The 72089-nt window shown below is 38.5% G+C and overlaps 5 protein-coding genes across 5 annotated transcripts; 2 read left to right on the top strand and 3 right to left on the bottom strand.

Moving 5' to 3' along the window:
• Positions 1 to 15249: 15249 nt before the first annotated feature.
• On the bottom strand, positions 15250 to 15973 carry LOC109012246 (kunitz trypsin inhibitor 5-like). The gene has a single exon (XM_018993783.2). The coding sequence runs from the start codon at positions 15957 to 15959 to the stop codon at positions 15324 to 15326; it is 636 nt and encodes a 211-aa protein (XP_018849328.2). The 5' UTR covers positions 15960 to 15973; the 3' UTR covers positions 15250 to 15323.
• Positions 15974 to 17700: 1727 nt separating this feature from the next.
• Positions 17701 to 20179, top strand: LOC118344685. Its single transcript, XM_035685791.1, has 3 exons — positions 17701 to 17745; positions 17868 to 18002; positions 19052 to 20179. The coding sequence occupies exons 1-3, from the start codon at positions 17701 to 17703 to the stop codon at positions 20177 to 20179; spliced, it is 1308 nt and encodes a 435-aa protein (XP_035541684.1).
• Positions 20180 to 38000: 17821 nt separating this feature from the next.
• On the top strand, positions 38001 to 38492 carry LOC109012233. Its single transcript, XM_018993770.2, has one exon. It carries the CDS (start codon positions 38001 to 38003, stop codon positions 38490 to 38492), a length of 492 nt encoding a protein of 163 aa, XP_018849315.2.
• A 7739-nt stretch (positions 38493 to 46231) lies between these two features.
• LOC118344686 lies at positions 46232 to 50105 on the bottom strand. The gene is made up of 4 exons (XM_035685792.1): positions 49250 to 50105; positions 48564 to 48895; positions 47074 to 47174; positions 46232 to 46313 (listed from the first exon to the last, which is right to left on the bottom strand). The coding sequence occupies exons 1-4, from the start codon at positions 50103 to 50105 to the stop codon at positions 46232 to 46234; spliced, it is 1371 nt and encodes a 456-aa protein (XP_035541685.1).
• A 1091-nt stretch (positions 50106 to 51196) lies between these two features.
• Positions 51197 to 51969, bottom strand: LOC109012232 (putative disease resistance RPP13-like protein 1). Its single transcript, XM_035685793.1, has 2 exons — positions 51492 to 51969; positions 51197 to 51435 (listed from the first exon to the last, which is right to left on the bottom strand). The coding sequence occupies exons 1-2, from the start codon at positions 51967 to 51969 to the stop codon at positions 51197 to 51199; spliced, it is 717 nt and encodes a 238-aa protein (XP_035541686.1).
• Positions 51970 to 72089: the final 20120 nt, after the last annotated feature.

A 72089-nucleotide genomic window follows, 5' to 3' on the forward strand; every position in this document is an offset into this window, starting at 1 on the left:
TAAATCACATGAAGAAAAAATTTCTCCATACCATTCTCTATCATAACTGAAATAAATTGCATTCCCATCCTGACAACTTGCACTTTATACAAACTACTCCACAAAATCCATATTTTCCCCCCTTCCATCTCATTAGAAATAATCTTATCAAAATTTAGACTTGTAGCCAACTTACGGGCACCCTCTAAATTTTGAAAAGGTTATAAAAGAGCAACAATTTTCGGTTTATATCTTCCCACTAAGTTCTTTAATCTGATTTTAGAGGTACCAACCCCTCTAATATTCCATACCAAGATGGAATCAATCATTAATCAATGTTAGAATTTCGGGCTAGCACCCGAGAAGAGCTACGCATTTTTATAAATTTCTTTTTGTTGTACCTCTTTTTACCTTCATTCACCTCAGATTCAGTAAAATAATCTTTCACTTGTGAGAATACCTCTGGTTGCATTTCTAATTCCGGTTCCGAAACACAATTTTCATCCAACAGAATTTTTTCTGCATCTTCCTCATCAGATTTCTCTTCCACCGCTGACTTATTCTGCTCCAGACCAACATTATCAATCCTTTCCGCATGCAACTCATGATTTGCATCCATAGAATTCACCACATAACCCATCCCCATAATCTTCCCAGCACCATTCAGATCAACATCATCTAATACTTCTTCAGTATTCGCCTCTGTTTCCTCAGGATACAATACTTGCACCACACTGTTATTCACAGGAGTAATAGAATCAATCCTGTGTATCGATTGTTCCTCCTTCTCAGGAATCAATTGCACCATTTGATCTCCCAACTGCAAGGACACTTCCGTCTCAGGCACCAACTGCACCTGATCTATATCAACTCTCTCCGACTCCTTACTCACCCCAGCATCCTCTGTTTCCAGCTCCAGCCTCCTACTATTTTCTGCATGAACAATATTATCCACAACAACCAGCGAAGGAACATCCACATTATCAACAGATTGCTCCACCCCCTGATCATCTGCCAGAATCTTTGTCTCTGGATGAACTTTTTTAAACACTTTTCTTCCCCCAATCTTACCAACTTTCCCCGGATTACAAGTCCTTACATTATGCCCCTGCATATTACAAGAAGAGCAATATGCCGGGAGTGTTTCATAGATAACTTCCTGCCTACGACTTGAAGGAAGCCCAGGCGCTCCAATCCAGAAATGAGACAGCGGTGGTTTCGCAGCATCCACTTCAACACAGAGGCGAGCACCATCCGTTCTTGTTGCACACCGAGTCGGGTTGTCACGGCGGATGAAATTGCCAATAGGTGCCATCAATATGTTCAAGAACGCTTCTTGATAGAAATTTGGAGGAAGACCCGGCAAGGTAACCCATACCGGGACCCTAGAAGGCTCTGCATCCTCATTAAATTCTGGTGACCATCTGAAAGCACGGTAAAACACTCCATTTATCTCACAAACTTCCCGGGATAAAGCCTTGGTGAAATCAACTTCATTAGCCATTCGGACAAATACATTACGAGGCCTTCTCATGGATGATACAACAGGAATGGCCGTAAGACCCCAGCGACTGTGAATAAAGGCCCTCACTGCATCCAACGAAGGTCTGTTCTTCAGAAACTTCAGCACTACCGAATAGCGGAAAGGCTCTGCCGATCGTGCGATCTCCTCTTTAGTGAATTGAAAATAAACCTCTCCTTCCACCATCTTCGGAGGTCTGGGAGCAAGAACCATCTCAGGTATAGGTTGAGGGACTGCAGCCACCAAATCGGCAAGAGAAGGCCGACCAGAGCTACCATCAACGGCTGCCATGCAGCCTTACGTAAGGCCAGACACAGCGGCAGCAAGAAACCCTATTCTTTAGAGAGAAAAGGGTAAAAACGTCATTTTAGGCATCATCTATCTATCATGCTCGCCTGGATGACATGCTAGATCAATTGTCAAGCTCTAAGATCTTTTGAAAAATTGATCTTAAAAGTGGGTATCATCAGATCCAAATATGCCCTTGCGACTAATGGAAGGTAGCGTTTAAGATGCAACACGGTCTCCATGAGTGATTGGTCATGCACTTTGGGCTATCCAATGCACTCAGTACATTTATGAGATTTATGCATAAGGTATTGCAGCCATTTTTGGGAAAGTTTATCGTCGTCTACTTTGATGATATCCTCATCTTACAGTATAACGTGGGAGACACATGTAGAGCACCTCTAAGCTATTTTTGAGACGTTATGAAAGGAGTGTTTGTTCATCAACTAGAAGAAGTGCTCAATTTTTGCAAATTTTGTTACATTCCTTGGATTTGTTGTCTCTATAGATGGTGTCCACGCAGATCAATCCAAAGTAGAAGCCATTTTAGAGTGGCCAACCCCTAAGACCCTACATGATGTGTGGAGCTTCCATGGATTGACCTCCTTTTATTGATGATTCATCTGTAATTTTAGCACTCTAATCACTCCCATCACAGGGTGCCTGAAAGGGGCAGTCATTCTAGTGGTCCAAGGAAGTAGAGACTAGTTTTCGGCTGGTCAAGCAGAAGATGATCGAAACACCAATTCTGGCACTCCCTGATCTTGAGAAGATCTTCATGGTGAATTGCAATGCTTCTAGGGTGTGTATTGGTGGCGTCTTGAGTCAAGAAGGATGACATGTTGCATTTTTCAGTGAGAACCTATCAGGATCGAAAAAAAAACTAGTACACGCACGACTTGGAGTTTTATGCCATTGTATAGTCCCTGAAACACTGGCGACACTATTTGGTACAAAAGGAGTTCATTCTAATTATTGACCATGAGGCCTTGATGTACATCAACGAGTAACACAAGCTGAGCAGACGACATGGCAAGCGGGTCGCCTATCAGCAAGAGTTCTCGTTCTCGTTCTCGCTGATATACCAATCGGGGAGCTTGAACTGGGTTGCAAATGCTTTAAGTAGACGCGTGGCACTCCTCACCACCATTAGTACCAGAGTGGCGGGCTTTGATACTTTCATGGATTTGTGCATCGAATATCCATCCTTTGGAAAGACTCTTAAGGAGGTAACTGAGGGTAGGCATAGTGATTTTATTTTGCAAAACAGTTTTTTTTTTTTCCGCCTACAGTTGTGTATCCCAGAATGTTCTTTGAGAGAGTGCATTATACAGGAACTACATGGTGAGGGGCACTTTGGGTGGGAAAAGACTTTGGCTTTGATAGCCACAGATTACTACTGGCCCAAATTGACCGGTAATGTGGTACGATACGTGGCAAGATATTTCGTGTGCTAGAGAGTGAAGGGAACCCTCACCAATGATGGCCTTTACACTTTGTTACATGTACCTGATGGTCCATGGCTTGAGTACAGTATGGATTTTGTCTTGGGTTTACCCAAGACCCAACGCACCATGGATTCAATCTTCATCGTGGTCGATCGATTTTCTATGATGACCTATTTTGTAGTTTGCAGAAAGACCATGGACGCCACCCGGATTGCCCATCTCCCATCTTTAGTTCAAGGAGATTGCTTGCCTGCATGGTGTTTCTCGGTCTATCACCTTAGACCGGGATACAAAGTTTATGAGTAATTTTTGGAAGAGTTTGTGGGAAAAATTCAGAATGAAGCTGAACTTTAGTAGTGCCTACCGCCCCCATATGGATGAGCAAATCGAGGTGCTGAATCGAAGTTTGGGCAACCTCTTGAGAAGTTTGGCAGATACTAAGCCAAAATAATGGGACCTTGCCTTATCGCAGGCAGATTTTGCTTACAATTGATCCAAGAACCGGACTACCTGGTTGAGTCCTTTTGAAGTTGTGTACGGTCAAAATCCACCAAGCGTCCTTGATTTGGCCCTTATCCTACGGATTGGTCGCCTAAATGTTAAGGCCGAGGAGATGGTAGAGCACCTTCGAGGAGTACATGACCAAGTCAAACAAGCAATTCAATTGAGCAATGCAAAGTACAAAGTTCACGCCGATAATTGTTGCCGCAAGGTACTTTTTGATTTTGGAGATTTTGTTTGGTTTGTGCTAGCCCGTGATTGTTTTTCTGTTGGCGTGTACAATAAGTTGAAAGATAGGAAGATTGAACATTGTGAAGTTCTCAAAAAGATCAACTACAATGCATATAGACTATGTCTTCCGATGCATATGAGGACTTCGGATGTGTTCAAAGTCAAACACCTCAGCCCATGCTTTGTCGATGATGGTGTGAACTCGAGGGTGAGTTCTTTCCAACCCGGGGAGGCTGATGCACGAGGATCTGAGTCCAATGCTGACAAATGTGATGTTAAAAGCACTAGACTACTTCACAAAGGTAGACTAGTGTAAAATTGGCAGGAAGAGATGAGTATTCCTAGGATTTGGACTAGAAGTAGCAAATTTGGGCTATAAGAGCATTCTCATTGGATTAGCTGAATGCTGAATCCAATGAGAATTTAGCTATTAAGTTATAAAATACATCACATTGGAATAGCTATATTCCAAATATCTACAGTAATATCTAAAATAATTTCTAAATTTGAAACACACTTTTCATTCATCAAATCTATTTTATATTATTTTTTTCTCTCTCATCACGAAGTCTGCATTAGCTACATTAATCCCGATATTTTCCCTTCCCACGGTTTTCTTCTGTCCCTCACAAAACCCAGACGCCCTTCGCACCAAGAGCCCGAGTCTTTCCCTCGCAAAACCCACCACCGTACCACCACCGCACCATCGCACCAAGTCTCGTCGGCAACAACGGCACATCACCATCGCACTCCTACTCTCGACAGAAACGACCGAAACCCCTCTTTCTCTCGCCGATCTGCTTCTCCGAATCTAAGGTAATCTCTTTCCATGTATAAAATTCGATTCTCTTGATGATCCCTAACTTTATTCTGCACCTCGCATACCTCTTCTCCAAACCCTAATCTTTGATTGTGGATGGGTTTAGCTGTTTGTGTATCTTGAATTCTGTCTCTGTTTATGATTGAGGGGTTGCATGTAAATCTGTTTCCGTGAGGATTACTATTCTGTTTGTGTATTGCGAGAAAAATAGAAAATTTATAGAAATCTGTTTGTGTAAAAATTCTCTACTATGTTTCTGTTTGTGTATAGAAAGAAAAAGCAAAAATTTTTACAAAGCTGTTTGTGTATATTTCTCTTCTCTGTTTCGTGAGGATTGCATAGAATTTATACAACTCCTTGGAACTGGTTATTGTCTTTTTGCCCTTTCTCTTGAGTTTCTTTCTTCAAACTCATTAAATAAAGTTTGAAGTAGAAGGAATACAGGGTTGTCTTTGAGGTAAATTCCCTCTAATTCAGGTCTTTAATATTGACCCCAAAAAGTATGTATTTAAGACATGGACCGACTCTATATAACTATGGAACATTATAGGCTAGTTTGGTTTACTAAATGAGCTTGCTATACCTGATTAAGATCTTGCTTTTTAGTGGGTTGTTAAATATTTATTGCAAAGCATAGCTTGATATATATATATATATATATATATATATATTTTATAGGATGGAGTTTCGAATTCCAGACCTCCATGTTAGAAGTTGGAGTTTATATCATAGCTTGATAGAACTTCCTTCTCCAAAATAAATTAATGTCTCGTTATAACATAAAAAAAAATGAATAATACACGTAGCAAAGCGGAAAATAAACTAAGGTAAACTTGCTTGCTTGTTTGGTTGCTATTGCATTGCATAGCATGCTACCTCTAGGTTAGGAAAAAAAAAAAAAACAGATGGTTGGATGAAAATTTTAGAACATATGATTATTAGATAGAAGAAAGTTTGGTAAAAAAAACTATATGGTAGAAGGAAATTTGGTAAAAAAAAAAATATAGTTGGATGGGAAATATTGGATTGGTTTGTAAATTAAGACATTTATATAGAATTTTAGATAAGTTTAATTAGACGTTTATGGTTATAGCATTAAATGACAATTGAAAAAATATAATTTTTTTAATCCATAATTTAATTAGAAATGGATTAATATATAATATTATGAATAGTAAAATATGATAAAATAAAATATTTTCATAATTAAAAAAATTAAAATATTTTTGAAATTATTAATTACTCCTGAATAAATGGATAATCCAATGTACAGATTTAATGTGAATAGTCAAAACCAAATTTTATCTTTTATTATTTTATTATCATATAATGAAAAAATGGCTATTTCAATGTGGAGACTTATGTGAATGAAATAGCTAAAAGCTAAATTCATCTTACATTCATAAAAAATGTACTTTAATTTTAGCTAATTCAATGAGAGTGCTCTAAGTAGTATTCGTCGAATTTGGGCAAGGAATGACTTATTACTCGGTTGGGCGAGGAACGACTTATGTCTCGGTTGGGCAAGGAGACTTTTTCTCTGGTTGGGTGAGGAGAAGTGGCAGTGTTAGCATTTCACCCATAACTTTGGATACATGCGTTGGAATAGTGCATATGACCTTCAATCCGGAAAGCTCCTTAAGCACGTACGTCATGGTCACCACGCTTTGTTTGGGGGGCCATTTTCGACCCCAAAATTAGCCGTTTTTCCTTTCGAATCATCACTTTTAGTTAATTCTTTCATTTTTGGTCAATTTTCTTTTATGGTAATGTTTATTTTTAGTAACGATGTTATTCCAGATTATTAGGCTAGATTTTACCCATAGTTATCTTATTTTGTATCTTATTGTTTGGCCTTGATTACAATTTTGCTATTTTTCATTAGCTATTTAAGCCCGACTTGTGGGCTTTAGAATGATATTCAATTTATTAACTCATAAAATCATAATCTCAGAGTTTCTCCCTATTTGCGATTTTTCTCAATCTCAATCTCTAGCTTCCATTGTTTAACTAGCTGTCAGAATAATCTCTTATTCTGCCCTTGCATTATGATAGGTTAGAGAGAGAGAGAGCTAAGATGGCTTTGTGTAGACGAGGAGAAATTTAGTGAAGACAAGAGGGATTGGGATCAAGACGTGATCTAACTTTGTGTTTACTATCTTAGAATTTTTTTATGGATCATTAGAGTAAATTTTTTTTTTTTTGAATAGTCAAGCTTTCATCATTAATTTAGCAAGTGTTGGATATAAAGAGGGACTCCCTCCATAGTTATGCTCTCCTGAGAAAGTTTTAGTGCATCCTTAGCTAAACAATGAGCAATATAGTTAGAGTTTCTAGATATAAACTAAGCCGATCCATACTCCAAGTTCTGAAATTCAGCCTTGATGTCTTGGATAATCAGCCCTGCTGAGCTCCAATCCTTTGTCTCTAAGTTGATGTCGTTAACCACATTGAGAGCATCCCTTTCTAATAGTACTCTTGAAATGCCTAACTGTTTACATACGAGGATGCTCTTAGTGTAGCCATTGCTTCTGCAAGTTTGGCATCAGGAAATATACTCCTTGATGATCTCAGAGTTGCTGTTACCCTTCCTTCCCAGTTTCTGATCACTACCCCCACCCCCATTCTGCTACTCGGTCTACTGAGGCATCCCAATTTGCTTTATAGACATTCAATGGAGGAGGACTCCAGGAATCTGTACCAGTAGGCCTTCCAGGAACCAAACTAACTTGCTCACAATAATTGGCTTCTTTAAAGTCCTTAGTCAATTGAAGAGCTGCTTGAGCTATCCGAGATGGGTTCTCAAACTTTCCTTCAAACAAAAAAACATTTCTTCTCCTCCACACATGATAAGCTGTACAGGCAAACAGCTCAACTTCCTCCTCATTGAGGATTGCTATTACATGTTCCACTACTTCTTTGAATGACTTGAACCCAACCTTCATTTTCTGAAGTCCTCTAGAACTAACAGACCATACATCCATCACTGCAGAACATGACCATAATGCATGCATAACAGATTCTGGCTCCTGTCTACAGATGGGGCATGAAGGGTCTTCCTTAATTTTCCTCCTCTTGAGATTGAGGTTAGTTGGTAAAGACTCGTGAGTAGCTCTCCATAGAAACATCCTAACAGCACTTGAGGTCTTCAGCTTCCATATTTTGGGCCACACTTCCTTCTGGTTGGGTTGAGCATAACTTTGCCCCCTTGGATACTGCTCCATTGTGCCCAACAGATTGTATGCGCTCTTGACAGTAAACATGCCATCTTTGGAGCACCTCCAAATGAGCTTATCTGGGTTGCCACACCAACTAATAGGTATCTTGCAGATATTACTGATGTCTTCTTCTGTGCATATGCTCCTAAAAACCGATAGGTTCCAAGTTTTGGAATGCTCATCAATCAAATTACTGACTTTCCAGTGTGCATGCCTCTGATCTAAAGGGGTCTGCACTTTGAATGTGGTCGGTTAAGGGATCCATTTGTCTCTCCATAAGCTAACCCCTTCCCCATTACCAATCCTCTATATCAATCCTTCCTCTAACATCTTCCTGGCTTCCAAAAAGCTCCTCCAGAGAAATGAAGCATTGCTGCCCAGTTTTGCATGTAGGAAATCAGTCTTGAAAAAGTATTTAGCTTTCATCACCTTAGCTGCTAGAGATTGTCACTGTTGTATTAGTCTCCATCCCTGCTTGGCCAGTAAAGCAAGGTTGAAATGTTCAAAATCTCTGTAACCTAATCCACCTTCTGCCTTGTTCTTTCCAAGTAGTTTCCATGGTAACCACTGAGTCTTGGTTTTATTTTCTCGACTGCCCCACCAAAACTTTTGCATAAGCTTGTTAATGGCATTGAGAATAGTTTTTGGCAGCTTGAAAATGCTCATGCAGTATGTAGGTATTGCTTGGACTATTGATTTTAATAACACTTCTTTTCCAACCTTTGAAATGAATTTAACTTTCCAATTCTGCATACGGTTCCTTATAGAGTCCAGAACTGGTCTAAATGATGCTAGCTTGTTCCTTCCAACACATGAGGGTAAGCCAAGGTACTTCTCAAACACTTTAGCTTCCACCATCTTAGAAACCGAGATAATAGCCTGTTTTGTCTCAAATGCTGTATTCTTGCTGAAAAAAATTGTTGATTTCTCAAGATTGAGTCTTTGTCCAGAGGCTTCCTCATAAGTTTTGAGAATTTTAGACATTCTACTCCACTCAAGTGCATTTGCTTTGCAAAAAAGTAAGCTATCATCTGCGAAGAAAAGATGATTAACCTTCAACGATCCTCTTGCAAATGGAAAACCAGTTATGTAACCCTTTCTCTCAGCTTCATCCAACATCTTCCCAAGAACTTCAGTGCAAAGTATGAATAGGTAAGGGGAGAGAGGGTCCCCTTGCCTTAATCCTCTAAAAGGTATAAGGTGCTGTTGAGGGTCTCCATTAACTAGCAGAGAATATTTTACTGAAGTGACACATTGCATAACCAATTCTGTCTACCTCTTATCAAAACCCATCTTTGAGAGCACTGCCTCCAAGAAAGACCACTCTAATCTGTCGTAAGCTTTGCTCATGTCTAGTTTCATAGCCATGTACCCCTCCTTCTTATGCTTCATTCTATGTTTCATTGAGTGCATTGCTTCATATGCCACGATGATGTTATCAGAGATCAACCTTCCTGGTACAAATGCACTTTGGGATGGAGATATCAACTTGGATAGAAAAGGCTTAATTCTGTTGGCTAGTACTTTAGAGAACACTTTATAAATCACATTACATAGACTTATTGGTCTATATTCGGTCACCAAGTTGGGCCTTCTCTTTTTTGGGATCAGCACTATAAATGTTTCATTAATTTCCTGAATACCCCTCTTGGATTTAAAGATCTCTTTGACAACCTCGACCACACCATCACCAACTGCTTCCCAGTGGTCCTGATAGAATCTAGCATTGAATCCGTCAGGTCCTGGAGAGCTCATTGGATCCATTTCAAATAAAGTACCTTTTACCTCTTCGTATGAACATGCCTTTGTTAACTGGAGGTTCATCTCGGGTGTCACTACTGAGTCTAGATCAGCCAGGGCCTCCATGATACCATTCGGGTTAGAGGACTTAAACAACTTTTGATAATACCTTTGAAATATATACCTGACTTCTGACCTATTACTCACTTGCTCCCCTCTTTCATTTGCAATCTGGTGAATACTGTTATTCTTCTTTCTTTGAGATGTACACTTATGGAAGTAGCTTGTATTTTTGTCTCCCTCCTTAAGCCACAATTGTTTTGCCCTCTGCCTCCACTTGATTTCCTCTTCAGCTAGAAGCTGATTAACTTCCCTTTGATATCCCTTGATGGTGTCATTAAAATCTCCATGGTTTATTCTCTGCAACTCTTGGATCATCTCACTTCTCTGTCTAATTAGGTGTTTCTGCTTGCCATTCATGTCTTTTGACCAAGTTCTCAATAACTGCTTGCATCTGTCCAGACCAGCTAGGAAGTTCCTTGTTGATTGGGCCCCTCTGCATGAAACCCTCCATGAATTTTTTATTAGTTCTTTGCACTCCTGTTTAGTTGACCAGTAAGCTTCATACCTAAATAATCTTATCCTTCTATTAACTCCAGCTTCCTCATTATCACAGGTTATCAACAAAGGAGAGTGATCTAAATTGAGGGCAGGTAACACTGAGACCTCACTATTGTTGAATTGTAATGGCCATTCCCCGTTTCCCATAGCTCTATCCAGTCTTTCTTTGGTAAAATCTCTCCCCTCCCTATTGTTACTCCAAGTATACTTAGACCCTGTGTATCCAAGATCACTCAAGTCGCATTCATCAATAGTTAATCTGAAACACTCCAATTGAGAAAAAGATCTAATGACTACCCCATACTTCTCATCATTACTCAAGATCTCATTGAAGTCTCCCATACATAACCAAGCCATTGGAGGCTTGGGTTTAAGCATTTTAAAGTGACTCCAACTAGCTTTCCTTTTGTCTGTGGCAGGGTTACCATAGAACCCAGAGAGTCTCTAGGGTTGACCACTACTCTCAGGAAAGATTGTCAAAGATATATGGCTATTTGAATAAGAAAGTAGTTGAGCATTTACCTCAGTTTTCCAAAGCATTGCAAGTCCTCCACTTTTGCCTATGCTGTCGACCACAAAACTTAGCTCCATTCCCAAATTGTTCCTCACCTTCTCCACTTTACATCTGTTACCTTTAGTTTCTGACAAAAATATAACAGATGGGGTTCTTTCCTTCACCAATAGATGAAGTTCGTTAACTATCTGAGGGTTCCCAATCCCTCGGCAGTTCTAGCTTAGCAGTTTCATGGGGATTGGCAGGGCTGCATAGCAACCACTGCCTTAAGCACACACTCTTCCCCTTCCTCAACATGCATCTATTTACTTCTTTTGCCAGCCAACCTTCCATTGTCTATTTGACCCTTTCTTTTCCTTGCTTTACTAGGCTTATCCAGCTCCATGTCACACGCATTGTTCTGTAATTCATTGCTGACTAACCTTGCACGTGCTTTCCTTTTCCACTTGCCTGTCTGAACTTTGACCCTTTGGGAAATTACATTAGTGACTTGAGTAGAAGGATCTCCCTCTTCAGGGGACTGCACATGATCCACCCTTGACTTCTCAATAGTCTTTATCTTAGAACTAGGTCTCTGGTCCCCTTTTTCTATCACGGTTACTTCCTTTCCCAATGAAGCTTCTACTGTTACACTTACTCCTCCCTCTTTGCAGGATATGTTAGCTTTACTCTGAGCGCCATACCTACCACCCTGGTTTCCCGCCTCTTGTTCCTCCTCAGTTCCCGCCATTACACTCTCCTCTCTTCCCTCTGGTACAACTTTTTCCTGCTGTACCTCTCCATCTCCCTTTCTCTGGTCATGACCCTCCACCCTGCCCTGACCTGTTTCCCTTCTGGATTGAGAAACCTCAAAAAATGAGGTTTTTGGACTGGTTCTTAGCCATGCACCGTACTGTTGGTTGAAGCCTTCCAAACTAGCTTTTCCTCTATCAAGTTGGTCGCACATTCCAGTGACATGCTTGATCTTCCCACAATGATAACAAAAGTTTGGTAACCTTTCGTACTTGAAAGGAATCCAGTGCTTTGAGTTCCCGAGAGTTAAAAATCTCCCTCTCGCCAAAGGTTTTGTGAGATCTATCATTACCCTTAACCTTAGGAAGCTACCCCAGCATACCCCACTACTGTCCGTATCCACCATGAGAACCACCCCCATTGACTTGCCCAGATTAAAGCCAGTGTTAGCATTCATCCCAGCAAAAGGAAGGTCATGACATTGCACCCAAAAATGTTCATACTGGAATTGCATTTCCTTCCAAAACTAGTGGCCTTCACAATCCTGCAGGCAAATTAGATTTTTGTCAAAAGACCAAGGGCGTCCCTGCATGATTCTCTTTTTATCAGCTTTTTCTTTCAACTCCACCAGGAACTTATTTCTCCCTACTTCTTTGAAGACAGCCTTACCTTCTATTTGCCACACTCGTTCCATAGTGTTTCTAAGAGCACCTCTATTTACTTCCTTATCTGTAATCACCATCATCATGAAACAATGTTTACTCTTTTCCTCTGATATGATCACTTCTTCACTGCTAACCACCACCTCCTGTTGTTCTTCTTCCGTCAGCTTCAGACCCTCGCATAACTTTGACAAATCACTATCCATTTTCTATCCTACACAGACAAAAGTCTAGGAGGACCAGTCTCTAGGTTTACAAAGAAACTTAGAGAGAAAACCTTACACTCAGAGAGAGAAGGACAGCTATCAACAGCCACTAGAGTAAATTTAAAGATTAAAACACAATACGTTATATTTATTTAATAAAAATAATTCAATAATTTGATGTATCATATTGAAGTTTGTTAATTTATAATTGTAATTTTATAAAATCTATTTGTCGATCTAGAACATGTCTTGCTAGAATTTATACATGCTGACATTAAATTAGCGGCTTAAAAATATTAAATGCTAAATGACCCAAATTAGAATTTCTCATCATTTACTCAAATGCCACTAGAATTAGTGTAAGCAAACACGACTGACCTACTAGATTGAAATGTTTGATCTGTTGCCTTACAGCCACCAAACTGCCACACATGCCTTATTGTAGGCATGCATGTTGTGCTCGCCAGCCGCTAATATTCAAATCCCGTTGAATTTCAAAACCGTTTTCATAGAGGTTCCTTCCTTGACAGGCCAATACAAAAGGGCTCGAGTCCAATTTATTGATCTATATTTTATTCTTTTTGTATGCACTATAAAAAGAACTAATAGAAACATATATATTTTCATTAAATTTATTAAAGAAATTCAAATTTATAAAGGAATGTGAAACACATTAGAGAAGCTAGTCTCCTAGCTTGCTTCTTACCAGGCCACACATATCCTGCACTATTTGCATAAGTTGCGGTTTAAAAATTGAATAAAATATTATTTTTTAATATTATTATTATTTTATAATTAAAAAAATTAAATTATTTATTATATTTTATATAAAAATTTTAAAAAATTATAATGATGAAATGAATCTAACTCTGAATCCAAACTAACAGCCTGGGCCTAAATCCTTCTCTCTTATTTATTTATTTTTTAAAACGGTTTGAATACAAAAGTACTATGAGAATACATATTTGACTTTGAGGGCATCACTGATATCAAGTATCAAGCATATCCTCGGAAACAAAATTTTCCAAAATAGTAGTCTTCATTTGAGATTGAGTATATTATCTGGAAGTTTTCCACGAAAAAAACTCTTAGCCCGGTTTGGTTAGTCAATATAGGTAAAAACATCTCTTAGAGTTTTACCGTATAGTAATTTTGCCTAGTCAAATATAATATTTTATTTCTTAAGTTTTGAAAACATTCATTTCAATAAAAAGTAAATAAATAATATAAAACAATAAAAACTGACATGAACAATGCATTAACAGTGCCAAACTGATATAAACAGTGAAAAAACAAGTGAACAGTTTTATGAAAAGTACACAATTCAAGCATTCTATAAAACAGTGGGACTCACACATGTTTCAAATCCTAAAAATTAAAAATTATTACATCTTATCTCATCTCATCTTATTTCAAAAAGTACCACGCTCAAGGGTATAAAAATATGAATGAAAAAAAAAAAAATTTTGCCAGCCGTCTCGTGCACTGTTCTGTAATGGTGGGTGTAGCACTGCTATGAAATTAAATATTTTACTGGTTAGTTCCACTCTGTAATGGAGTCAAGGTCAATCCATTGAAGATGATTCCGGGTCAATATAGCAACTAAATTCACCATTAATTGCTGGTCAAATCCAGAGCAAAACATTTGAAAGACTATGCTTTCTTTTTTTTTTTTTGATAAAGGATCTCATTCCATTAATAAAATGGACATACAACTTTGACTTAAAAAGTCAGATACAATCGTTAATAGCACCTCAGCACACTTTCGTGGCTGACATGGTCTAGCCCAGACGACAAAACTCTAAAGACCGAGGTCTAAGAGATTCGTCGTACACATCTCTGTCCCCGACAGAGTAAACAAACCCCATACCCCGACTACGCGAGGTAGGGTACACCAATCCCATACACTGCCAAAACGGAGATGGGGACATACCACCAGTTCGGACCACGGTCCGCGGGGACTAAATTTTTTATTTATTTATTTATTTATTTATTTTTTTTTATATGTAAAACAGAACACAAGAAAAAACATTGAAACACAACTAAAACCAACAGCAGAAGAAAAGCTCCGAACGGCTGCGGAGGCGCGTGCAGAACACGCGCCACCCTGGGAGAAAACCGTCGACTGATCTTGGAAGTTCCGGGCTCACAGACCCCAGCGGCGCCGCGCGTCGCGACGGTAGAGGGCCTCTCGACGTCGCGAGAAGGCCACTCGCCGAACGCCTACGAGTTTGTTGGCCGCGCGTGCGAGCAACTCGCCACTCCGGATGGCATCGCCTTCGGTGGACTTGAAGATCGGCGACTGGGCAACACCAAGGGGAGGCTCGTGCTGATCTATTGTCGCCGGAGAGACCATATCCGGTGTTCCCCCTTATTAAGCCTACAAAACAAAAAACACAAAAACGGAGCTGCTGTGGCACAGAGCAGACGGAAGAGGGAGAGGTGGGGCGAGGGGGAAGGAGCCGAAGCTCCCACCCCCTCGAGAGAGACGGGTTCGAGGCGCTGAGGGAGGCGGCGGGTTCGGGAGAGACGAGAGAAGTCTTGGGTGGTTTTCACCTGCTGATCTGAACTCTGATTGACTATGCTTTCTTTGTAGAAGTAGATCAGTAGGATCAAGAACATAAAAATAACAACCAGAACTTCTAATGGAATAAGAACCCTTCAATAATTAAATTTGTAATTCTCGTCGACTATACTTGAACTACAAGAAACTATCAATTTTACCGAACTTCTTCGGCAATCCTCTTTTATTTTTCAATATATTTTAGTTAAGAAAAGTCTTCTTACAAACGATTTCGCGTGCCCGGTACATGTATCATATTTGTGTATTAATCAAAGTACTTAGCTAGCTTTCTTGAACATAACCTTGAACGGCACATCACTCAGAGCCAAATTCCTTTTCCCGTCCACGATATAAATCCCAATATCTCTGCACAAAACCTTGCAGAAACTGCACACCGTAGGACAGAAAACAAGCTTGTAATCATCATCGTATTTCTCGATCTTAAACCAGTTGCTGGTCGTTTCAGGACCAGGGTTGCCTTCAACCCCACCACTCGTCACAAACCACTGTTTTATCAAATCATCGTAGCTGTCAAGCTTCCATACAGGCGACTGAACACAAATGGTGGCAGCAGTGAACTTGATGTTCAGGTCTGTGGAGACGCGTACGCCTTTCCTGGGTTCCACAGGGAAAAACTTCAAGGGGAGACCGTGGAATACCTCTTGCTGTTCCTGGACAACATCGAGTGGGCAGGTCTTGTTCCTGGAGCTGGAAAGGGTGAGTCCTCCGCCTCTCCCGCGGAAAACTGGCAATATATGATAATCAACGCCTACTATGAGCTTATTTCCGGATATGTCGAGCACTGGAGCAGGCACAGCGTTGGCAGCACCAGGAAATGGTTTTGATGCGAGAGCGAAGAGAAATACGAGTAGTAGCATGCGCGCGCGCAGCTGCAGCAATGCAGTCTGTACCATTGCGTCTGGTCTTTTGTTTCACTCTATTTTCTTTTTATTGTATAAATGGGCGTAGATAAACAAGTATTTATAGAGATGATGTGGTTCTAATTCAAGTACACCTTGGATGAACTTGGAAGAATTTTTATTATTTTAATTTGGTTTCATAAATAATTGATTTAGTTTTCATAATTATAAAAAAGAGATTTGCTTTTTTATTATGATAAAGATGTTTATCTTATTTGACATGTATATAATTATCCTATAAAAAGAGATCAATATTTTATATTTAATAACAATTAAAAATAAGAAAAATATAGCCATCAAAATCTATCTTCCTTTTTTTTCATTCCCCGTCTCTTTTTTTAATATGTTTTATATATATATATATTTTTATCATGATTTAGAGTTGGGTGCGGGCACGTTGTAAGAGCATTATTACGCTGTCCACCAACGCCCCATGCCTCATCCACTTGAACGGGTTTGACTGACACATCCCAAAGAGCATTATTTATAGAAAAAATGATTTATATACAATATTTTTTACAACTATATTTTAAATAAAAAGGATTTTTATAAAACATCTTATCAAAATTGTTAGACCAAGTATTCCTCAACCTTTCAAAAGTGCTTCTGCAACCGATCCTCTCCAGAATCAGCATGAATCACAACCTTTCAAAACTGCTCCTGCAATTAATCTCCTCCAGAATCAGCATGCATCAGAATCTTAATTCCTTGATTTCCTCTTTTACGTGTATCTTGCTATTTTGTCATACTTTCCATCTTGTATATTGCCATATTTAATTTCTGTTTTGTACGTTACTATGTTACCATGTTTAACTCTTATAAAGCTGTACTATTTAAATGAATATAGCAAAAGGAATAAGGCAAGTTGGCCTCCTCTGTTTTTATCCATACAGACCTTCGGTTTCTTACATGGTATCAGGCCTCTAAGGCTCACGCCCAACAAAGTAAGATCCTACGACCACACTTCCGCACCACAATGGCCTCTTCCCTATCGAATACACCTCAATTTCAGAAATTGGATGGCTCCAATTACCTCACCTGGAGAATCCAATTTCCGGTTTTTTGGAAGAGTCACGACATGGTTGGTTTAGTCGATGGCACCAATCCTGCCCCAGCCAAGACTCTACCCGATAACTCCATAAATCCTGAGTACAATAACTGGTCTAAACAAGATAACAGTGTACTCAGTTGGCTTTATGCCTCTATCATTGAAAAACTTGTCTCCACTGTCCTCAATCTGGAGACTTCCAAGCAGGTATGGGACGCTCTTCAAGCTCGTTTTTCCTCTACCTCACGCTCTTGCATTGCCTTTCTCAAAAGGCAACTTCAAACCATTTCACAAGGCAACCGATCCTGTCTCTCGTACATTGAAGAGGCTAAGCTCTTCTCCGATCAATTATCTGCTGCCGGCAAACCAGTGGATGAGCAAGACCTCATCACATATCTCTTGAGCGGACTCAAGCCACAATGCCCTTTGTCACTGCTTTCACTTTTGCAACGAGGGACAAAGAATTCACCCTGGACGATTTTCAGACAGAACTGTTGAGCTTTGAGACGTTGATGGAGGCTTCAAACCCCTCAGTCCCTTAGGAGACCAGTTTTGCATTTGCAGCAACCCAGTCCAAAAATACGTTCCTAAAGAAAACGAAAGGGCCTGGCTTTTCATCTCAATCTCGTTCCCTGATACACTCTAATCGTCCACTTACCCATTCGGCCTCTTCAAACAATAAGACTGATGCGTCTCCATCCCTTGATAATCGTCCCATTTGTCAAATTTGTGGTAAAAAGGGTCACACGGCACTTGACTGTTACCATCGGTTTGATTTTTCCTATCAAGGTCGCCACTGACCATCAGATCTAGTTGCTATGGCTGCTGAAGGTAATACCTCTTATGCTCAATAGGTGTGGTATGCAGACAGTGGGGCTAATGCTCATATTACTAGTAATACGGCAAATCTCACCGACTCGCAACCCTATGAAGGAGAAGAAACAATCCCTATGAAGGAGAAGAAACAATCACGGTTGGAAATGGCTCAGGTTTGGTGATAAAAAATATGGGTACCACATCTCTCACCATAAATCATTCAAATTTCACTCTCTCTAATGTTCTTCATTGTCCAAATGCATCCTCAAATTTAATCTCTATTAACCGTTTTTGTTTGGATAATGATTGTTATTTTATATTAACTAGAAATGATTTTTCTGTGAAGGAGAACAACACGGGGTGACTTCTACTCCAAGGGCAAGTTAAGAATGGACTCTACCCAATTGCAGACAATAAATCTTGTTCAAATAAAATTTCCTGTTTTGCGACAAGACTCGGCATGTCCACAACTCTTGCCACATGGCATGATCGTCTAGGCCATCCATCTCAAGTTGTTTTAAATAAATTGATTCATTCCAAATATTTAAATGTGTCTACATCCAATAAAGAAGAGTTTTGTTCATCAAGCCCTTTAGGGAAATCTAAACAATTACCCTTTAGTAGCTCAACTCGTCAAACCAATCACCCTTTAGAACTTATTCGTTCAGATGTATGGACATCTCCTGTGTATTTGGTTGGTGGATCAAAATATTATGTTCTTTTTATTGATGATTTTTCTCGTTTTACTTAGTTATATCCCATTAAGTTTAAAAATGAGGTTTTTCCAATTTTTAAACAATTTAAGGCTCTAGTTGAAAATGTTTTCTCTTGTAAAATCCAACAATTACAAACTGATAATGGTGGAGAATTTCTCTCCATCATTTTCAAATCTTTTTTACAAGAGCATGGCATTTTTCACTGATTAACGTGCCCCCATACCTCTCAACAAAATGGGATCGCTGAGCGAAAACATCGTCATATTGTTGAAACTGGGTTAACTCTTCTAGCCCGGTCCCACCTACCGAATACATATTGGCCCGATGCTTTCCTAACATCCATTTATCTCATAAATCGACTCCCAACCAAAGTGCTACAAAATTTAACGCCTTTTCACATTCTTCATCAAAAAGTTCCCAAATATTCACATCTAAAAATTTTTGGATCAGCATGTTTTCCTTTACTCAGACCATATCAATCTCACAAATTATCTTTTCGGAGCAAGGAATGCATCTTTATCGGCTATGCTAGTCAACGAGGCTATCGATGTCTTGACTATTGTACTGGCCGTGTATATGTGTCGCGTAGTGTCATTTTCAATGAACAACTTTTCCCTGCAAAACGTGGAGTCCTGTCTTCGCTTGCCTTGCTGAGTACACTTTCCCCAGGTATATCTCCTTCTACTTCATTTCTTCCCCTCTCTACCTTTTCTAATTCTTCTCCAACATCCACAACCGAATCGCTCCCTCTTCCCCAACCATCAACCATCCCTGAAACCGAATCGGTCCCATTTCCGCACTCTCCAACAATTGACAACCCAAATATTGCCACTTCCCAAGAAATTAGCAGTCCACCCACTCTACCGAACCCTCAATCTGCCATTGAAATTTCCACACCATCGATTCCCTCTGCCCTCACATCTGCAACCGAAATCCCCACACTATCGATTTCAATCCACCCACCAACTCAAACCACCAACTCCATCAACCAAGCAAATGACCCACGCAGAAAGTTACAAGCTTATTGTGACTCCGATTGGGCGGGCAATCCCGATGACCGTAGAAGCACAACAGGCTATGGCATCTTTTTAGGACAAAACCTCATCACATGGACAGCAAAGAAACAACCAATAGTCTCCAAGAGTAGCACAGAAGCAGAGTATCGAAGCTTGGCCATCGCTACTGCTGACATATACTGGATCCGAATGCTCATGAAAGAACTGGGACTGCTTCTACCTTCAACTCCAACAATCTGGTGTGACAACATTGGAGCTATTGCCTTGGCATCTAATCTGGTATTTCATGCTCGAACCAAACATATTGAGGTAGACTACCACTTCATCAGAGAAAAAGTCCTAAACAAAGACATTCAAGTGAAACACATCTCTACACAAGATCAGGTTGCAGATCTATTCACCAAAGGTCAAACAGCTCCGAGATTCACTTTCTTAAGGTCCAAACTAATGGTGATTTTGCTCCCCATCACTTTGAGGGGGGGTGTTAGACCAAGTATTCCTCAACCTTCCAAAAGTGCTTCTGCAACCAATCCTCTCCAGAATCAGCGTGAATCACAACCTTCCAAAACTGCTCCTGCAATTAATCTCCTCCAGAATCAGCATGCATCAGAACCTTAATTCCTTGATTTCCTCTTTTACGTGTATCTTGCTATTTTGTCATACTTTCCATCTTGTATATTGCCATATTTAATTTCTATTTTGTACGTTACTATGTTACCATGTTTAACTCTTGTAAAGCTGTACTATTTAAATGAATATAGCAAAAGGAATAAGGCAAGTTGGCCTCCTCTGTTTTTATCTATACAGACCTTCGGTTTCTTACAAAAATAATATTATTTTATAAAAATACCTTACTATGTCATTACTCTATTTATAGACATGTTCTCATCCTCTTTTAAAAGTCGTCAAACCCACCTCATGTTTGGCCTCATTTAAAGAGTTTAGAAATATAGTAACTTGATTCAACGTTTTCGGCCTTCGAATCACTTCTGATGTGCATGCATTAAAGCGGGATGAGAACATGACATGACAACCTTAGTTCACATGGGGAAAAGTCACGCAACGGTTGAGAAATTGAGCCAAGGGACTTCTCTAAGGAAAAAACTCGAATCCATACCTATTTTAAAGAAAGTGGAGTAGATCTCTTTCTTTCTTTCAGAACCTCTTTATGTGATTTTTCTCGCTATCTTACTAAGTCCCCAGTGTAAATAAGGAATAGCGAACCAAAGCGGACCATCACTTCGAAGATATTTGGTTTTGAGTTCTTCCCAAATATCAAGTGCAGTTGTGAAATATAAGAGATTGCCACGAATTTCTTTGGCAATAGAATTCATCAACTAAGATAAGACCAAATTGTTTGCTCTCAGCCAAGCAACTCGAAGTCTAGGATTATCAAGAATGGGTTGAGTCAAGCTTCCATCAATAAAGGTAATCTTGTTCTTCACAGTAAGGGCAACTGACAGAGATCTACTCCATGCAACGTAATTCTCGCCAGTGAGAATTTCAGAAACCAGAAGAACACTAGGATTATCTGATGGATGTAGATAGTAGGAACTTGAGGAATCATTAGAAGGATTCACCAGAGGAGGAGGAGAAGAACCATTAGAGGATTCTGCCATAGAAGCAGAATAAAGAAAACAAGAGTTTTCAAGAAAAGAATTAAGAAAAAATATCGAGAAGGAAGCGGAATGCTTATAAACGATGATACCATGTAAAATTTAGGACTTCGAACAAGAAAAAGAGGAATTGAAAAAGAAAGCTAAGAAGAAACTGTATACTTCTCATTATTATCAGAAAGACTTCGTCAATCAAAAGGCTATACAATGACTATATTTATACACATAAAGACTAATGAATATTTGTACAATGGCTGCCACATGCTTGTAACTAACTTAACTCACTATACACATCAGACTCTTCATAACTGCGACATGTCAACTAGCTGTAGATGAATCCCTTTGCTTAGCTTCTCGAGATTTTAGTTCCAATCTCTCTATGTGGCTTTGTATATTCCAACACCCCCCTCAAGATGAGAATGGATGTTGATCAATCCCATCTTGCGAATTAAATGATGAAAATTGAGAGATCTGAGAGGTTTAGTCAATATATCAGCTAGTTGATGCTTTGAAGGAATGCGAATAATTTTGATAAGGCCTGCTTGTAGTTTCTCTCGAACAATGTGGCAATCTAGTTGTATATGCTAGGTCCTTTCATGGTGAACAGGATTAGAAGCAATATCAGAGCAGGTTTGCTATTAGTATATAATAATGCAGCTTGGGAATGAAGAACATTTAGGTCAGCCAGAAGGTAGAATAGCCATTGAATGTCACAAGTTGTAGTGCTAAAGCCTTGTATTCAGATTCAACAGATGATCTGCTAACAGTGGGTTGCTTCTTTGATTTCCAAGAGATAAGAGAATCTCCTATAAAATCTGTGAAACCAGTCATTCTTCTTCTAGTATCTAGGCAACCACACCAATCACTATCAGAATATGCTTTTAAATGTAAGGGAGATGCTTCAGACATGAAAATCTCTTGACCTGGTGTGGCTTTGATGTATTGAAGTACTCTCTCAGTAGCTTGAAGATGAATAGTGCTAGGAGTCGCCATAAACTGACTTAAAACTTGAACTGAGTAAGCTAAGTCAGGTCCGGTTATAGTAAGATACAATAATCTACCAACAAGTCTTCTATATGAATTAGGATCAGATAGAGGGGGAGAGGAATCATTTGCACTTAGCTTTAGGGTAGATTCCATAGGAAAAGCTATTGGTTTACAATTAGAAGAGCCACTGTCTTGCAAGATATCAACGGCATACTTCCTTTGACATAATGCGATGCCCTTGGCTGATCTAATTACTTCTATCCCTAAGAGATATTTTAATTCTCCCAAATCCTTAATGGTAAAAGAATCATGTAAAAAGTTCTTTACAAGATTGATCTGAGCAATGCTATCAGAGGCCAGAATAATATCATGAACATAAATGAGTAAAACTATGAAATCTGTTGAGGTTTGTTTGATGAACAGAGAGGAATCTGAATTCCCTTGAGTAAAACCATATTGAATCAGAGAAGATGACAGTTTGGAAAACCACTATCTTGAGGCCCGTTTCAAACCATAAAGGCTCTTCTTAAGTTTGCATACTCGAGGGTCATTTGAAGATGAATATCCTGGTGGTAACAACATATACACTTCTTCATCGAGGTCTCCATGCAAAAGAGCATTGTTTACATCTAGTTGATGTAAATGCCAATGTTTTATGGCAACAATAACATGTAAAACTCTTAGAGTTGTCATTTTTGCAACAGGAGAAAAAGTGTCAAAAAAATCAAAGCCATCGTGTTGAGTGTATCCCTTTGCTACTAATCTAGCCTTATACCTCTCAACTGAGCCATCAACTTTGAATTTGACACGATAAACCCATTTACGACCTATTGCAATCTTATTTGGAGGTAAAATAGTAAGTTCCCAAGTGTTATTGATTTCAAGAGCTTTAATTTCTTCTACCATAGCAATTTGCCAATGAGGATGGGAAATGGCTTGTTTAAAGGTTTTGGGTTCAAAAGTGGAAGAAACAGCAGATACAAAGGCTTTATATTTAGGGGACAATTGGGAATTAGAAAGAAAATCAAGTTTAGAGTAAGGCTTACCAGAGAAAATAGGAGAACTACAGCTAAGAGGTGCTTGAGGTACTGAAGTTGTTTGAGTCATTCTATCACCCTAAAAGTCTTGCAAATATGTAGGAGGATGTCTGATTCTTTCAGACCTTCTAAGATCTTCAATTTGGAAATTTGAAGGCTCGGGTTGCTGAGGTGTATCAGAATGTATTTCAGTAAGTGTATCAAAAGGTTGTTGAGTAAATGGCATATTAGATTGCGTTGATGAGTCATAAATTTGAGGAAAGTTAGGAAAAATGAAAGATATATGGACAGTATTTGGTATGGAAGGAAATATGGATTCATGAAAAAACACATTCCTAGATACAAAGGTTTTAAGAGTGAGAAGATCAAGGACTTTATAACCTTTGATGTTTGGTGGATAACCCAAAAAAAGACACTTCGAGGCTCTTGGTTGGAATTTGTTTCGATGATTGATGATTGTGCTAGCAAAACACAAGCAACCAAAGACCTTAAGATAGTTATAATCTGGTGGTTTTTGAAACAGAATGAAGTATGGAGTTTGATTTTTTAGAATAGATGAAGGAGTTCTATTGATGATATGTGTAGCAGTTAATACACAATCAGTCCAGTAAGAAAGAGGTAACTTCGATTGGAAAAACAATGCTCTAGCTACATTTAATAGGTGTTGATGCTTTATTTCAACCCTCCCATTTTGCTAAGGTGTATCAACACAAGAAAGTTGATGAATTATGCCATGTTCTTGATAAAAGACAGGCATTTTAAACTCTTGTCCATTGTCTGTTCTAATGGTTTGAATGATTGTGCTGAATTGAGTTTGTACATAGGTAACAAAATTGGTGAGAATAGCTCGAGTATCTATTTTAGTTTTCATGAGATAGAGCCAAGTGAAACGAGAGTAGTCATCTACAATTGTAAGAAAGTAATTGTAGCTAGAATATGATGTGGTGGAAAAGGGACCCCAGATATAAGAATGGATCAATTGAAAAGCTTTATTTGAATGACTATTTGATATAGGAAATGGTAATTTCTTTTGCTTAGTTAATGGACAAATTTCACAGATGTGATTATGAGTAACTTGTACAATAGGATCTGATGCACTAATGATTTGCAATCTTGCAGGTGGGATGTGTCCTAATCGAAGGTGCCAAATATCAGAATTGATATTACAGGTTGTTTGCTAAAGAAGTAGAAGGTGAATTGATTGAAACAAATTCTTCACTCTTTGCTTTAGCAAAAGACTTATGTAAGTGATATAGACCAGACTTTACTTCAGCAAGCCTAATTATCTTCCAGTTGTTGAGGTCCTGCAGAACACATTTGGATTGAAAGAAGAACAATCCAATAGAGTTTTCTTTAGTTAACTTTGAAGCAAAAATGAGATTAACATTGAAAGAAGGAACATAAAAGGCATTATGTAGAGTTATATCAGGAGAAAATGTGACATCTCCAGTAAACACAATAGGAACATATTGGCCATTTGGTAGATGAACTAGAGATGGTTTAGTAGATAAATGAATTGAGTTGAAGAAATGAGGAGAATAGATCATATGATCTGTTGCTCCAGTATCAAGAATCCATGAGGAATGATTCTTGAAAGATGAAACAATATTATGAGAAGAGGGATTACCTGAGGTAGAAGCAGTGTTAGCTATTGCATTGGGATTAATATGTGAACTGGATAGGCTATTAGCAAGAGTCATAAAATTTTGAATTTGTTCTTGAGAAAATATATTTGGGAAATTTAAATTTGCCTCCAAGGAAGAAGAATTGTTTGCAATGGGCAATTGTGAGTTTGCATCTCCATATTGTGTAGGAATATATCTTTTTCCTCTTGGACCCTTCCATCCAGGTGGATAACCAATTAGTTGAAAGCACTTATCTGCTAGATGACCATTGTATCCACAGTGAGAACAAACTACATCTACTTTGCCTTTTGGTTTTGTGAATCGAGCACCATTTGTTGGAGTTTGTCTCTGTGATTGTGCAGTAATCATGGCATGTGAATCAAGGGAAATGCCAACAACATTTGTTAAGGATCTTTGACTTTCTTCTTGCAATAATAAAGAAAAAACTTTATTCAGGGAGGACAGTGGAGACTGAAAAAGTAACTGGCTTTGCATCATTGAATATGAATCATGTAGACCAATCAGAAATTTCATCACATAGTCAGATTGTTGTCTTTTCGTAAGATTCTTTAAAATGTCACATGAACATCTGTCAAGAGTTCCACATCGATAGCTTGGAATAGGCCTATAACTGATGTACTCATCCCAAAGAGTTTTGAAATCATTAAAGTATTCAGTGACAGATTTAGATCCTTTAGAAATATAGCTAAGGGACTTCTCTAAGGAAAAAACTCGCGGACCATCACTTTGAAGAGATTTGGTTTTGAGTTCTTCCCAAATATCAAGTGCAATGAAATATGAGAGACTACCACGAATTTCTTTGGCAATAGAATTCATCAACCAAGATAAGACCAAATTGTTTGCTCTCAGCCAAGCAACTCGAAGTCTAGGATTATCAAGATTGGGTTGGGTCAAGCTTCCATCAATGAAGGTAATCTTGTTCTTCACAGTAAGGGCAATTGGCAGAGATCTACTCCAGGCAATGTAATTCTCGCCAGTGAAAATTTCAGAAACTAGAAGAGCACCAGGATTATCAGATGGATGTAGATAGTAGGAACTTGAGGAATCATCAGAAGGATTCACCATAGGAGGAGGAGAAGAACCATTAGAGGATTATGCCATAGAAGCAGAAGAAAGAAAACAAGAGTTTTCAAGAAAAGAATCAAGAAAAAAAATATCAAGAAGGCAGCGGAATGCTTATACACGATGATACCATGTAAAATTTAGGACTTCGAATTAGAAACAGAGGAATTGAAAAAGAAAGCTAAGAAGAAACCGTAGCTTCTCATTTCATATCAGAAAGACTTCGTGAGTCAAAAGGCTATACAATGACTGTATCTATACACATAAATACTAATGAATATTTGTACAATGGTTGCCACTTGCTTGTAACTAACTTAACTGACTATACACATCAAACTCTTCATAACTGAAGTAACTTAACTAACTATACACATCAGACTCTTAATCTCTTTGCTTGGCTTCTCGAGATTTTAGTTCCAATCTCTCTATGTGGCTTTGCATATTCCAACAGCAAGGGGCTTTACTCTTCAATTAGTAAGATATTAATCAATATCCCTAGTTTGGATTGGAAACTCATCTCATCTCATCATTATAACTTTCTCAAATGCTTATATAAAATATAATTAGCAATTCACCTTTTTCAAATCCAAAAACAATAATAGTATTAAAAATTAATATTCTAACAATATTTTATTCAACTTATCTCTGAATCCAAACGGGGCCTTAAATGTTAAATTAGTAAAAATTCATCGTTTCCAACTATCTTCTCTTCCTCGTATTTAAATTGTTCCAACTAAATAAGTACTTGAGACTTTTGTGGTTAGTGTAGATTTCACAAGTTGTGCCATACAAGTAGTGCCTTTAAATCTTCAAGGCAAAAACTATAGGGACTAGTTCTACTGGAATCACCTTTCGGTCTTGATACTATCAATCCATCATCTCTGTGGGTAAAACCTTCTAGCTCTTCCTTCCTTTCGACCTTCTGCCTGACTCCTAACCATTTGGAATCTTCCATCTGTCACTTTTCCACTTCCTCCCATTCTATTGGTACAATTTCTTGTACTACAGTCAGAGATGCATCAGGTTGGAGATCCTTAATCAATAAACTCTTCATACTGCACAGGAGTGACTCCATCTCTGGGGTGGAATCTGAAGGATCATCCTTTTGCATTTTAAGACTTAGTGCGTATGCTATGACATTAGTTTTCCTATAACGCCCGTCCTTGTGGTGGGACTTTTTATAAAATGTTCTTAGAAAGGACGATAGGAATTACCGTTCGATTTAAAACTTTTTACTTGCATACCCAGGGTGCAAGACTCTACATTTATAAAATAAAATGTGCTTTAGAATAAAAGAGATTTACAACAGAAAACATTAATCTTACAATAAAAATGTCTCTCGTACAATTGAAACTCATGTCTACACTTCTGTGCTCTTCCTCATGGCCCGTGTCCGTCCTGATCATTCAGTTCTTGTGGGGGGAGGGACATGCATAAAAACTAAAATGAGTCGATTACTCGTAAGCATTATTTCATACAGTTAAAATATAACAACATAGGTTTTCATTCATGCATTCATCATTCATACATACTATACGTACATGCGTGCATGCATACGTGCGTTCATTTGAAAACATCACTGGTCGGGATTTTCTTTTAAAAGGGGCTTTCCTTTCTTTAAAACGTGTCCCCCGTCAGTGCCTTAATTTCTTAAAGGTTCGTGCGTTCATGCTTTCATGCATTCATACATTCTTTCTTATCACTTTCATAGGCCAGTACACACTGTTACGTCCCGTGTGTTGGGGTTAGCGGTCTTCCTTTGGACTCGGACTCCGCCCGTGGCGACGGGTTGGAAATCCATTTTTAGTCAGGGGGCAGCACTGGGTGCACTACCAGTACTACTTACCCGGCATTGCAATCTGCCCATTCATTGGTACCCTTTCCATTCATTCAAATGGCCGTTACGTATCTTCATACATTTCATGCTTTCATGTCTTTCTTTGCTTTTCATTCGTTCATTCATGTCAGCTCTAAAGAGCTGGGGCTTTCATTCTTTTCTTTTCTTTCATTTAAGAGTCATTTCATGAGAAAACATTCATTTTCATGAGAAAACATCATTTCATGAGAAAAATATCGTTTGGGACGTAAGTCCGAAAATCATCTTTCATTTTTCAATTCATTTAAGCTTTATCCTTCGTTAACAGTTCGTTCATGGAAAACGCCATTTAAAACATACATGAGCTTAAACGTCGGCTTTCATGGCATCCATAAGCATCACCTTGAACGTCGTCTCTCATGACATCCATAAGCATCACCTTATTGCGTACATGAAAGCATTGGTTCGTAGGATCCATAAAAGCATCCATTTTCGTGTCTTACTTGCATTTTCATCAGTTCGTGGATTTTCTTAGAAAAATACATACAATAGATACAGCGTATAGTCATCCATTCACATGTGTACAATTAATACTTTCATTGTGTAAAAAGGGGCTGCTAAGGAGGGGCTGTACATACTTATACCTTTGAACACTTAGCATTTACTTTCGTAAAACGTCTTTCATGTCGTTTAGTAATGCGTCGTAAAGGAAAAGTGTTTCTTTTTCTTTTCTTGTATTTTAGAAAACTCTAGAAGAGTATGAACGTAACACTTACCTGGACTCCATGCTACTTTCATACCATGCAGTCCATTCATGTGAGTGTCAGATGGCAACCTACATGCATATACATAACCATAATGTCATTCTCTATCTAATGCATAAGCAACTTAAATTAGAAATAGAACTACACTTCACTTGAAAACACTCGCATTCTATCCCATACACTTACGTGCCCTTTACTATGCTAAGGCCTTCGGTGACCACTTACGGTCATCACATCTTCCAACTCAAGGTCTTGTCTCGAGTGCTCATCCACTAAAGTGAACCTATGATTCACCTTAGGATCAAGACACTAGGACCTTCGTCTTACTCTTCCTACTAGCCATGCTCGAGGCATGATTTAGACCGATGGAATCACGCATCCCAATCCTAGATAATACACCCGTCACTACTTTCATGCACCTTAGCCCACACTAAATCCTCATTCCCATCCATACAAGCCACACAGCTCTAAGCCAACTGTGAGGCTTAAGCACCGTGTAATACAGCTCTAAGCCAACTGTGAGGCTTAAGCACCGTGTAACCATGCTTTGGACAGATTACCCATTACATATGGTGAATCTGTCCGGTACATGTGTCTAACCAGATTACACATATACCTTACCCCTTTATCATCTGAGACCAACATATAACATGTTGATCACCTACTCGTAAGGACAAGGGCCATACTCCGATACCAATCTTCTCTTAACCTGGCTAGCATGACTTTTCATGCTACCCGTCTCTTTTGACAGTTCATCCCAATACTTAACACGATAAGACTTCATTCACTATTACGCCTTATGTCAAGTCATATAGCTCGAGACTACACCCAAGCTACACCATGACCTTGTCACGTCACCTGACATCCCACTAGGTCATTTCTACGCCAACTTCTAACCCATCACGAGTACGGTTCCTCACGTACTCCTAGCACATCGTGACATTTCGTCACGATCCCTACTACACCATTTCTACACTAACTCCTCACCCATCACAAGCACGACTGTTAGTAACCATGTCACTTCATGACGTTGCCCAGTCACGCTTCCGCTGCACTACCCTAATACTTGTTCTGCTACTTCACACATACTCTCAGCCATAAGTCTATTAGGTGACACTTGTCACCTCAGACTATAGGCTATGCCATAACTACTTTGGGACAATGTTCCACAGTTCCCGACATTACTCATCAATTTCCATGCCCATCAATCACACAACCATCCTTATTTCTGCGACAAGCCACACGGAGTGTCGCTGCCTCATGGAGTACACTCCACGTATACTCCATTTTCACACACTACGACCCATCACCATTACGGCATACTCGCCACATGGTGCATTGCTCCACTGCATGGAGTACACTTCTCGTGTACTCCCTTCACACATGCTACACCACATCACCATTATGGCATACCGGCCATATGGTGCATCACTCCACCACTTGGAGTACACTCCACATGTACTCCCTTCACCCACTCTACGCCACATCATCATTATGGCATACTCGCCATATTGTGCATTAGTCCACCACATGGAGTACACTTCACGTGTACTCCTTTCACACACGCTACGCTACATCACCACTTTGGCATACCCGCCATATAGTGCATCACTCCACAACATGGAGTACACTTCACTTGTACTCCCTTCTCACACTACGCCACATCACCATTATGGCATACCCGCCATATGGTGCATCACTCCACCACATGGAGTACACTCGATGTGTACTCCCTTCACACACACTACGCCACATCACCATTATGGCATACCCGCCATATGGTGCATCATTCCACCACATGGAGTACACTCCACGTGTACTCCCTTCACACACACCACGCCACATCACTATTATGGCATACCCGCCATATGGTGCATCACTCCACCACATGGAATACACTCCATGTGTACTCTCTTCAGATACACCACATCATCACTATGGGGTACATGCCATATGGTGCATCAATCCACCACATGGAGTACACTCCACGTGTACTCCCATCACACGCACTACGCCACATCACCATTATGGCATACTCGCCATACGGTGCATCACTCCACCACATGGAGTACACTCTGCGTGTACTCCATTCACACGCACTACGCCACATAACCACTATGGCATACCCGCCATATGGTGCATCACTCCACCACATGGAGTACACTCCACGTGTACTCCCTTTACACACACCATGCCACATAGAGTGCACTCCACGTGTACTCTTCCCATTCCATAATATGCCAGAAGGGTATATTTTACATATACTCTCCTTATCTCACGCTACGCCACTCACACAAAGTACACTCAGCGTATACTGTTCTCATTCCACATGCCACGTCACCAATACAACACATACTCCACAACCACGCTACACAGCACAATCCACAACACTTCACAACACACTTCCCAACTACGTTCCACACTTCACTACACAGCCCATCACAATACAACGAACTCTACAATACTAACAGCACAGTCCACAACCTAAGCAACTAACTATCATTTAATATAAATAACGAGGGATAGAGGGTTATACCATCGATGGGGTAACCCACGTACGGTGACTGTTTTGGCGTTTGGATAGCTAAGTGTGGTCTTGGATGGGCTCATGGTGGCCATGTGATGGTGGCAAGGCGTGTAACACGGCAGATCTAGCCGTGTACAGTGGCTGTCCATCACGTGCAGTGGCTACCCACCACATAAAGTGGTGGTTCGGGCTAAGGGTTAGATCGAGGGAGGTCAAGGGAGGCTGCTGGTGGTCTCATGGTGGCCTGGGGTGGCGGTGAGGGGCGGAACACGGCGGAGCCGTGGGTTTCCCTTGGAAACCCATGTGTCTCAAAGCATGGAATTGGAAGGGGAAGGCTTGGCTGGTCATGGTTGGCCATGGAGGGACTTAAGGGTTGTTGGTGGAGCTCGTGGTGGTGCCGAGGTGGCGTCACGGTGGCCTATCGCTGTGGATTGAAGCCGTGAAGTGGAGAGAAGCCGTGGGAGAGAGAGAGGGCTGGAGAGCTTGGCTGGCTTGGAGGAGCTCGGGGAGGAGCCATGGTGGCCAGAGGAGGTGTCTGGTGTAGCTGGAACCGGCAAGCGGCTGTGCTAGGGCTATCGGTGGCCTTGAAGCCATGTGAAGCCTATAAATGGGGTTCATGCGTGCGTGCGACGGAGGGGAAGGGGGAGGTTCTCGCGGCTTGGGTTCCATGAGAGAGGGAAGGCTGTTGGTGGCGCTAGAGGATGGTGCACGGTGGCACAACAACGTAAAGCCCATTCGGGTTGTGCACTGCCGAAGAAGAGGAAGAGAGAGCGTGAGAGACGGAGACTGGTGTAGGGAGGCTTGCCGGAGTGAGGTGGTGCTGGTGGTGGTAGCGGTGAGACTCATCGGCTCACGGCGGCGCTGGGCTAGGCAGTGGAGGAATCGGCTTGGAGAGGCAGTGTGCGACGTATGCTGGGGAGAGGGAGGAGAGAGAGAGCTGGGGGGAAAAGTGAGGGAGAAAGAGAGGGGGTCTGGGTATTTAATCCAATCCATTTGTCTGGGGATCCTTAAAACGATCTAATGATGGAGGATTAAAACATTGATTTGAAAATGCGTAAGCATTAACTTAATTAAAAGCACTTACATGAATTAATGTAGAATATTATTTAAACTACTTTAGTTTAGAAAATAATATTCTTTCATCATTAATAAATGATGAAGTCTTATTTAGTATATTTAAAAGGATAAAACCATTTAATTAATTAAAGCGTTCAACATAATTTAAATCCTATAATATTTTAAATAACTGAAATCATTTTAATAATTAATATTGAAATGATTTCCAACAATTATAATATTTTTGGAGCTCTTCAAGAATATTATAATTGTCGTATTTAAAATTAAGTTTAGTTCAATAACACTGGAAATACTCCTTATAAATATTTCCAGTATATTTAAAATACTGGGCATGCCTTAGAAGTCACCTAATATCTTTAGAAACACGCCATTGGGTTTCGGCACGCATGACGAGGCTCACAGTCACTAGAGGGAAGGGTGGTCGGTTACATAATTTCCATTCTCGGAACTTGCTTACGTCAGAAAGCGGGAATGTACATCAGAAAGAAGAAGCATACATAAGAAGAAAGGAGCAGCGTGTTACATTTCCCAAGGTGATACTTGATTTCACACTAGTAATTTTGTAATTTGCAAGTATGTGTTGTAAGAGAAATTTAAGCAAATTTAAATCTTGGATGTAAGGTAGCTTCTTTACCTTTGAAATATCTTGGATTACCTTTGGGTGCTCCTCACAAATCACTTTCTATATGGGATAGAGTTATTGAGAAAATTGGGAGTCGACTAGCTGGTTGGAAAAAACTCTATTTTTCAAAGGGGGGAAGACTTATATTGATTAAGAGTACTTTTTCTAATCTCCCTACATATTTCCTTTATCTTTTTCCTTTAAGTATGGGGGCTGCAAATAAAAATAGAGAGGATTAATTTTCGGAATTTCTTGTGGGATGGTAATGGGGAGGAAAGAAATTTTAATATGGTAAGTTGGAACAAGTTTTTTCATCTGGTTTCATGTGGAGGTTTGGGTGTGAGAAATTTGAGTTTTGCTACACAACCTCCACCACACTCCACACTCCACTTTTTTTTTTTTTTTTTTTTTTTTTTTTTTTTTTAATTTTTTTGAGTTTATTCTTATTAAATTATTTCAAATTTTCTATTTATTATTCATATAATAAATATTTGATAAAAGAAAAAAATAATAAAAATTAAAAAAAATGTAGAGTGTGGAGTGTGAAGAGGCTGTGAAGATTTATTCGGAGACAAATTGTGGATATTAAATATGGGAGGATGTGGGGGAGCTGGTGCACAAATGAAGTTAAAGGGGTGTATGGGGTGGGCTTGTGGAAGTAAATTGAAAATATTTTATTTTTTAAAGTAATTGAAAATGTTTATGATAATTCAATGCAAAATGTGTTATTTCCGATATATTTTGAGATGAAAACGAAATTGAGTTATTCTAATTTTAACTCGGCAGGTAGAACATGCCGTTTACATTATTTCAATAGTAGGATTTGATTTGTAAAATTTAAATTTTCAAATTTAAATTTCAAATAAAATTATGTCATGTAAACATTTTGTTAAGTGTGCTTTACACACACTTGCTTAATAATAGAATTTTTCTTTAGAGTTTAATCCGGAAATCAAGGATTAAATTTTGAGGGAATCACATCAGAATCCATACACAGCTCATCCAGAAAGTACATGGATGTATCAAGATTTGAAGCAACACTTCTGGTGGGAAGGTATGAAGAAGGACATGGCGGGTTTTGTAAATAAATGTTCCATCTGTAGAGTAGTCAAGGCAGAGAGCAACAGAGACCCGATGGTGAGTTGCATCCACTTCTAATCCCATAATGGAAATGAGAGGACGTCTTAATGGACTTCGTGGTTGGACTACCAAGGACCTCTGATTGAGCTGAATTCTTACGTATTTTATACATCTAGAACCATTATATTTCAATTATTTCATTACATTATTATTGGCTTTATATGAGAAAATGGTTAAGAGACATAAATCCAAGTTGTGATTTAAATTGGTTGATAGCATGATTTATGTTTAATTTTATAAGTTGTGATTTAATTATGTAATCTTTCTTCACATACACAATACATCTTTAATATTTTATTGTTCCCTTTAATTTTTCTAGTTTCTACTTTTTTATATAGGTCAAGACATGCACTGATACAAGAAGGGAGAAAAAGAACCGAAAGAATTGACATAGAAGGAAAATAAACACACGTCGACACACACACGGAAAGGAAAAAAAAAAAAACTCACACTAGGAGGCCAATAAAACGCAAAGAACTAGAAAAGAAATGGGCGAGAAGAAATAAAAAGAAAAGACACGATCAGCGAGACGAGATACAGATAATAGACTGTATTATTTGTGTTTCATTTTATAAGCTGTGATTTAATTAGGTAATCTTTCTTCACATACACAATACATCTTTAATATTTTATTGTTCCTTTTAATTTTTCTAGTTTCCACTTTTTTATGTAGGTCAAGACATGCACTGATACAAGAAGGGAGAAAAAGAACCAAAAGAATTGACACAGAAGGGAAATAAACGCACGTCGACTCACACGCAGAAAGGAAAAAAAAAAGAGACTCACTCTGGGAGGCCAATAAAACGCAAAGAACCAGAAAGGAAATGGGTGAGAAGAAATAAAAAGAAAAGACACGATCAACTAGATGAGATATGGATAATAGACCGTATTTACGTCTTAGGTCCTTTCTATTTTGGGTAAGGCAAATGCTCTTTCCTTCTTTGAAGGGTTAGGCGGTGGAGTAGGATTTTTCAAAAGTTTTCTACTAGAATCGAGCGATTGTAACAGCTTGTCATGGAAGAAGAATTAACAAAGCTTTGGGAAGGATTTAGGCTAACAGATATAGAGAAAGAAGAGGTGAACTTTTCTGTGGAAGATACTAAACGTGCTGATACCAGAGCTCATAAATGTTTACTTCTTGTTTTGATGGACAAGAACGTAAACAAGGAAGCTTTTAATGGAATTGTGACCAAAGTTTGGAATCCTGAGGGTTCAGTCAGGTTTAATGAGGTGGGCATAATAGATTTTTGGTCGAATTTCAAAAAGATGTAGATATTGTAAGAGTGCTTAGTGGTAGACCATGGACTTTTGATAAACATCTTATATGCATACAACCTTTTTATAAAAGTACTCATCCTAATGAGATGGATACTAATCATGAACCTTTTTGGATTCAACTACATGGCTTGCCTCTTGCAGCCATGACTGTGGATGGAGGAGATAAAATTGGTTTCTCAATTGTGGAAGTGTTTACTGTGGATGTGGATGGGGATGGAATTGGGTGGGGGAAATATTTGAGGATTAGAGTCAACATGAATATTACAAAGCCTCTTCCTCGTGGGATATTAATTAGAGTAGAAGGCAAACAAAGATGAATTGATTTTAAATATGAAAGACTGCCTTTATTCTTTTTTCAATGTGGGGTTATAAAATATGCTGGTCGTGTATGTGTTATGGAAACAACAAGGCTGAATTCTGTAGTTCTCAAATTCAGTATGGTAAATGGTTGAGAGCCACAACCTTTAATTCTATGGGAGGTTGAGTAAAAAGATCAGAGAGTAGGGGTTTTAAACTCAGTTCAAGGACTCAGATAGTGGGGAAGGTCAAAGCAGTGGGGCTTTAATCAATATTACAACACTTGAGGCAATACAAAATGTGAATTTTGATAAAGATGCACTTGTTCAACATTCTCGAAGTTACAAGAGGACTGCAATTGATGAAGGACAACAGAAACAATGTCTTGAGCAACAAAGGCAAGATGAGTTGATACAAGAACATACCAGCTGTCAACAAGAAAAGGGGTCGAAGGTATTACAGAGATAGGAAGAAGATCAAGGAAAATTCAACAATATAGATATGATCAGTGTTTTAAATTTCGTACCGTACCGGCAGGTATGGCCGAAATTTTTCGTTTCGACCGTCCGGCCGGTACAGGTATGATATTTGTTCACCGGCCGTACCGGCCATTTCGGACTAAATTTCGGCCTGTACCGGCTTATATTTCGGCCAATACCGGCCGATATTTCGGCCTGTATGTTTTTTTTTTTTTTTTTCATTTTTTCAAACTACAAATTTATTTTTTAACCCCTAATTTAGACTAGACTATTTATAATTTTTATATATATGTATTTATATATAATTTATTTATATATAGACTATTATTTTGAAATATAATTTTTATATATATTTATATATATAATTTATTTATATATCGAATATCCCGAAACATTATCCCAAAACGCTATTCTGAAACGGTACCGGTACCGAAATATTTCGTTCCAGTGCCTTGGCCGGTACGACGTCCGGTACGGTATTCAAAACATTGGATATGATACCAAAAGAAAGTCTGATAGGTTCTAACATCTCAGAGAGTAATACAGATGTGTCTAAAATTCCAGTGTAGAATGAGCTGCTAGTACCTAAACCATTGGGGTGGAAGAGAAGAGCAAGAGCACTAAATATTTCCACAACTGAAGAGATGGATACAGATAGCTCTGGAAAAGTTATTATAAGAGGTAGGAAAAGGGAAAAAGCAGCAAATGATAGTGAGAACATCCAACTGATTAACAAAAAACAGAAGGAGGAGCTCAATCCTAGAAGGAGCCAAACTCAGAAGCAAGTGGTGGTGGCTGCTGAGCAGCCCCACCAAATCCAATGAAATGCATAACTTGGAACTGTCAAGGGCTTGGGAACCCTCTGATAGTTCATGAGCTTCATTTCTTAGTGAAACAAAAGAGCCCAAACATCCTCTTTCTCATTGAAACAAAGACTTTGAGAGAGAGGATTGAACAAATCATGAGTAGTATTGGTTTTGATAGAAGTTTTACAGTTAATGCAAAAGAGAGTAGTGGTGGATTAGCAATGATGTGGAATTCAACAATGGATATAGAGGTTCTCATTTATACCAGTTTTCACATTTCTGTTAAGGTTAATGACTCAAAGATTGGCAAGATATGGACTGTCACTGGTTTTTATGGGCATTCGGTAACTACAAAAAGAGAGGGCAGTTGGCAATTGCTTAGTTTTTACAACCTAAAGATAATAGCCCATGGTTGTGTATGGGAGATTTTAACGAAATTCTGTATCAACATGGAAAATGGGGAGGAACTCAAAGAGCTTAAGCTCAAATGCAAGGATTCAGGCAAGCTTTATAGGATTGTGATTTAAGTGACATGGGGTATAATGGACTCAAGCATACCTGATCTAACAACAGAGAAGGATCAGTTTTCACCAAGGAGAGATTAGAGAGAGTATGTGCAAATACCAGTTGTCTTATTCTGTATCCATCAATAGAGGTCACAACAATAGCAACAAGTTCTTCAGATCACTATCCACTTTTAACCGTTATGAATTCTCAAACACAACCTGCAAGACGAAAAGAAAGGCTTTTCAGATATGACTATTATTGGGGCATCAACTCTGATTGCAAGGATTTAATTTCAACTACTTGGCAGGTTCACAACAGACATGCAAACTCCTTAGAAGATCTGAAAATCAAGATGAACAATTGTAAAACTCATTTATTGAAGTGGAGTAAGAACAAGGAGAAAGAAGTTTCTGAGATAATCAAAGGGCAACAAGAAAAAGGCTTTATTCCTTCAAGCAAGAAACACAGGTGCTGATATTCAAGAAATCCAACAAATTCAAAAGGTAGATTAATTGGAGATTGGAACAAGAAGAAGTGAAGTGGAAACAAAGGTCCAAACAAAAATGGCTTAAAGAGGGAGATAGAAATACAAGTTATTTTCACAAGTGTGCTTCTCAAAGGTGGAAAATTAATACAATTAAAAGCATCAATGATGGGGAGGGACATCTTCAATCTTCTTCTCAAGCCATTAATCAGATTTTTCAAGATTTCTTCATTAATCAATTATCTACTTCAAGTCCAGAGGGACAACAACAGTGTGTAGGAATCAATGCCAAAGATGGTCACAGAGGAGATGAACCAAATGCTAATGAAAGATTTTGAATTTTCTGAGGTTCAAGATGCAATTCTTAATATGAATCCTATGAGTTCCCTAGGTCCTGATGGGTTTTCAGTTGGATTTTTTCAACAACATGGGGGTGTAATAGGTAAGGAATTTTGTGAGGCAGTTATTACAACTCTTAATACAAACAATTGGGATAGCTCTTTTAATGAGACCTTCATAGTGTTAATCCCAAAGGTAAAAAATCCCTCTGAGGTTATTGAATTCAGGCCGATAAGTTTGTGTAATGTAATGTATAAGGTTAAGGCCAAAGCAATAGCAAACAAATTGAAGAACATTTTGCCAAGCATCATTTCGACAACTCAAACTGCATTTATGCTAGAAAGGATGATAGCAGACAGTATCATAGTGGCTTATGAAGTTGTTCATTCCATGCAGTCCAAAATGAAGGGTCCTAAAGGGGGTATATGGCTCTTAAGATGGACATGAGTAAAGCTTACAACAGATTGGAGTGGTCCTTTATAGAAACGATCATGAAGAAAATGGGATTCAATAGAAATTGGATTGATCTTATTTCAAGATGTGTCTCAACAATTTCTTATTCATTACTGACCAATGGCATCCCACAACCTAGTTTCAAGCCATCTCGTGGAATTAGACATGGTGATCCATTATCACCCTATCTATTTATTTTATGCTCAGAGGCTCTCACTCAGATGATTAATAAGGCAGAAATGGCTAAACAAATCACTGGGATTCCTATTGCTAGAGGAAAACTGCATATCAACCATATGTTATTTGCAGATGATTGTATGCTATTTTGCCAAGCAGTTGAGTTGGAATGGAGGAAAATGATGGAGATTGTTAGTCATTATGAGAAAGCTTTAGGACAGAGAATGAAAAGAGATAAGTAGTCTCTATTTTTCAGTAAAAATACCAGCATTTCTACCAAGAACCTTTTAATTAGTATGGCAGGGATTAGAGTTACAAACTCCTAGGAGAAATATCTTGGCCTCTCAGCTTTGGTAGGCAGATCAAGAAGTAAATATTTCAAGGCTATACTAGACAGAGTAAGTGCTAAGCTAAGTAATTGGAAGCATAAATTCTTATCACAAGCAGGGATAGAGATTATGCTAAAATTTGTCATTCAATCTATTCCCACTTAATGGGGGTTTTTATGCTTCCTAAATCCTTATTGAGGCAACTAAATGGTATGATGAGAGGCTACTGGTGGGGTCAGGTAAAGCAAGAAAAAGAGATGAATTGGATGAGTTGGTCACAGATGGGGAAATCTAAAGAGGTAGGTGGTCTTGGCTTTAGAGATTTTGAAAATTGTAATGTTGCTTTGTTAGCAAAGCAAGGTTGGAGAATTCTGTTATATTCTAACTCTTTATCATCAAGAGTGTTGAAGCTTAAGTACTTTCCCAAATTTGATTTTCTTAAAGCAAAAACTGGAAGCAACCCATCCTACATCTGGAGAAGTATCGTTTCAACAAGAGAGCTTTTACAACAAGGACTTCAATGGAGAATAGGCAATGGGAAGTCAGTGAGAATTTGGTCTGATCCATGGTTGCAATAGCCAACAACTTACAAACCTCAAAGTGGCAGTAATTCATTGGGGAAGATGCTAAAGTGGAAACCTTGTTAATGCCAGGTGGTAAGGAATGAAATCTTCCTTTAATTCAGGTAGTTTTTTGCAACAAGGAATTTGATCTTATTAAGCAATTACCAATCAGTCAGAGTAATCAACAAGACAAATTGATATGGAGGAATAGTGCTAATGGCTGTTTCACAGTGAGAAGTGCTTATAATTTACAAGGGGAATTGAAGGAAAAGGAAAGACCAAAACTCTTTCATCAATAATCAGAGAGATCAGAAGAGGACCAGATTATGGAAGATTCAATTACCTCCAGTAACAAAGAATTTTCTATGGAGAGCTTGTCGAAATATACTGCCCACTAAGAGCAATCTGTACAAGAGGAAAATTGTGGATAATCCTATATGTCCAATGTGTATTTGAGAGCCAAAAACTATTGAGCATATATTGTGGGAGTGTGTATCAACTAATGATGTTTTGAGTCAACTATCCAGGAAAATACAGGAATGCAAGTGGTCCTACAGAAGTTTTAAAGAGTTAATAGAAGACATGTTCATCAAATTAGATAAGCAAGAACTGATAGAATTATCTTTAACTTTTTGGAATCTCTGGTGGAGAAGAAATCAGTTTGTTTTTAGGAATATTTTGATAGATCCCTAAGCTGTGATCCATAGAGTGAAACAAGTGCGACTGGATTTATGTGCAGATGAACCAAGTCATGAGCATCAAGTTAGTGCAGATAATAGAAGGTCAGTTGTATGGGAATGTCCACCTCAAGGTTTTTGTAAAATTAAATGGGATGTGGCTATTGCTAATAAGCTTTGTAAAATAGGAAACGGGGTAGCAGTTAGAGATGAAATAGGTAACTTTTTGGCAACCTTAAGGAAAAAAAAAAGAAAGACTTAATGTCTGATCCAAATCTAGCAGAAGCCAAAGCAGCAGGGATATCAGTTCAATTTGGGCTTGAATTGGGTATGAAAAGGGTCATTCTTGAAGGAGACTCCAAGATAGTAGTCAAAGAACTCAATCTACAGAATCAAAACAGAAGCTACTTTGGGATGATCATACATGATACTCAAGCTTCAATGGCAAAGTTAGAAACATGTATAGTAAATCATGTTAACAGGGAGGGCAATTCTATTGCCTATAATCTAGCTAAGGCTGCTTTATATGTTTCAGATTACTTAGTAGACATGGAGGAAACTCCATTGTTTAATTAGATGTTGTAACACAACTTGTCCTCAATGAAGGAAGTTGTTTAAAAAAAAAATGGAAAAAAAAGAAAAGACACGAAGAACAAAAAAAAAAAAAAAGGCCAAACATGATACTGTTACTATCCTCCTATTATTCATTTATTATTATTTTTGTATTTAATTTCTTTAATCTCTAATTTTACATAATAGTTAAGAAAGTGACCATTAGTAAAATTATATATTTTCTTAATGATTAAGGATGTTAAAGAAATACTTAAAATAAAATGATAAAAATATAAAAAAACTTCAAATACACTATAAGTAGTAAATGGGTAGTAAGATGGTAGTAATCCTATCACTACCCAGCGTGAAAAGCAAGCAGACAAAAAGTTTTCTTTTGGTTTTTGAGGCAGCAACGCAAGTAGAGTCCCCGCGCCACCAGCTTGAAGAGCCCCTCGAGGGGTTCAAACTGCTGCTACCCCAGCCTTCCTCCACTGCTTGTCGCCTCCATCTTAGCCATCTAGCTTGCTCTCTAAATTCCCTAACTGTTTATTTATTTTTAGCTTGAAGTTCATGGTGTTTTTTTAGGATCTTTGGCTAAGAACCATTCAGTTTGGGCATTTTATTTTGTGTTGATTCCGAAAGTACCAGACCCTAAGGGTTTTGAGAAATTTAGGCCAATAAGTCTATGTTCTGTGGAATATAAGATTTTTTCAAAAATCCTGGTGAATTGTTTGACGAGTTTTTTACCTAGACTAATTTTGGGTGAACAGAAGGCCTTCATTCCGGGTCGTAGCATTTTTGAAAACATAACTCTTGCCCAAGAGATGGTTCATGCGTTCAAGAGGAAGACAGTTGGTGGAAATGTGATGGTGAAGTTGGATATGGCAAAGGCATATGATAGGATGCACTGGGATTTTTTATATAATGTCCTAGCTAGCCTTGGTTCCTTGGAAAAATTTTGTAGTTTGGTAAAGGAATGTGTGGCGTCCCCTTGGTACTCGGTGATGACGAATGGGTCATATAAAGCCGTGGTCCCTCGTGGCCAAATCAAAATGATGACGTTTCTTCTATTCTTTGTCTTCCCCTTCTTCCCCTTCTTCCCCTTTTTTCTCATTTCAAAGTCACGACTGCCAACCTCATAGTTCTCACTTCTCCGTTTGGATAAACCCCAAAATCATTGAAAATTTTTGCAAAGAACTGTGTGATTTTGTCAAGAATAATCATTACTTTACCACTGCCAATTGATCCATCAAAAGTAAACAACAAGCTTATTCCAAAATTGTAAACCCAAAATCACAGCTTTTCTTTCAGACCCAGACCAGACGCGATACTTATTCTAAAAGCGGAGGGCAGGAGTTCTGAAATCTGACTTTCTTAATTGCAGACCCAACATTTCAGACCTATCCTCCACTTTTATACGTTTATTTTCTACTCTTTTTTTGTAGTGCTTGATGGTTTTCGTTTCCATTTATGGACTTTTCGAGCTTTGATTCCTTTCGCTTTTATTTTTTTGGGATTCTTAAATTTCCTTTTCCATGCTTTTCGATCCCGTATGGTAAGTTTAATGTTATCGGATCTGTCAGGTGCCTTTCTTGTCTGTACAAGCTGACTGGTTGTTGAGAAAACTCATGTAAAGAAAGAGTAATAATACATGAGATTTTTCGTTGTGTTGCAATGAAGTTTGATGGTTGAACCATGCTTTTAATTAGTAAAGGTGTTTGTTAACTTCAGCGTGGAACAAAAATAATTTTGAGATTCGATTTCCGTTGTTTTCTTTCTTTCTTCTATTTCCCCCCTTTTTCTTGGCAATCACTCGGGACAATATTAGATAGTTGGGCGTGATATTTTCTCTAAATATCTGATTATTACCATGACAACATCAGGAAAAACGAAGAAGCTAAGTTGGGAGTGAAGTATAAATCAAAGGGGATGAATATGAGTTGGGAGTGTGAAGCATAAATCAAGTTTTATGGGCAACAATACGAGTTTCTTCCAGACCAGGCACGATACTTATTCTGAAAGTAGAGGATAGGAGTTCTGAAATCTGACCCAACATCGTAGACTCAACATTTCAGAATCATGACTTTCTTGTTCTAAAATCTGACTTTCTTAGAGCCATGTCAGCTGATTCCTCCACAATTTCGCACGCCGGTTGTTCCTAGCAGTGTTGTTTTTTTAAATGGTGAAAAAAGATCTCTGAGACGATTGGGGACCATTTTATCATGCTATGAAAATTGGTCAAGCCAATTTGCAGGACAGCGGGTTAGCAAAGAGAAATCGGCAATTTTTGCCTCACCAGTAATTAGTGTTGCCAGGCAGCGTGGTTTGGTGCGTTTAATGGGGTATGCGCCGGGTAATTTCCCAGTCACGTATCTAGGGGTTCTATTGATATGTAGGCACTTGAAAGCTGTTCACCTGGATCAGTTGGTAGCGAAATTTCGAGCTAAGGTTGCGAGGTGGAACGCAAGATTGCTATCGCAAGGGGGCGATTGGTCCTACTCAAGCACATTCTATCTAGTATGGCTTCCCATTGTTTGGCTGTGATGAACGTCCCTCAGGTTGTGATTAAAAAAATTAATTCAATTTTAGCCACATTTTTTTAGGGAGAGAAGAATGGGAAAGCAAAACTAAAGTGGTGTGCGTGGTCTCGGATCAATAACCAACAGAGGAGGGTGGCCCGAGTTTGAGGAATTTTTTGGAAATTCAACGAGCAATGCACATGAAATTGGCCTAGCGTATTTTGTCGATTGACTCATTGTGGGCTCGATTCATGGTGTCGAAGCATGGTAGAGGACAACATGTTTCGCTGCTAGTAGCTTGCAGTAATAGTTCGAGAAATTGGAAGTCTATAGTCTCAGTTATGCATGACGTTTGCGAGGCTACCAAAGTTAGAGTGAGGGAGGGGATGTCTTCCTCTGGTATGATAGGTGGTTTTCGAATGGCCCTTTATGTAATTTGGTGGGGGCAATTATCAGGCCTTCTCTACAAATTAAGGAGGTTTGGGTTGGGGATTCCTGGGATTGGCGGCTGAGGTGATGAGGGAAATTGGGGTGGGACGTCCTGGGCAGGATGTTTTAATTTGGAAGCCTGCTTTGGATGGTAAGTTTACTACAGCCAGTGCGTGGGAGTTAATCTGAGTGAGGGAAGATCACCACGGTTGGATGGATTGGATATGGAGTAAATATCTGCCGAAGAAAATTTCAGTTTTCATGTGGAGGGCTCATTTTAACTGCCTAGCTATGGATACTAAGGTGCAGTCACGTGGAGTTGTCATGGCTTCAAAGTGTGACTGCTGTCAATCCCCACAGACCGAAATGCTCGAGCATGTGCTTGCTACTGGGCAGATTGCAGAACAGGTTTGGCACTTAGCTTCATTGGCACTAGGCATCGGCTGTTTGCAAACCCGTACCTGGTGGCATCGAGTGGAGGCTTGGATGGTGTGTGCGAAAAAAGGAACAAAAACCGGTATTTTAGTTGGCTTGCTACCAAGCATCCTTACTTGGGGTTTATGGAGACGACGCTGTCAATCTCGGATGGAGGGAGTATAGGTCAGTGCAATGGATGTTTGGATATCTGTTCGGTTATGTCTGGGAATCCTGGTAAATGAGTTGAATGATAAGAAGTTCACCACGGTTCATGCACAGATTCTGAAGGCATTGGATATGAATATACCGGACCAGGCAGTACGTAAACCGCTTCAAGTTGTATGGTTAAAACCACATGTTGGATGGTGGAAATTGAATGTGGATGGTAGTTGCCGTGGAAACTCACAGAATTGTGGAGGGGGTGGAGTTTTGCAGGATCATAGGGGTCAGATGAAGGCGGGGTTTTCAACTCACTATGGGTTTGGAACAATGAGGCTGAATTAAGAGCTTTACTTCAAGGGGTTCGGCTATGTACAGAAATGGATTGCCGAAATATTATTTTGGAGTGCGATTCTAAGGTAGTGGTGGATTGGGTGAAGAAGGCAATCCCAAGTGGTGCATCAATTTATGGTATCTATGGTATCTTTGGAATTACTGGGATTCCCTCTTGCAGGAACTAGATGGAGTTCAATCCCAAGTGGTGCATCAATTTAGAGAAGGCAACCAAGCTGCGGATTATTTGGCAAGGAAAGGAGAAAAGGGTTGAAATTGTTTTTTTTTTTCCTGGTGATTGCATAACGAGGTTATTGAGGGGTATTATTAGATTAGATGCCTTGGGACTTCCATCCATAAGAAATTAATGGCTTTTGCGCCTTGTCTTGTTTTTAGGCATGTTTTTTGAGTTTTATATAGTTTTCTTCTGGGTTGGTTTTGGTTTATTGATGGGTACTTGGTTTTGGGTTGTTAAACCCCCAAGTGTTATGATTTCTTTTCCACGGTATTCCTCTACCATAAGTGATGATTTTTTCAATAAATTTGGGACGAGGCTACTATGTGGGTAGCTACCGGCTCTTTTTTTAAAAAAAAAAAATACAGATAGGGCTGACGTGATTTTCAAGGATATCTCTAAAGGCTACAAACACAAACCATGTCAACTCGTCTCATCTAATTATTACAACTTTTCTAAACTTTTAAACAAAATACAAATAATTGCAAAACAAAAATAATATTAAAAAATAATATTATAATAATATTTTATTTAACTTTCACCTCATCTGATCGCTCAAACTTGTCTCCTTGGTAGATTTCAATCCCCTAGAATTTGAGTCCAAAACTCTAGGTGATTTGAAATTAGTTAAGGTAATCATTTGAGCCCTCATGACAATCTTGTAAAACAAAAATTCAAAGGAATGAAAGATAAAAGAGAAGGGGATAGAAAAATTAGAACAAAAATCTCTATAGTCAATTCAGTTACTGGAATGAATAATGGACCGAAAGTTTGAGCCCATGTTCCTTTGGATTTGTCATGTAGGGGATTGCAGAAAATGATGGTGGTCATTCACCAACTTCTAAGAAATTATGCTCTTAAAAAAAATATTTTTCGGAGGAGAAAATCCTTTGGAATGATTAACTATGATCACTAATACTTATCCAATTTTGATTTGAACTCTACAATACCTTTTAATGCTTGATATTGTCAATACCTACTGGTAGAGATCGTCCTCATCATCATAAGAAGTGTTGCTTTGGGTCTCGTTAACACTTGATTGGCCCCTACTTGAATATTGCTTATCTAACCAATCAATGATTCCCCTTGCTCGTGCAACAAGCTCGAAGGCTTGCTTGGGGCCAAGAAAATCAATCAACCTGTCGTTTTCTCAAACTAGTCCAAGGAAATCTAGAACTTCACCCATATTTTAGCAGTCCAATGACAAAGAATATGATGGTAGAGTTTGCTCTTCTAGCCTATTTCTTCTGCAATTTGTGATGGCAGAGCCTTCTGACGACCATTGCATGGGGATATGCTTGGCCTGGGAACTTGAGAACTGGTTATCAGCTTTTGCAACAGCTTCAAACAGCCATGATCTCAGCAAACGTGGGTCTCAACGTATAGACATCCTTCAGTATGACCCCAAAGCTACAAATCTCACACCTGCATATTGTATACATGATGTAATTAAAACCTTCCATCCAGGGTGAAAAATAAGATACTGCAACGAAAAAGGCCTACTTTTCATTTGCAGGTTCATTTCTTAGCATTTATGGGGCCATCCACTCAGCCTGAAGGAGTGAAATACAAATATTAACTGTTCAATACCAGTTTCAAGGGTTGCATACTTGTAATCCAAGACACATGGAAACAAGTCAAGTCAATTATCAAGAAAGAAAAGCATATTGCAAGATGCATGACTACATAAAAGGCATGACAGATGATCCTGATATTTCAATAATGTTAAAATTAACTTTTTAACATTATTGTATAAATTATATGGTTGTACAACGACCACCAGATGCAGCCACCAAGAGGATATATGATGTTCAAACCTTTGGTGAGAAGTGTATAAACCTTTCCATTAAAAAGAGATGAACTTACTAAGATATATTTTCATGGAAGTATTTTCTTCTACTTTCCAAAAGCCCTACCATTCAAGAGCCTCTTTTGAAGCCATTTCATTGGTTGTGTCCATGTCCATGTGTGGACACGTGTACAAACGTTTGTTGTGTTACTTTCAAGTCAATCAATGCCAGTTGAGAAAAGTGAATAATAGCCTACTATGCTAGAGCATACAGATTGATAAGTCAGGTTACAAATAAGGGCTTTTGTTCATAAGTTGAAATATTGGAACACGTTGTCTTCCATAAATCTGTTTTACGACCATAAATGACTAAGGTCAGAGCAAGAGTTTGCATACCTGGGAAGAAATTCAATGACAACTGAAAGATTTTGGGGACGTGTTACAGCTCCCATGAAGAGCATAGCATTGGGATGCCTGAGTCTTTTCATTAATAGCACCTTGAAATTCAAACCACAAGAAGAACAAATGGTTACAACAACAATCTCCACATACTTAAGAGATATTAATGATAGCTAGCAAAAGTCTAAGTTGAGATGAAGAAATCACAGGTACACTTTCCAAAATCCTAATCAAACTCCAGAAAAATCTCTAGGCATCTGATCACAATCACTTATTTTTAGAAATTTTCAGCCGAATAGAGATTCAAACCAATGACCTTCCTTTCTGTCTTTGGACTTTAGCTAGAATGATGGTTGAGGACGATGGCATATCAATTTGGAAGTTTTGGATTTCTATCTTCTATGCCAAAATACTAATTATTAGTCCATTTTAGTGTTTGAATCATAAAAAATGGGCTTACTTTGATTCATTACAAACTTTCAAGCACCTTCTTGATAGCTCTTATAAGCATTGGGACTCCAAAACAATACCATGAGAAAGGTTCGCTTGTAGCCTGACATTGATTAGGTGGATATGAATAGCAAAAACACGAAGAAAGACATGGCATGCCAACAACTTGCTGCTGCAATTTTAGAAGAGTATGTTGAGGCAGAGAAGAATCCTTGATTCAGCCATTGTGAAGACATCAAATATATTGGGTTTGAAGATTAGCGCAATTTAATTTTTGCCCACTCAGCCTACCTCACTGAGAATTAGAGCCAATTATTTTCTAAGAGAAATGGCATCCATCACTGCTTGGTTTACAACTTCTTCTCCCCCTTCAACCTGAGAACAAGAGTAGCAATTCTTTTTCCTATTAGCATACCCACAAAACTCAAAAATCATACATTGCATAATTGCCAAAATCAGTTTTTTTACAATGATTTGAGGTGTGATCTTGGCTTATGGAATTCACTAAAATTCAAACAGTTCTTTTTTGTTTTGGATAAGTTTATAACTCTTCCACGAGTCAATCTCTTATATTAACTTGAAATTTAGGTAAAGGCCATAAGCAAAACAATAGCAAGAGAAAAGCAATATTACTTGCACATCCATTTTTTCAGATAGCAATCGGAAGTTGCAACAACTTGCATCAGTCTTTTGAATCATCTGCAAGCTTTGAACAAATAAATATTCATCAGCCTATATGGCTATATATATATTCATATTCTCAATTAGTAAAATAGAGGATTTTATTTTTCTATACCGATTTCTGTATTCATATTCTCAATCAGTAAATCTTAACAAGGACTTGTTATGTGGTTATGCAAACCCACGAGAATAAAAAAACCACAAGAATTCAGCATACCAGCCAGAGTTGCAGCAAGCAATAGAAGTGACGGGATCTCTCCAATGCCACCATTCAACATTCAAAGGAAATTTGAATGAGAGTGTTCATAAATGTATTCCTTCGTTTGTGTGTCATAAATGTATCAGTCGTTAATTACAACACAAGGGATGTCAGCTATCCTGCACCACTCTCCTCTATGATCTTTCTTGCAGCATTCTTCCAGCAGAGGACATTCATCGATTTCAAGTTTCTGAAGTGAGGGAGGTAGGCCATTCTTTGGAAAGGACATCAACTTTGGGAAATCTTTGATCCAAAGCTCTAGGAGTGAGGGAGGTAGGCCATCCTCTGGAAAACAAGTGAGCTTCTCGCAGAAAGTAATTTGGAATATTTTAAGAGAGGTGAGTTTTCTTAAGCCCTCGGAAGACAGGCATTCCAGATTCGAGAATTCTGAGATGCGGAGATTTGATAGACAGGCAAGCAACGTCATCTCTGGAAAGGACACCAGATGATGACATCCACCAAGTTCAAGTTCATTAAGAGAAGTGAGGTTGTCCAGCCCCCAATCGAACAAGGCTTCAGTGATTTTAAGATGAGAGATCCGAAGTGTTGTTAGGTTTGTGGGAAAACCTTCTTTAGGAAATGATAAAATGCTCGGACAATGCCATATTGTCAAATCTCAAAGATAGGTGAGGTTGTGTATGCTATTCAAGAATTGAAGATTTTCATAATAGTTGATCCAGATAGTTGTAAGAAATGAGTTATGATGAAAACACTTGGCTACTGACTCCAGCTTTAGACAATGGTGAATATGGAGGTGTTGAAGTGTGGTAGGTAATTCTCTACTTGAAGTTAAGGATTCAAGGGATGGACAATTGGTAACTTCCAAGTACTCAAGCTCAAGAAGAGATGTGATGCCCCTCCTGCAACTACTATTGTTGTTTGTATCATTATCATCATCCTCCACCAAATTCCTCATACTCTTGCAGTCCCATATAATTAGCGTCTTTAAAGTTGGAGGCAAATGGCTTCTTGCAAAATGCTTTAGCGAATCACAATTGTTGATATGAATATATTGAAGACACGTGTTGTTGTACATCGATGCCTTGGGTAATTCCAAGGCTATGCAATCTTCGATAAGAGTAGATGTGATTCTGAGTTGGAGACGCTCTTGATCAACTTCTTCCACCACCGAAGAGACTAGTTTGGGACAATCATAAATGTCGAGATAAGTCAGAAGTGGGAGATAATGTGGCAGTGATCCCACCTTGTATGACCACAAATTCGTCAGCTCCTCACAGTTTATAATACTTAACCGTTCCAACTCTGCCAGATCTTCCCTATCTGAAATTGGTGAAAGTGATCTGGAGAAGTCTAATGATTTGAATGTAGCCTTGCTTCCACACACCAGCCCATTCTTTAAAAGACCATTGAATTCCCCACTGACAAATTTGCATTTATCCGAAAAGCATGAAAATGAGACTACCAACTGCGCACAATCAAATATCCTAACATCTTTTAGTAAAGGAAGGTTGTTTGGTAACTTCCCTAATAGCTTCGAATATTTATAATGGGAAAGCTCACACAGATTTAGGAATTCTTCACAAGGACTCCAATTCTCCCACTCATCCATGTCATAGAGAAGCAAAGTCTCTAAATTACCGCTACAAAATTCAGAACCAACACTTTTCACATTAGCCATGCCCCTGATCCAAAGATTTTTAAGTGATGGCAAATATTGCCCCAATGGAGGTAATGATGTGCACTTGTAACAATTTTCTAATCTCAAGGAGGCCATATGAGGAAATGAAGGATATGTTAACCAATTAGGAAATTTTGCACCACCATAGGTAATTATAACCAGCTCTGTCAAAGCGTTATGAGGTCGTAGCCCATTTAGTACCTCTAGTTCACTTGTCATGTCTTTCGACTCATCAATGTCCTTAGTACATTTCAACCACAACGCACTAATTTTTGTCTTTTTAATTAATTATGCATCCTTTGCATCATTCGGTTCAATCACATTCTCTAACTTGAAATGCAGAGTATCCCTCGAAGATGCTTCAAAGGTCCAAGCTCCTTTATTCCTGAGCAACTGTCTTTTCCCAAAGCTAGATTAGACAGCGTTTGAAGATAAGTTAGTTTACCTATTTGCATAGGCATTCCTTCCAAACTATCTGCACCTTCAATGTTAAGGTGGCGCAAGTTGACAAAGTTGTAGAACAGTGAAGGTAATTTCTTCAGAGGACGGCAATACTCCAACAACAATGTTTGTAAGTTGTAGAGACTAGTTATTGATTATGGCAGGAGTCTAATTCGAATGTGTGAAAGGAAAAGGTATCGCAAATGTTTCAAATCACCAATAGAATCTGGTAGCTCAGTTATGTAGTATCCATTGAAAGATAACACACTTAAACAACGTAATGTTGGAACCAATTCAAAAGGAACATGATGAGCCAAATAGTAATAACCTGGATTTGGTAGCATGAAAGGTAAGAATGTACATAAACATGTGAATTCAGAAAAAACCTCAAACTTTTCAACTTCATCAAATTCACTTCCCAAATAAGATGAGTGGCGTGCCTTTATAGGAATATCCCCATTCTGACTACTCCAAATTCTATCTTCCATTCCATAGCACGTATCGCCTGCAACCGATTGAGCTAAATCATTGATGAGGTCATGCATCACAAATTTTGATTCATTAATATGTGGTTGTTGGAAAAATGACCTTGACAACAGATTGCGAAAATATTCAGAACCCAAATCTTCCATTTCCTCTTCATGATCTCGTTAGAGTTGAATCAAATCTTCTGCCATCCATAATAGAACCACCTCTTTCTCCTTAAATTCATAGTCCTTTGGTAGTATTGAATAGTAAGCAAAGCACCCCTTCAAATGTGAAGATAGATTGTCATAGCTTACCATAAGAGAGAAAGGAATTCCATTTGCTTCTACTGGAATATCCCATATCTTATTCTTCAAAACTTTTTCCCACTCATCGCGGTCTTCATCTTCACTGCATAAGACTCCTGCAATAGTTTTTATTGCCAATGCAAGCCTTTACACCTTCTAACGAGTTCCTCACCAATATCTTTAAGGTTTGGATGGGCACTGACGTCTCTTGCTTCCAATGCATGTTGGGTAAATATGGACAAACAAGCTTCATTTGACAACAACTCCAATTGAAAAGGCTCAACTTCCTTGTTTCGCATTAGTGATGAGACTTTCTGGTTACGAGTTGTGACAACAATACTACTTCTCAGAGCCCCTACTTCGACAGGAGCACGTAGGAGAGTCCAATCATTGTAGTTCTTGTTCCAAACATCATCAAGAATTACTAGAAACCTTTTCCCACGTAGTTTCTTCTTCAATTTTTCTTGTAGCCAATTTAGATCTTTGCCAACACAGTTTTTCGAGGTCAAAGATTGTAAAATTGTTTTTGTAACTGCAGCAACATCAAAATCTTCTAAAACACAAGCCCATGCTTTCAGATTGAAAAAGCTCTCCAGCTTTTTACCATTGTATACAAGCTTAGCCAGTGTTGTTTTTCCAATACCCCCCATACCAACTATAGGAATCACATTAACTTTAGTCAAGGCATAACTATGTTTATCACTTATTAATAATTGAAGTACAGCCTCTGCGACTTCCTCCCTACAGTAGATGTGATCTTCGGTCACCCCAAAAGTTCAGGATGGTATCTCTCTTCTTTTGTTTGGTCTCGGACTAACATTTTCCTCCAAATTCAGTTGATCTTTTTGTCTCACAAGATCATTAAATCTTGTATTCATTTTCTCTATCTTTGACCCCAGCCTAATGTTGATCTCAACAGCACTTGGAGTTAAACTAGTACAACAAGCAGGGAAGAGATTTCCAACCATACTAGCGCTAGCTTGAATTTCATCAGCCATCAACTTGCATTGCAAAGCTTCTGTGGCAAACTCATCCAGTAAATCTTCCACGTCATAGGCCAAGTCTTTGAGATCGTCAAGCCAATCTTTCATTGACGTTTCAGTGTGTTGCTTCTCCTCTGCATCATTAAGCACCTTTTGAATTCTTTTTAACTTTTTTTTCCACTTGTCCAGCTCTTCTCGAATTCCCCCTCGGCGAGCAAATTTTAGCAAGTCAGAAGACAACAGTCGGTCAAACAACACGTCAAGGCTTTTAGAAAGAAGGAGCTCTGCCTTTGTTTTCGTTGGAGAAAGGAAACGAATTAAGGAGAAAGTATGCAAATAAAGAAACACTATTGTTAAAAGAAAAAATAAACTTTTTGCTTATATATAATTAAAATTTATAACATAAAATTTTAATTTTAAACAAGAAAAATTATTTGATCATTTGCTTTAAACATAATATATATATATTAATAATAATTTAAGGCCTAATAAATTCTCAATATATTCATTTTGATAAATACATAATATATTAGTAATACTAATATACATTAGTATATTAATTACATTTCGTTTTTGTAGCAGTTATATCTATAGGCTTGAGCAATTTTTTTTTTTTCACATTAGATTTTTGTTTTTTTTTTCTTTTATAGCAGCTTTATTTTACATAAAAGATTTTTTTTATAAAGCAGATTTTTGTAAATAGTAACAGATTTTTAATAAAACAAATTTTTTCAAAGCAGTTTTTTATTTATTTATTTATTTTTATTTTTATAGATATATATAAACATATTTTTTGACAAATTTACATTTTATTAAAACCAGAAAATCAGAAAATCGGGCTGAACAAGACTGAATTGGACCGAGACTAATAAAATCGGAGGTAGCAGTTTATGAGGGTAACCGGTGCGTAATCGGTTTTCGAAAATGCAAAACCGATACATAATGATTTGATCCTAAATTTTGTTCAAAACCAAACCGGACCAGACCAATTACACCCCTAATTGTACCCAAGTTTTATGTAATTAATTGTGGGGGAAGTAGCTGGCTAGCTTGCTACTTTCTCATGCGCGTTCGTTTTTTATTTCGTGTCTTTGATTATGCTCCCACTAATTAATCGGCCCCATCATCATATTAAGTATATTATTATCCTGTTTTGGGTTCTATTTCTTTCTAATATAGCCCAAGTTTGGATTGGAAACTTATCTCAACTCATCTCATCTCGTTATTACAACTTTTTTAAATTTTCACATAAAATATAATACACAATTCAACTTTTTCAAATCTTAAAATAATATTAATATTAAAAAAATATTCTAACAATATTTTATTCAACTTATCTAAAATTATCTCAACTCATCTTTTCTCTTTTATTGCCTAATATATCCAATCCATGCAATGACATGGTGGGAGTCAATCCATCACAATATGTCCCATTATCTATCTATAATAAAAGAGCATTTAGAGCCTTCTCAATTAATTCACACTACAAAAAAAATGAGTATTTGTGATGGATTATTTGCGACGAATATGATTATTTATGATGAAAATAAACTGATTTTAGTATGAAATAGTTGTTTTCGTAGACAATTATTGACTAATTAAATAGTTTTCTTGCAGTGTCACGCAACCATGCCTTTGATCAAAGTCATGTACCTACCTCCACAAATCCTATATTAGACTAAAATGTTTGTGCCACAAACACTACAAGAGATTGTGTTTTTTGAGAACTTTTATGTCAAAACAAAATTTTGTCCCAAATTATATTTGGAGACGAAAAAATTTTATCTCAAATTTGTCTTGGAAAGACTCGTCTCAAAATATTTTTGGAGACGAAAATCAAATTTCATGTCAAAAAATCATTTTTAGAGACGAAATTGGTCAGATCCAGTCGAAACCGTTCGAACGGATAATTTTTTTTTAGACAAACCGATTTCGTCTGAACATATTGTTCGAAAGGAATATTTCTTCGTCCGAATCGAGATGTCCATTCGAACAATATGAAATATTCATTCGAACTAATGTCCATATTTGATCCTGTTTTATGCTTTTGAACTAATAAATTTTTAAACGACTTGTGTTTGAACAAAAATTATGTCTGCTCGAACATAAATTTTATTTTCAAAAATTATATCTGTTCGAACGGGGTTTTGCACATAAATGTTGTTCGAACAAATAATTTATTCTTCGAACGTTCGTATTTCTCTTTTGTCGTTCGAATGGGTTAGTTTTTTGTTCGAATGAGTTTGTTTTTGTTCAAATGTAATTAAAAATGGCAATTTACCGTTCGAACTATATTAATTATACAGATCAGAATTTAATTAAAATACCATACTAAAATTACACAAGTTGTAATTCAAACATCAATTGTTCAAATGTTTTGGAACATCATAATATAAATGCAATGAAAGAAAAGATAAATTTGAAGACTTTGGTGATGGCATAGAGTTTTGGGACATCATTGACTGGAATTGTTCAAACAGTTTTTGGTTATTCAACTGCATCCTCTCTTCTAATCTCGCCTCCAAATCCGCTGTTTGATCTAATCAGGCCATCAACTCTTTTTCCTTGGTCCACAATCGTTCTATCTCAGGTGTTGCTTCCTCCAATTCTTTAATCTTGTCCTCATTCGATCTGACTCAATAATAGGGTGCTGATGATGCGTATGCTTTTATGCAATATCCTAAGCCTCTCAAATATCCAGAATATGATCCAAGAACTTGAGAAAGGATCTGAGCATCATTAACAGATGATGCATCAGAGGGGGTGGGTAGCGGGCCCACATTGCTTAAGAATGACTATTGTATTGCCTTAGCCTCCTATATAAATATTGGCTTAGGAGGCCAAATCATTCCAAAATCTAATTCTAATGAGTTTAAGTTTTTATTTTTATTTTTATTTTTATTTTTTTATATATATTTATAAATTTTAATTTATTATTTAAATTATATTATAATTTGGGTCTAAAAAAATATTTTTAGACCAAATTTTTTTTTTTAAACATAATGGGGTTTTTTCCCCCACCCCCGCCTCTCGGGGGCGGGGGGCAAGGGAAAATCCCCCAACCCTCGCATGGTGCGGGGCGGGGTGAGGGGGAGGGTACCCCCAGCCCCGCACCATGTGGGTATCACCCCCATCTTATCATACAAAAACAAAAACATGAAAGTTGGTATAAGTAACAAAAATATTATGTGACAATACAATTCAAAAAACTTAAACTTACATAATTTTTCTCTGCTTCGGGATTGACCCAAACACGATCACGTTTTTTTATGTGTTTTAGCATACAATTGGGTCAATTCATAGTTAGCGGGACTTTTTCTTTCTGTAAAAGGAAAATCTATATTAGAACTTGGATCAGAAAATGTGTAGTATTATATCTTAATATTTAACGGGCACTAAAATAACTTACCATTTTGTTAGATAAAGGATGAAAAGATCAAGAACCGGCATGATGATTTATCTTTAAATTTGTTCTATTTGCTTTGTTCACAATACTCCATTGCTAAAAAAAAATATTAGTCTATATGTTTAATACATCTGTGATATACTATTAAAAAATATAGCAGTGATATTACTTGATAAGCAGGATCTTGAAACATATCACAAACTTTCTCCCATTCGTTTGGTGGAATTGCTTGGAATGGATTTTGGCGCGCCTCTATTATAGTACTGAACTTCTTATAATGTGCATGGCATCGACTTTTGTACCTTCGAAATGCATTCGGTATCAGTTCCTCAACCGTTAATCAATCCTCTCTTCGGCCAAAATTAAGCTCAAACTCATCCTTTCAAAAATTATAAATAATTAGTATAAATACAAAGTAACTTGAAAGTAACATGTTATATACTTAGTTGCTTGAGATGTAGTTTTTTATGTAGTCTTTCACATATTGGGAAACTTTAGACCAAGAGGATGTAACAATCGGTACATATGTGCGAGTAAGTGTACCAACATAAGAAGCAAGCCACGCTACTGAATTTTTGGAGCCACCAGTGTGATCATCAGGAATATCAACTTTGATTTTACCAACTTTCCTTACTTTCCCTATGCAGATACCCCTCATAGTACCTCTACCTCGTTGCTTGCTTACAACAGCTATATTTACAGTAATTAAAGTATAACTTTTTAATTAAATTAATTTATTTTATAGATATATTACTTAAATTGAGTGTAAAATATGATATTTAATTTGATAAAATACATTGTTTTGGGCTTGGTGATTTTGACTCACTACTCATGACAAGTGAACCAAACGGGGAGTCAGTAATGGATGGGGATGGCACACGTGTTACTTTGCGTTTGGGAGGCATATCTATTTTAAATTGTAACAAATTATTCTTCAAACAAACGTTATCATAGCTTTAATATGTTAATATTACTTACAAAAATTCATAGTTGAAATTCATTCACTATCCGTTTTGTTGGACCAGTTGCCCTCATCCTCACTAGACACTTCAGTTGATTTATCTTCTTCCGATATTTCATCCTCAATTACTTCGCGTTGAACATTTTCTCTACGCAATGAGACCATACCATATTGGCTTAGATCAACAAATATATTGATGTCTACTTCATTTTTTTGATATGCTTCTTCATTTGCTGGACTATCAAATTTTTCATGTGGTTTGTCTGCCTCTGGAGTGTAATCATATACATTTCTTGGTGCAAACTTCTCCACTATCCGCCATGGGTTTTCGTACTCCGGATCATCTAAATAGAAAGCTTGATTCACTTGGCAAGCGAGAACGAAAGGATCGTCCTCATACCATGTGCGAGATGTATTCATACTCACAAAATAATCAGAACATCAATTACATTTAAACAACCAGACCATATATCCCCCCACGTACTTTAATGCTATGATATCTTCCACAATTCTGTAGAAGTCAATGTTATCATCCCCATGGCTTCTTTATTATATACTAACTATTAATATATAGTACTTATTAATATATTTATATATATATATATATACTTTTGGTCTTCTAATTTTGCACTATATATTATATATCTTACTACCTTGTAATATAAAATATAATAAGTATAGTTATAGTAACTTATAATAGTAACTAGTAACTATGGTAACTTTTTTTTTTTTTTTTATAAGAGACTTTCATTCATATAAACCTTAACTTACACCAAGTGTCCAACCAAACATATTGAGCAATAAAAGAAGGGACAAAGTGCATCCACATTTCCACCTCCTGTATTCTCCATGCATGTCTTGCTAAGAAATGAGCAACTTGAATCCCCATTCGTGGGACATGGTATACCCTAAAGTCTTGAAACTGGTTCAGCATCCTCTTCACCTCAGAGATAAGGTTTCCCAATATTGATAATGATTCCCCAATAGTTTGTAATGCCTCAACTAGAATCATGCTTTCACTTTCTAAAATGATTTTCGAAATTCCCAGTTGAGAGCCGAATTGCAAGCCTCTAAACATTGCTAATAACTCCACTGATTCAGCTTCCAATACTTCGGGTTCTGATTTACAAACTGCCATGATAACCTGACCATGCTCATCCCTTACCACAACCCCTAAACCTTCCTTTTGGTGATCAAACAACATTGCCCCATCCACATTTAGTTTATAAAAACTTGTGGGAGGAGCTTGCCAGCAAGGAGTTGGTCTCAAACCAGTTGCTTTAGGAAAGGATAAAAATTAGGCCTGCAAGCTCAATGCATCTTTGATTACAGCTTTAGGTGTCAGACTTAATTGCTCATACATCATCTTGTTTTTTCTATACCATAGAGCCCAAGCAATGAGAAAGAACCTTTCCAACTATGATAGGTCACTTGTTTCCAAAATCCGTCTAGCTATATCTTTTACAGAAGTAGTTGGAGTGAGGAATCCCATGCTGGACATTTGCAATTTCCACGTAATACTAACATCAGGGCAGTTAATAATTGTATGAGAGAGATCTTCCCTAATGTATCCACAAAAGTCACACTGAATGGAATCCACAATCTTTCTTTTAAACAGATTATATTTTGTAGGTAGTCCATCTTTACAAGCCCTCCATGCAAAAATCTTGATTTTTTGGGGGATTTTCATTTTCCACAATGCTTTCCATAACTTCTTATCATCATAAGCTAAAGAATTCTCTGGTGAATCCTGGTTTGCCACAGTTGTCAGGAATCTATAGGCACTTTTTACACTAAAACTTTCACTTTTCTCATGCCTCCAGATCCATGTATCCTCATGATGCCCAGGGCTTAACACAATCTTAAGGACATTAGCAACAATATTTGGATTGAAGAGGGCTCTCACTTGTTGAACATCCCACCACCTCGAATGACTATCAATAAGACTTCCAACAGTTGCTGACAAATCAATCCCCTCATTAAGTACCATCTCAAACTTTAAAGCTTGGTGTCCTGAGACCCATATATCCTCGCAAATTCTAGCAGTAGACCCATTTCCAATTCTCATTTGACAACCTTTCAACAAAATCTTGCTGGCCTCCATATCCTTTTCCATGCATAAGATGGATTAAATCCAAGTTTAGCTTCAAACAATGAACTGTGAGGAAAGTACTTAGCTTTGTATACTTTGTGTAGAAGAGACTCTTCAATCTTTAATACCTTCCAAGCCTGTTTTGCTAGTAGAGGAGAGTTAAACAATTTCATATCTCGAAACCCCATCCCACCTCTAGCTCTTGGTACACAAAGCTTGCTCCATTTGCACCAGTGAACTTTCCTCTCCTCAGCCTTCTGGCCCCACCAAAACTGAGCCATTAATCTCTCCAATTCTTTACACAAACTGGTTGGTAATTTGAAGCAACTCATTGTATAGGAGGGAATTGATAGAGGAACTGCTTTAATTAAAATTTCCCTTCCTCCTGTAGATAGAAACTTCTCTTTCCATGCCTGCAATTTCTTCCAAACTGTCCCTCTAATTTCAGCAAAAGCTACTGTCTTTGATTTTCCCACAACAGGAGGCAGTCCTAAGTATTTTTCATACTATTGTATTGAGTTACTTCCCCACATAGCTAATTAGCTCCTTTTGTCTGGATCTGTTACATTTCTGCTCAATAACATTGAGGCTTTCTCTTTATTGATTCTTTGTCCAGATGCCAACTCATATATATGTAAGAGTTGTTGAATGTTTGTGCTTGTATCCACATCTACTTTGCAGAAAATTATTGAGTCATCTGCAAACAGCAGGTGATTAATACGAGGAGCTCCTCTACATACTTTGATCCCAAACACTGTCTATATGTCATCAGCTTGTCTCAACAGACCTATTAAACCTTCTGTACAAAATAAGAATAGGTAAGGGGATAGAGGATCCCCTTGCCTAAGTCCTCGAGTAGGTGTAAAAGAAGCAGAAGGCACCCCATTGATCATCATTGAGAAAGAGACTGACTTTACACAGTTCATTATGAGACTAACCAACCTACTATTCAAACCCATTCTTAACATGATCTCTTGTAAGAAGTCCCATTCTACCCTATCATAGGCTTTTGACTTGTCCAACTTCAAAGACATAAATCCCTTATTTCCCTTCCTTTTCTGTTTAAGGAAATGCACTAGCTCATATGCCACTAGAACATTGTATGTGATTTGTCTCTTTGGTACAAATGCAGACTGTGTTGCAGAAATAATGGAGGGAAGAACCCCTTTTAGTCGATTTGTGATTACTTTAGAAATTAGTTTATACATCACATTGCATAAACTAATTGGCCTAAAGTCAGAAACTTGAGATACATTTTTCTTCTTTGGGATTAGAACTAACAATGTTAAGGCCCTCAGGAAAAATCCTAGTATTCAGTACATTAAGAACAACAACAACAATATTACTCCTAATAACATGCCAATATTTTTGAAAAAAGAGAGATGACATACAATCAGGGCCAGGTGCTTTGTTTGGGTGCATTTTATTTAAGGCTCAAGTCACTTCCTCAGTTGTGAATTCCCTCTCTAGATCAAATTTCATCTCAGCTGTGAATATGGTATCCACCCCTTCTAAAATATCCATAGCAACCCTTTCTAAAGAGGCTGTAAAATGGGATTTGTAGTAATCAACAATTAGTTTATCCCTTCTTGCCCCTTCCTTCCATTGGCCTTCACTATCCTGCAGCTTAGCTATATAGTTCCTTTTCTTCCTCTGGGAGGCCTTTGAGTGAAAGTATTTGGAATTCTTATCACCACATTGTAGCCATGATACCATCGATCTCTACTTCCATAAAAGTTCTTCCCTTTCCAGCCAGAATTGGACAATGTTATTAGCAGCCTATAGCTCTTCGGGTCTTGCACAGTTCCAACTATTGAGCTTGCTACTGCACTCGTTAATTCCTTTCATAGCATCCCAATACCAGTTCCATTTTGCCACACACCTTTAATGATTTCATCACAATCTTTATGCCCCACCCACATCGACTCAAATCTGAACATTCTTTTCCTTCTACCAGGTGCAAATCTCCTTCAGTATTAAGCCATAGAGGTATGTGATCTGAGTATGACACAGATCCATGAGTAATCACAAATTTGGGAATCCCTCCACCCATTCCGAGTTTGCCAAGCATCTGTCTAGTCTTTCATATATTCTCTCATCACCTTCCCTCCCATTACACCAAGTATAAAAAGGTCCCCTACTATAACCCAAGTCCATTAGATTACAATCATTAATAGTAGTGTGAAACTCCTTCATACGGCCCTTAGATCTTCTGTTTCCCCCCCATTTCTCATTTGGCTATAGGATCTCATTAAAGTCCCCCATTAGTAGCCAGGGGCAGCTGACTGAAATGAATAGTCGACGTATTAAACTCCAAGTTTCATGTCTGCTAGCAGTGACAGGATGACCATATATACCAATAAACATCCAATCTCTTCCTTGATCCCCATCACCTTTGATCAAGGCATGAATGTGATGGGTAGAGAAGTTAACAATATGTAGTTGCACCTCAGGTTTCCACATAAGAGCTAACCCTCCACTTCAGCCCTGACAATCTACTGTAAAACAGTGGGCATATCCTAGCATGAACTTGTATTTTTCCATGCTACTCGAAGTCACCTTTGTCTCCTACAAGAAGACAAAATCAGGATCTTCTTTCTTGACAAGGTCAAGAAGTGTTCACAATCCCCATGGGTTCCCACGCCCACGGAGATTCCAACTTAAGCTTTTCATTGTTCTCGACAGGGCTGATTATCAGCCACCACCGATACATTGGTCGTCGCATCCTCTTCCAAACCCAGAGGAAAGTTCAAGGACTATCTCTTCGAAGGTCTGTGATCTCCCTCATCCAGTAGTAGTGCTTCCCCTTTCTTAGATAATTTAGCCGTTACACCCTTCTCCATATTTCCTTATGTTGCCAAGCCCAACATGGACTTCGGCTTATGGCCCCTTCTTTTCAAATTAGGCCTAGAAGGAAGGGATGTTAACTTTATGGTTTGGCCCAAGGTATTATCCTTATCCATTGGTAGGCCCTGGCCTATTTCTATTGAGTGGACGATGGTATTCGCCACATATCCGTTAGTCTCCTGCTCACCACAAGATTCCTGCACATGCCCTATTACCAAATGATTCTCAACTCTCGTAACAGAACTCATCTTCTTCAGGGATTCAATTACAATCGGGGCCTCATCTCCTGGATTCATGGTCTTGTGATAATTCTTGTCAAAAGATGGCTCCGTGTTCTTATCCGTAGGCAAACCATGATAGGAATCAAGGTGGACCTACTCTTAAAGATCCTTTGCAAGTTCCAGATGGGCCAATTACAAGATCAAGGGCCAAGAAGATCAAGGAAGCAATGCAAGGATTGGTGCAATCCACTTGGGATGAAGCCAGCAAGAGCCCAACACTCAAGATGGGTTTGAAAGAAGAAGAACCAGTTTTGATCCACTTGATTCAAGCTGTGGAAGACATGACTTAGAGATACGGCCTATTGTCATTGGAGGCTTCCAATTTGGTTAAATGATTTATTTTATTAGTTTAGAATAAGTCGGCTTGAAGATGCTTGGCTCACATGTCTTATTTCTTATGAACTATGTTTTTGGGAAGGCCTTGTATTTGGCCAAGGGCTTATTTGGAAAGTTACTTTTTAGGAACTAGGGTTTCATCAATTTATTGTAGGGGTTACTGTAGCCGCGCGTACTGTAGCCGGTACTGTTCATCAAGGGTAATTTTGGGTAAAAGGGGCTTTATTTTGGCTAGGGTTTTGATTAGGTTTGGGTTTAAAAACTCTTTGTAGCCTCATTTGACAGATTAGACAATATTGAATTTTATTTGTGAGTTGAGTTTTCTCCTCTTGTTCTTGATTGAACTCTTGAACTTATCAAAGGTAAATCACAACCTTTGTGGCATTCCTCCTTTGTAATCTGGGTTCTTGAGACGGGTTCTTCAACGGGTCTAGATTTTAATATAATCTAGGTTCTTGAAACAAGTTCTCATCGGGTCTAGGTTCTCCACCCGTTGACTTGACTTTGGCTTTCTTGAGGAGTTTTCAAATTGATTGTGGGTTCAAGGGAATTCATTCCCGCGGGTTCATATCAAACCACCTCCAGCCCGGCTTTATGTCTGCCGTCTTTCACCACCCCAACCAGACGACAATGCCACTCTCAGCCATTGCCCGTACGGGAAGGCAACATTAGGGTCAGTATTTTGGCATGCTTTCCAGCTCGTACAATCTCGATGGCTATGCCCCAGGCATCCGTAATGATAACAGAAATTCGGTAACCGTTCGTAAGAGAAACGAACCTAACAGTCTCTCTGGGCCCCAAAGCAATTTTCTTTCATCGCAACAATGGTTTAGTTATATCCAGAGTCACTCTAATTCGCATGTACTCTCCCCAAGCCAGTTCATCTTGATCCAAATTGATTTCCAGTACCTTGCCCAATGCTTCCCCAATGCGCAATCCTACATACTTGTTTGATGCCATCATGGGCAAATCATGCACCCTGATCCAAAAAGTTGCCTCTGTGAAGTTAATCTCATGAACCAGCTACTGGCCATCAAATTCCTTTGTGAGAACCAGCTGTTTGTCGAAATGCCACGGGCCATCCCGAATTACCCTATCCTTGTCCTTGGTTTCCTCAAATTCCACTAGAATGATAGTAGGTGTTAAATCCTTGAATTTGATGCTCTTCCCCGGTCGCCAGATATACCTCATGGTCTACTTGAAGGCTTCTTTATTGTAATGACAATCTGTAAGTACTTTGAGGAACAAACATTGCTTTCCTCGAGTGATAACATCCCCCAATAAGTCAGTATCCACAAAAACCTCATTCGCTTCTTCCTCTGTGAGAGATAGTTTCTCACACAGATTGGTTAAATCGTCTGCCATCTAGGAAAAACTCCCCTATGCAAGGGAGAAAGTTGCTATTACGAGAATCAAACCACCACCATGCACAGCAGCAGGAAGACCCCTCTACTCAATTTGGGAAAACGAAGAGTGGAAAAGTAACCATGGTAACTAGTTACTAGTAGCTATAGTAACTATAGTAACTATACTTATGATAACTTGTATAGTTGTCATAACTTATAATACTCACACTGTACTACCTATATAATTAATAGCTACTATATATATTAATTATTTTAACTTGTATAGTTATCATAACTTATAATACTTACACTGTAGTATCTATATAACTAATAGCTACTATATCTATATTTATATTAAGTATATTAACTTGTATAGTTATCATAACTTATAATAACTATAGCTATATAATAACTATATAATACTTACACTATAGTAGCTATATAACTAATAATTACTATATCTACATTTATATTAATTATATTAACTTGTATAGTTATCATAACTTAGAATGGATATAGCTACATAGTAACTATATATAATACTTACACAGTAGTAGCTATATAACTAATAACTACTATAGTTAGTAACTACTATAGCTATATAGTAACTATATATAATACTTGCACTGTAGTTATATAACTAGTAACTATAGTTAGTGTTATAATATTATATATATATATATTTTTGATAAAGAAACTGATCTCATTAATCAACTTCAAACGCATACAATCAAACCAGTATTACAAAGGAAAAAAAACAGGATCAATGACTCTTTTCCTTAGAAACCATTTGAAGAATACAAGATGGGCATATCTCGATATCATACATGTCTTCAGTACACTCGTAAGCCGCTTGAGTAAGCCTGTGAGCTACCATCTTAGCCTCCCGGTATACATGTGAGATGGACCAAACAGCAGCTGAGGTTAGAACCTCTTTGGCATCTGATATGAGACAACCACCTAAGCTCCAGTTAGGACTGTCTTGTACCTGCTTTGAGTCCCCCTCCAAACATAAGTGCCTTATTCCAATCTCCTTACAAAAAACACAAGCCAAAAGTAACCCATATGCTTCAGCATCAAAAACACTGCCCCTCAAGGGTCTGTTAGCACGAAGGGCACCTATCACCAGACCTTGATGATCTCGGATAATTACCCCGATGCCAATCCTTCCCATCCTCGTTTGCACAGCTGCATCCCAATTCACTTTCAGACTTCCTACTGCAGGCTTAGTCCATATGTGGACCCTTGTCATATTCTTAGAGTTAGCACCAACATCCTTCTGCATAGCCTCATTATGAAGAGACAATTCTGTCCTAGCCTGTGCAATGATTTCCCGAGGGTGTTTAAAGGCTTTTCCATGTAAGACATCATTTCTTCTCGCCCATATTACCCTCATTGTAACAGCTACCTCATTTAACTCCTCTGAATCAAGCTTGCCAAACAATTCTGCTCAGATATTAAAAAACAAATCACTATGAGAAGAAAATTTTTGCACTTTCATTGGACCTTGACACCAAACATCTTGAGCACCACTACATCCCCATAAGGCATGCCCAGAAGTCTCATGTTCTCTCTTGCATATTAAACAGATGCTATCCTTTACCACCTTTCTTCTTTTCAGGTTAGCCATAGTGGGCAACACTTCACTGCATGCCCTCCAAACAAACATTCTGGTGGCAGGAGGTACCTTGAGCTTCCAAACGGACCTCCATACTTGGCAGTCCATTGTTTTGCTTGAAGACTCTCCTATTTGCTCTCTTTCCAATTCTTTGCCAAGATAGTATCCACTTTTAACTGTGTAGTTGCCATTAGGAGTAAATTGCCAAGTAAGTTTGTCTTCTCTTCCTCCTAAGCTGATGGGTATTGCTTTTATGCCCTCTATTTCCTGAATAGAAAATAGTTCAGATATGAGAGACTCCTGCCATATCTTCAGTTGAGGATCAATGATGTCACTGACTTTGTCACACCAGCAGTCAGCATCTCGAGGAGTCACAATTTTTTGTGCAGGTAAAGAGGGTATCCATCTGTCATGCCATATGTTAATTTGCTGTCCATTTCCAACCCTCCAGATGAGGCATTTTTTTAACAGAGTTAATCCAGCATGTATTCCTCTCCATGCAAAAGAAGGCCCAATTCCCAGCTTTGCATCAAGCAAATTTCCTTGGTTGAAGTACTTTTACTTTAGAATTTGTGCCACTAGGGATGTAGGATTTTGGAGGATCCTCCATCCCTGTTTGGAGAGTAAGGCAATGTTAAGACATCTTAGATCTCGAAATCCGAGCCCTCCCATATCCTTCCTGCCACTAAGTTGCTCCCAATTGATCCATTGAATTTTTGAAGAGTCTTCATTGAATCCCCACCAAAACCTCCTTAGAATCTGGTTCAGTTTCCTTGTTATAGAAGCTGGTAAAAGGAACATCCCCATTGCATAGGTGGGAATGGCTTGAAGCACAGCTTTGAGCAATATTTCCTTTCCTGCTGCAGAGAAAAATTTGGTCCTCCAATTAGAAACCCGAGACCAAGTTCTATCAATTAAAGAGTGGAAAGAGGCTATCTTCTTCCTACCCACCAAAGTAGGTAAACCCAAGTATTTCTCAAGATTGGAAGTGGATTGGACCCCTGCTAGATGCATGATCTGCTGTTGGCTCATCAGTGTAGTGTTCTTGCTAAAATAAATTGCAGACTTGTCCTTGTTTAAAACCTGTCCTGATCCTTTCTCATATAGCTCAAGGATATTAAGGACACACTTAATTTCCTCATACTTGGCTTGGCAGAACAAGAGGCTATCATCAGCAAAGAAGAGGTGGTTTACTTTAACTGGACCTCTGCCAATAGTGACAGGAGTTAAACTGCCACATGCCTCAGCATGTTTGAGGAGAGAAGAGAGGGCTTCAGCACATAGAATAAACAAGTAGGGTGACAAGGGGTCTCCTTGTCTAAGGCCTCGCGAAGGTACAAACTTTTTCTGAGGTTCTCCATTAACAAGTATTGAATAAGAAACAGAAGTGAGGCAAGCTTTTGTGATATGGATCCAATGTCCAGGAAAATCCATTTTGATCATGATGGCTTCAATAAATTTCTACTCTACCCTGTCATAGGCTTTACTCATGTCCAATTTTAGAGCCATGAATCCTTTCTTTCCTTTCATTCTAGAGTTCATAGAGTGGAGGACCTCATAGGCTACCAAGGTGTTATCAGAGATGAGCCTTCCAGGCACAAAGGCACTCTGATTGGGGGCAATGATTTGAGGCAGTATGTGTTTCAGTCTATTTGCCATAGTTTTTGACACAACCTTGTATAAAACATTACATAGGCTTATGGGTCTGTAATCCACTACTCTTGTGGGGCTTTGAACTTTGGGAATAAGAGTAATAAACGTGTCATTAACCTCACTGAGAGATCTACCATGATTGAGGAAATCAAGGGCAAAATTACAAACTTGATCCCCCTCTACCTCCCAGTTTTTTTGAGAGAATTGGGAAGGAAAACCATTAGGGCCTGGCGACCCCAAGGGATTCATTTTAAAAACAGTTGCAGTGATTTCCTCCCTAGTGAAAGGCTTTAAAAGCCAAGCCTTCATATCCATGTCTAATTTGGTGTCCATTTCTTGCAAACATTGGTCAATAGATAGAGGTTGGGAAGTAGTGAATAGAGAGGAGAAAAAACATGTGAATACCTCACCAATTTCTGATTGGTCAGTGACAACCCTGCCTTGTGAATCCTCTATGCTTTTGACTGCATTGATCTTCTTTCTCTGGCTTGCTTGCATGTGAAAATACTGAGTGTTTTTGTCCCCATGTTTCAGCCAGTGTTGCTTTGCCCTTTGCTTCCAATTTATATCATTAGTTGTAATGGCAGATACCACCTCCTCTTGAATTTGTTTCATAGCTACCACGTGCTCACCTGTACCAGAATTCTGAAGATGCCCAATATTTTGAGACCCATTTTTTATAATTTGATCCTCTTGTTGCTTAAGAGTTTGCCTCCATGTCATGAGACCCTTTTGGCATAGTTCAAGTTGTGTTCTTAAGGATTTAGCCTGACAATTTGTTATACCAGCATTTTGCCAAGCCTCACCCACCACCTTCAGACATTCTTCCTTTATTTCCCAGGCCATCTCATATCTAAAGCACCATCTTCTTTTCTTTCTAACATTAGTGGTATTGTGTAAACTAATTGACAAGGGGGAGTGATCAGATCTAATGGCAGGAAGAACATTATAGCACCATGGCTATATAACTCATTCCATTCTTTATTTCCAAAAGCTCTGTCAATTTTTTCTTTTGTAAAGTCATTACCACTTCTGTTATTTGACCAAGTAAACCTTTGCCCATATGAATGAATATCATGGAGACCACAGTATTCCACAGCTTGTCTAAAGTCCTCAATATGTTTATATGGTCTGCTGGCTCCACCAATCTTTTCACTCTGATGAAGAATCTCATTGAAATCCCCAGCACATAACCATGCTATGGAAGTGGTGGGTTTTAGCATCTTAAGTAATTGCCAACTACTGCGTCTCTTCCCTGTGTCAGGATGTCCATAGAAGCCCGTGAATTGCCATGTTGGTCCATTTCCTTTCTCCTAGATCAGAGCACTAACGTGCCATTTAGTATAATTAATGATGTTAACACACCAATCATCTCTCCAGAGGAGGGCAATGCCCCCACTAAGCCCCATACAATCTACTGTAAAGCACCCATCCATTTGCAAAAACCTCCTTACTGCCTCCATTTTATTTCTTCTGCATTTAGTTTCCACTAGGAAAACTAAATTGGGGTACTTTTCCTTAGTTAGATTCCTAAGGACCTTAACTGTCTGAGGGTTCCCAATCCCTCGGCAGTTCCACACTAGAATGCTCATTAGTCATGGCTGGGCTAGAAGCCAGCCTCTGCCTTAACCATTGGAATGTCTGTGGTAATATGCCTTCTCTTAGTCTTTTTTGAACTAGCCTCCTGTAATGTTGAGCTCCTTTTACACCCCCTCACATACATGTTCCTTGCATTGTATTTTGAGCTGTCATCTAGTTTTGACTTACTTTTGCCTTTTGTATTAGTCTCAATCTCCCGGGCCTTCCTTTTCCATTTCCTCAAAGTCTTCAGACCCTCAACCATTGCCATTGGCATGATAATATCTTCACCAAGTAGTTTATCCAGGGCCATCCTTCTCTCATCATGTTGAATAGAAGAAACTACACCAATAGTGGGTGCAACCATGCTGCCATTATTGGAACTTTCCTTCGTACCCCTTTCAAGCCCTATACCCCTCATAGGGTCATGGGGGCTATATGTCCCCGACATTAGGTTAGCTGCAAAATCCTCCCCCACGTGGAGACCTTGGATCTCCTGAGGGCCACCAGGTTCTAAGCACCTAGCATCCTCCTATCCAAATATAGCTTTTTTCTGGTCAGTGGATTGACTTACACCCTGGCTTCTAGCCATATTCCCGATGCATGAATCCTTAGTAGCTCCTTCTCCTGCTTTTTCTTCTGTAGGTGACCCTCCTTCCTTCTTTTCCGCTGACATCTTCTCCATTTTCTCTACCACCTCTTTTGAATGGACATCTGATGTACGGTGCACCAACACATCTTGGACCATAGTACCCTTTCCCCCTTTCTGGCCCGTATGTTGGTTGTTTCCTCCCTTTGATCCACCGTATCTACGGCTATCGAAGATGTTTGTGTTCCTGGGCTGTCCTCGAAGCCATGGACCATATTGAGATGGGGGCAATGTATCTCCTTGCTGAGTATTACAAGCTGTTGAGTAGCCTTTGCCTTTGTGATTAAGAATTCCACATTGAAAACAAAAGTTTTGCAGCCTCTCGTATTTGAATGAGATCCAGTGTTGTTTGTCATCTAGCCTTAACCATTTCTCTCGTAGTAAAGGTTTGTTGAGCTCCACAGCCACCCTTACTCTAAGGCATCTTCCCCATGCACGTCCATCTGCTTCTGCTTCTACTCTAATGACCAGGCCTATAGCCTCTGCAAACGGCTCACCGAAACCTTCTGTCATGACTGTTAGTGGAAGATTGTGTAGTTGTATCCAAAATGACTCAAAACAGAACTTCAACCCATCTATGGATTCCTTCTCATCCACCTCCATCATGGTGAGGAGGTGTCTGTCAAAAAACCATGGACATCCACTCAGCACCTTTTATTTATCTTCTATTTTCTGAAACTCAATCAAGAAGCACTAATCACCAAGCTCCTTAAAGGTCACCCACCCATCCAACCTCCATATTTGAGACATTGTGATTCTAAATCCTTCACTATTCACTCCCTTCTCTGTCATAGCCTTCCCAACAATACAATACTTTCCTTTTTCTTCACCATTGGAAACCTTTTGCTGGACGTGGAAGCATGCACTTTCTTCTTTAGAAAGGTGTAATCTTTCCCAACGTGATGCCAGGTCCTCCGCCTCCATCGCTTCTATCTACTCAACGATACTATCAACAATCAAAAACAACTCACCGAAGTGAGACTTAAACCTTTGTTGAAGCAACAAAGGCACTGGAACCTCACACTTTCTCCCAGAGAAAGGGAAGGCACTCCCTCGTCCAAATTTAATTGCGAGCGTGTTATAATATTATATAAACTATATGAGTATAGTTATCATAACTTATATATAGTAGCTATATAATTAAGCCATTGTTATTATACTAAGTACTTGGTATATACTTAGTATAATAGAATAAATATATTTACAAATAATATACTAAATATATTTATTAAAAGTATTATAATACTATTATTAGTTTTATTTTTATACTTTTATACTTTGTAATATTAGTATTATTATATACTACTACTAGTAATATAATTATAAATATATTAATATAATTACCGTTCGAACAAGTATTTATCCAGTTCGAACGAGACGCCACGGTCATTATAGACGTAGTTCAAATACAATTCCACAAAACTCTCTCTTTCGAACCAGCAATTGCCGAGATCCTCCGAGTTCGCTCCTTATCTCCACCACGAAAACCACCACTGAACCGTTGTAGCAACCCCACATTTCAACTTCTAAGAGGTATGAGTCAACTCTCCACCTCTATTGTTTAGTTTTTTCCACGAATGGGTTGTGTTTGGGGGCTATGGATTTCGAATCCGAAATCCACCCATTTTGGTGTATTCCTTAGAATAACATCAAAATAATCGGTAGAAATAATTGGGCTTCACTCCTTAATCATTTCTACCGATTAAAATAAAAGATAACATCTAGATAGGAAGTTTTTCAGTTCAGGGCTGAATCAACTCAGCCATGGCTATTTGGCTTCTTCCTGTTCGAACTAACTCTAGTCTGTTTGAATGCTTAGTTGCCAAACAACATTATTTTTGTTCGAACAAAATAAATTCGTTCAAATGAACAAAGATTTCTGGTTCAAATGAACAGAACAGTCCATTCGAATAGATTTGACTAGTTCGAACAGAATATGTTTTGTTCGAACGAATTATTTCAATTCATTTCAATATACTATAATTCTTCAATAATATAATTTAAATATTATGGTTAATTATATTCTTACTTTCCTTATGGTTAAACAATATATCAATGGCATCTAGCGGAAGAAAACGTGCAAGAGATTAGCCCAGCCAAAGTAGTGGAGCAGCTCATGCTCAGGAGACGAGGCCTATACTTGTCTAGCACCCAGTCATTTTGTCTGACTTCTCCAATCTTTCATGGGAGATATGGAGCATACAGTCCATCTTCACCGAGTGGAGATGGATACCGATTTGTGAGCAGCGGGGGACTGCATATCCAGAGATGGTCGGTGAGTTCTACCTTGCCATGGGAGAACTTAACGTTGATGCTCTGTTCTACACCCTATCGATCTAGAGAGTGAGTATTAATTTCTCTTCCTGCATTATTGTTGAGTTCCTTGACATCCTGCATGTGGCCGACGCATATCCTGTAACGGCTACACGAGGACCAGCAGCTGCACTATCTGATTCCGACACACCGGCCGCATCCTCCAAGCTAGCCCCGAATGTAGATTCAGATGGTAGTTTGGATGGTAGTGAGGATGATGATCTACTTGATGACGGTCTCACAGACGATTAGGTGCATCAACTAGTGTGAGACCCATCGGCTCCTCCATATGATGGGAGGAAGGTGATCCGACAGGCCGATTGTATAGTATTTTTTAGAATTCTTAATTTGGTTGTTGGCTATAACATCGATCCTAAAAAACACAAGACTGATTTTGGGATCGATCGAGCTAGATTTTTGCTGCGAATGGCACGGGGGGATCCCATTGATTTGGCATTGAATTTATTCCTCCGCATTCAATCGGAGTCACAATTTTCCAGTAAAGGTAGTCTACCGTTTGCACTGTTGATATCTAACCTCCTACTCCGATCGGGGTTACTATGTTGGCCACTAAGCGAAGGTTGCCACAAATGGGGCCCCTTAACAAGATCACATTTAGTAAGAGCAAGGGGCAATTGCGGAAGACTGCACCAGAACTGCCTAGTGATCCTCCCATAGATCTAGCTTTTAGTAGTGTTGCTGCTGTT

This window comes from Juglans regia, chromosome 15 (assembly GCF_001411555.2).
Source record: "Juglans regia cultivar Chandler chromosome 15, Walnut 2.0, whole genome shotgun sequence".
NCBI classification, from domain to species: Eukaryota; Viridiplantae; Streptophyta; class Magnoliopsida; order Fagales; family Juglandaceae; genus Juglans; species Juglans regia.

What these genes read in the sequence shown, in the direction of transcription:
- LOC109012232 (XM_035685793.1), bottom strand. Translation starts at nt 51,969, where the DNA reads ATGGGGGGTATTGGAAAAACAACACTGGCTAAGCTTGTATACAATGGT. An exon ending in TCCAAACCTTAAAGATATTG is followed by an intron (nt 51,436 to 51,491) that starts GTGAGGAACTCG and finishes AAACTATTGCAG; the next exon opens with GAGTCTTATGCAGTGAAGAT.
- LOC109012233 (XM_018993770.2), top strand. Translation starts at nt 38,001, where the DNA reads ATGGTCACAGAGGAGATGAACCAAATGCTAATGAAAGATTTTGAATTT.
- LOC109012246 (XM_018993783.2), bottom strand. Translation starts at nt 15,959, where the DNA reads ATGGTACAGACTGCATTGCTGCAGCTGCGCGCGCGCATGCTACTACTC.
- LOC118344685 (XM_035685791.1), top strand. Translation starts at nt 17,701, where the DNA reads ATGCGTCTCCATCCCTTGATAATCGTCCCATTTGTCAAATTTGTG. An exon ending in TCCCATTTGTCAAATTTGTG is followed by an intron (nt 17,746 to 17,867) that starts GTAAAAAGGGTC and finishes TATGCTCAATAG; the next exon opens with GTGTGGTATGCAGACAGTGG. An exon ending in CACGGTTGGAAATGGCTCAG is followed by an intron (nt 18,003 to 19,051) that starts GTTTGGTGATAA and finishes TTTCGGAGCAAG; the next exon opens with GAATGCATCTTTATCGGCTA.
- LOC118344686 (XM_035685792.1), bottom strand. Translation starts at nt 50,105, where the DNA reads ATGGCTAATGTGAAAAGTGTTGGTTCTGAATTTTGTAGCGGTAATTTA. An exon ending in CCTTGAATCCTTAACTTCAA is followed by an intron (nt 48,896 to 49,249) that starts GTAGAGAATTAC and finishes TGTCCTTTCCAG; the next exon opens with AGATGACGTTGCTTGCCTGT. An exon ending in GTCATTGAATTTCTTCCCAG is followed by an intron (nt 46,314 to 47,073) that starts GTATGCAAACTC and finishes TACAATATGCAG; the next exon opens with GTGTGAGATTTGTAGCTTTG.